Raw genomic sequence first — 51,831 nt, 5'->3', positions numbered from 1 at the left:
GGTTCATTAGGTAACCTGGTTCCCAACTGTTTACTACAGAGAATGAGGGTCCCTATCAAGTGCAATCAACAATAAAACACACATATATTAAAACATACTACAACAAACATATACAAAAGGAAAATGCATAATAATGCAGATGGGGCAATGAACATTAATACTATAGATCAGTTTTGACCATTAGGTCTTGTTCAGCTATGTCCCAATCAGTCCTACAGCTATCCTGTTCTGAACACATCCAGACCAACAAGTAGATGGGACTGGATTTCTAATTATTAATTGGTGAAGCATTTAGTTACATCCGCTCCTGGCATGCAAGTGATATACAACAGCCCCATCCAGTAACTAGATGACAGCTCATCCTTGGAGGCCTAAAAAGAGTGCTGTGAAACAGGATTGTGTTCTTGTCCCTACTGTCTTTGGCATGTTCTTATCTCTTATGCTCTCAGCACAACTGAAGACGGTGTGTCCTTTCATTCAAGGCACGATGGGGGGTGGGTCTGTACAACCTGACATTTCTCTGCAGCCGGACGCAAGTGTAGCAGGTCCTTATCTGAGAGATGTTGTTTGCAGATGATACAGCCTTGACAACATTCTCCAAGGAATCTTTACAGAGTCTCATCATCCATTTTGCCCATCAGCCTAACAAAGGCCAACATCCTGGGTCACGACATCACCAGCACTTCATGCATCAGCATTGATGACCACACACTTGAGGTAGAAGACAATTTTGTCTACCTGGGTTCCAACATATCAGATGACATCTACAAGGTGACAGCAAGCCACATTGTGTGTCCAGGGCAGAAGTGGGAGAAGAGTTGGAATTAGAGAAGGTGCCTACTCAAGTGAGGAAATTATTTGGAAAGATGGATCACTGTTTTCTAATTATATGTTATTGAATCAAACAGGATTTAGTTAGAGCTGAATTTAAAGAGACTAGTTGATTCTTTGATTTTCTCTTCTTATTAACACCTGCCTTCTGTTCAACTCAGGCCTCAGTAAAATGACATAGCATTTGGGGGAAAAGATGCAGCCTAGTAAGCCAGAACCAGATGCCAAGATGGAGAAGATCTCCACAGCCACCATGTATTTGCCCTTGGTGCTCAGGTAGGTTGGAACAAAGGACAACCACACACTACAAAAGACCAGCATGCTGAAGGTAATAAATTTGGCTTCATTGAAACTGTCAGGCAGTTTTCTAGCTAGGAAAGCCACAATGAAACTGCCAAAGGCCAGTAAACTCATCAAACCCAGGACACAGTAAAACATGACAGTTGATCCTTCATTACATTCCAGTAAAATTTCTGTAGTCATTGAATGCATGTCAAGATCCGGGAATGGGGGAGAGGTTGCCAGCCACACACAACAAATTGCAGATTGAGTAAGGGTGCAGAAAAGAATAATGGATTTAGACAATTTCCCCCCAACCCATGTTCTGTATTTAGACCCTGGTCCTGTGGCCATGAAAGCGAGAGTCACAAGGGTGGTTTTGGCCAATACGCAAGAAACTACCAATGAGAAGATCATGCCAAAAGCAATTTGTCGAATGAGGCACGTCACCTTCTCAGGTTGGCCAATGAATAGCAAAGCACAAAGGAAGGAGAGCAGGAGGGAGATGAGGAGAGTATAGGTGAGGTTCCGGTTGTTGGCTTTGACGATGGGTGTGTCCTGGTGCTTAACAAAGATCCAAAGCACCCAAGCTGTGGTGATAGAAAAGGAGAGGGCAAAAATGGCCAGACTGATCCCCAAGGGTTCTCCATAAGACAAGAAGGTTATTTTCTTGGGAAGGCATCCATCCTGGGCATTGTTTGGGTAATGATCTTGTGGACATTGAAAACAGTCATCCATGTCTGGAAAGCAAAAATAAATTTAGCTTCCAAGGCAAATAACATTGTTCCTTCCTCCTTGCCTGCCTATGAACTTGAGGAGACAGCAGCAGCGGGGAGGAGGTCTATGGGCTTCCTTCTTTCTTGGATCAGGCCCCTGCGGCAATTCTTCCACCAGTCCTGTGCTCACTCCACAGGCCATCCTGCTGCCCTCTTCCAGGTGCCACATATCCACCTTATCCTGACAACTTGAGGTGGGACACTCTCTACCCTCATTGTCATTTCCCCCAAGCAACCCTCTTCTGGGTGATCTTTGTCGTCCCCCAAGGCATTCCCGCACCCCTCCCTTTGCTGGCACCCTCTTCCATGCCCTCTGTGTATGGCCAATCTGACCCATGGCAATACAGTCATACCTTGGCTCTCAAACAAAATCTATTCCGGAAGTCTGTTCAATTTCTGAAAATGTTCGAAAACCAAGGCATGGCTTCCAATGGGCTGCAGGAGTTTCCTGCACTCATTCGGAAGCCGTGTCAGCCGTGTCGGATGTTTGGGTTCCAAAGAACGTTTGCAAACCGGAACACTCACTTCCAGGTTTGCGGTATCCGGGAACCAAAACCTTTGAGTCGCAAGGCGTTCGGGATCTGAGGTACGACTGCGTTTAACTGCATGCTATCAGCCAAATCCATACAATTTAAGAATCAGGGAAATTAGTTTCTGACGTGCATGTACTGGATCATACCTGATGGAGTCTATAAATACTGTCCAAAATATCTCTTACCTTCCTTGTTGGAAATCTTTCCTTCTGAACATGGGAGACAATCATAGCAGCAAGATGGCTTCCCTTCCTTTTTGGCACGACTATAACCAAAGTGGCAGTTCTGATTGCACACAGAAGCAGGTCGTGACTGTTTATTTTTAAGAGAGAGAGAGAGGAGAGAGAGAAGTTAGGTAGTTCATGTCTCACAGGCCCATCCAAGAAACCTGCAGTTTAGAAATCAGTTGGTGTAAAAAAATAACAGAAGTTTTGAGTGAGGGTTCCTTTTAATGCAACCACCACAATACTAGACACAGTCTTGGAACCTCTGTCTTTAGAAACCCATAACCATGTTAATTATTATGTTGTTATTGTTGTTATCAAAATGTTTAGAATAACACTGAAGATTCAGGATAAAGACATTCTCTTTTAGCAATATTGTTAATGTACTAGGGCTGTGCGAGGACCTCCGGAACCTGATCTGTGGCTCCAGTCTATAAATCTTACCTGATTTATAGCCTTGTTTGGATCATGATCTGGATTTTACATACCTCCGGAGATCCCTTTGACTTGCATTGTGGAGCAAAATGGACACAAATTTCTTGTTGATTTGACATAGTGCCATGAAGGCTGGGGACACTGTAGTCCCTACAAGGGGATTCGCCCTCCCAAATTTCAGGTGGGTCACTCCAGGGGCTTCCATGCTAGTCCACTTTAAAATTCCATTAAAAATAAAATATTACAAAGACCATGAGTGCTCAATTCTGCAACTTCTCATACTCATGTGTTTGCCCAGTTTCTTACACCAAGTATTTGAGAACCTTTGTGTTTATCTTTTTAAAAACCTGGAGTTTAATGGGCAGGCAGCAGCCCACTTCTTAGGATAACAAAAGTCAGGGGTCTTCTGAGGGGCAAATTGTCAGCAAAGAGAAAAAGTAAAATATTCATTGAAGTCGCAGTAGAGACCCTATCATAGCATTGGCTGATTCAGGATAAATACCCAATACCCAATGCCTATGCCAAAGCCGGCCTAAAACTGTAATCAATAAAGTTGTGGCCATTTAGATCACAAGCCATTGTCATTCCATTTTTGCAGCCTCTACACTTCCAAACTCCTCCCACCGGTGACCTCTGGCCCGCTGCACTTGGGTTAAAAAATAAAATGGTGTAACACCACTAGGATGCAGAAAACAAGCTAGGTCCTTAATAGTTTGAGTTCCTCACTTGAAGCTTTATAAATTTATATATTGTAACATCACGAATGGAAATCATTAGTTATGTAGCTGTTGACTAAGGGATTATTATTATCATAACTGAAATATAACCAGCATTAATTAAGATTATGGAACGCAGTGATATGAGATCGGAAATGCACCCAAACCATAATGGGGGGAGCCACTTTAACTAAAACGTATTAATTGGAAGTTGATTGGCGCATTGATAATTGTATTATTTGGGAATGAATTGATAATTGTTATAATTTGGCTATTATTGGGGGTATATTGGAAAACTAATAAAAATTATTTTAAAAAGCAAGCGAGCTGTGTCCTTCTGATATTTTGTTGTGAGAAACTATAAATGCAGCAACAACAGCAACAATGATTAGCAGTGAGAAAATTTTAAAACACAGCATTTTTTTTTTTAAAAAACACACACAGAGAAGGATAGGACTGGGATTGACTGGGAAAAGATAGAAAATAAACCCCTTCAGTGTCACACTGCCCAGCATGTGATTGGAGAGTGTTGGGTGGGGTCTCCACCTAGGCGTTCTCCTTATCTTCAATTATAATTAACAGTTACCACATTTCAGAGACATTCTGCTCTTAAAAGGGGCTGCTCTGAGGTACAAAATGGCACAGATTTCTACAAACTGATTTTGGATGCGCTGGTCCACTGTAGTGATTAGTAGCTGCTTCAACCTTATCAGGACAGGACACCAATTGGCCTGAATGGGCCCGGTTCTGTTTGGGAGTTGGCTGAATCTGCTGCACAGCCAATTATATCACACCATAGAATTGTTGGAAAGGATCCCAAGGTCATTTAGTTGAACCCCCATATGTTAGTAAAACAGTACCGTATTTTTCGCTCTATAACACACACCCAACCATAACACGCACGTAGTTTTTAGAGGAGGAAAATCCGTAGGCATGCCACCCGTAGGCATTCCCTCCATAACACGCACAGAGATTTCCCCTTACCTTTTAGGAGGAAAAAAGTGAGTGTTATGGTGGAAAAAATACAGTAATTAGACAACATATTCAGTCCCTTTGAATATCAAGAAGGGATAGACCCAAAGCTTCCTGAATGCTTTCATCAAAATTAATCCTTGTCCCTCTGTCCAATGTGTTGAGCTCTTGTTTGATCCTGACGTATTCCTCATCAATATTGGAATCATTCCTTTGGAAGATGATCTAGATTGGTGCTGTGGTCCCAGATCTCCCAGCCACATTTAATTTAACTGTGAGGGATATCTGTTTTAGGGTTTAACCAGTGAAACATTTATTGACCACTGAAGAAATGAATGGAGAATCCCTGGAGTGGACTTTACCTGGTTGAACCTGTTGGGCCACACAATGGCATCATAATCCAAGCTGAAGCCTTCTTCGGAGGCAACCTGTGTGTCCATCGCTCCAACTTTGACTCTAGTAAAGGACTCATTTGGCAACACAACCCAATTGATTATATCAAATCCAGTAATTAATTCCCCATTTTGGTCAAGGGAAACTTTCCCCCCAACACTATTGTTAAAAGAGACTCTTCTCAGAATTTTGTGGAGCTAGATTAAAGGGAGAATAAAAAATGGAATTCATAACAATTTGTTGAACAATTTACATTTACAAGAAGCTGATTACATTTCACATGTGAGGGCTATGGTTCATTGTTCTTTAAAAAACACCATACAGGTCAATCTTTGTCATTTTTGTATAAGGGACTTATTAGAAACTGATTGTGTAACAAATTGAGTAATGATTCATGGAAATGCTCTTTGTAGAGTATTTTTTGCACTAGGAAAATGATATGCAATCTTCAATTCAACCTGTCCACTGAGATCACAGCACTCAAAACAGTTAAATATCAGAGGATATACAAAAAAGTGGGAATGATATACCATAAATTATTTTTAAAAAGAAACCAGAGAAGAGTTACACCTCCCTGCCCTCCATGTCTTAGCAGTGATAAGCATTTATTATAATATTTTTTATCCCACCTGCACAACTCTCAAAGCAGTTAACACCATAGGGTGCAAAATGACATAAAATGACATGAAACAATTTCTAGGTACTCACAGATATAGTAAACTCTATTAGTTTAGGGTTGCCATATCTCAAACCATTAAAATCCACACAGAACAATTGTTTTGGGAGCAAAGTTGCGGAGCTTTTTTTTGCAAAATTGCAGCAAAAAAACCCAACTACCATTTTTGAGCTATTTTTATGGAAAATCAGCAAAAACGGCACTCCTGACATTTGCCTGATTACTTAGACATTTGACCAATTTCTGCCCAGACACTTCTGCAGTACCCTATGTTGGACCCTCTCATTACCTGCCAGGAGTGTAGACTTAGGAAATCCCATTTCTCTTCTTCTGCCATTGCTCTGTATTTTATTGTGTGGTGATGCGGAACATTCAGAGCATGTGCAAGAGCATATAGAGCATTGTAGACGGCATAGCTGTGGCTACTTGTCTTCATTTCAAAAACAGATGCAGGAAGGTCCTCAAGCTTCTCCTCCCCAGTGCAACATTTCTTGTGTGCTTTCTCTATAGATGGATGAGGGAAAACACATTCAAATGCTGCTTCCCAGAAGTCTCTGATAAAGCCATCTTCAACTTCCAAGTTAGGATTTCTCATCTGAAGAAATTTCTGGAATCCAAGAATCTCCTTTGAGTGGACTGCAAAGGACAGAGCTCCATGGAAGACTTGTACATCCAAATTTTTCAGAAATGAACACGAAGCGAAATCCATCTGGGCTGTCATAACCCAGACCTTTGTCTTGGATTGCATTGGTATATCATCTGTTCCTTGAAGGTTGAGCATTGCCCTCATTAACATCATGGTATGAATTTCACCATTCACAACCACAACATTGGCAGTGCTTTCCATAATAATATCCAATGCTTTTGAACCTTCTTCAAGTGTTTCATAAAACTCACTGGAAAATGTTAGTTTAGGAAATGTTTCTTGAAAAGCAATGCAAATGCCTCTCTCGGCAAACATGGGAAGAACATTTTGTACAAACATCTCTCCAGTGTCGTCTTCGAGTGATAACACCCCAATCCATATCCATCTGAAATGCAGCAGGAGCTGGAGAATCCCCTTATATTGATGAGACCCCTTTGGGAACATCTGATGGAGAAAAGCTCCTTGGATGTTGCCATTTGTCACAGGAGAAGAGCCGTAGATGAGCTAAAGAGAATAATTTTTAAAAGAGGGAAGTGTCACAACATTAAGATATCAGGTTTCAACAAAACTAAATATTTTGGGGCTGTTTTTCTTCGATTAATGTTTATAGAAAAGAAGGTTCCCCCCAAAAATAATAATAATAATTCCATTAGGTTAATAGAATTAGAAGGGAGTGGTTTTGGAAAAGTATTGATGTGACTTTTAATTATACAAGGCAGGTGGGTATATATATATATATATATATATATAACTGGACATAATAACTATACCATAAAAACCCTACAAAAAAAGAGTTAACATCAGAAATCAGGCAACTATGGTAGAAAGATGGACTCTTCAATGTCTACATAAAACTGATGTTATATAGAACTTTTCAGCAGACATTTACAAGTTGAAGCAGAAGACACCTGCTAAGTCCCTGTTGACTTCTGTGGAGAATGTGGCAAAAATTTTGAGTGACGCCATGAAATTAGGCCCCCATAGATCTTTAGAGCCATCTTTGTTTCTCACATTGTCTGGATGGTCTTATCCCAAAGTACCTCCTACTATGTTTTGTTACCTGTATTGTGTTCGGATCCATATATACAATGCACTCTTTTTATGCCAATAAAGGAGATTGGGTTGAATTGCATTGAGTCAATACTGTGCAAATCGCTAAAAGCTTGGTTTCTTGTGGTAGTCAAATGAGCCTTGTCAACTCATGGAATGACAAGAGATGCTCCTGCATATGATCTTAGTGATTGAGCTGGGATATAAGGGTTCAGGCAGTCCTTGAGGTACCCTGGACATAAGCTTTGTAAATTTGGGTGATGTATATATGCAGTTGGGATGCCAGTAATAGAACAGTGAGTAGAACAAGAAAGCAAGTGTATGTTAGAAAGATATGGGAACAGGTGAGAGAGAGAGAGAGAGAGAGAGAGAGAGGCAGAGAGAGAGAACTAGGTGAAACAAATTGAAGGTCAACTAGTGTGCTGATTTATAGGAAATTGCGGTATGTCATATGGATTTGCCAGTAATGGTTGATAATATATTGAATACTGTGTTAAGGTGATTAAAAAGCGTTTTCCATTTCAAACAATGCAGATCATGGATCATGTTTCTGAAGCCTTAAGAAAGAAAGTCATTCCCTGTACAGGCAAAGGGTGAGACTAAATCTTGCTAATTGGCATTTATGGATATTATGTTTAGAGAGGAAGTGCTTCTCTCCACTGTAGCACTCAAATATCTACACGCAGCCTGAAGGCAGTTCTTCCCATACTAGTACTGATTGCTTTGTAACTTTATTCTACTGATTCAATTAACATTAGAAAATGTGATTTTTGTAAACCTTTGCATGAACTCAAAACACAAACCTCCCTCAGCAAACAGGGTAAGAATGTTTTGGACAAATCTCTCACCAGCAAATGTCTATACACCTAACTTACTTGTGGCATCTTGTACATAGACAGGACAGCTGACATGTAGAGACATAAGTCTGAGTTTGGTCCCCCAACAGCTGCTACTGGAGTGCTCTCACCATCACACTTGTAGTTGGGGGTGAGTCTGCCCCGTCCAGAGAGGAGTTCCACTGAAGCATGATAAGTCCAGCCTGCGGTGAAATGGCTGTTATATATGTGGCAGCCCAGTGTGACATTGGGTAAGATATAGGGGTTTTCATTGATCTCCTCTACAGCAAATACAAAGGCCATAATGTGCTGGTAGAGTTGTGTCACTGACCTGGAAATGAGATTCATATATAAAAATGCACAGAACGAAATTAAACCAGAGGTGAATGAAATTGATAGCAGCTTTTGACAACAAAGAACTGGCAAGACTGAGAGATGAAACTATGGCAAAGCTACAAGGAGCAACTGGTGAGCTGGAAGAACTCACTTGATGAATTGGGAGAATACAGGCATATGGAGAAATGAAGCAACTCAGTGATAGAACTGGGATTCTGGGAAACATAAATGAGGTTATAAATGGAGACATGGAGAGATTTCTGGGCATCTGTGGAATGGAGAGAGAAAGAGCTCTCCCTACGACTCGGTGTGATCCCAGGTTACAAAGCTATTAAATCCCTGGCACGCTTTGTGAAAAAAGAATGGAAGAAATGCAAATGGAAACGTAAATGGGATCAGGCTGGAAAAAACATAGCAAATACTACAAGAAGTGGAAATTGAAGGTAAAGAACTGAGTGTGGACCAATGTATATTGAATATTGTCTCAATGTATGTTCACAGATGTGATACTCTTATACATACAGAGAGGGAAAGATTGATCGTTATTTAATATGGAGGTATGCTTGCTGAAATTGTTGGAGGCAAAGCTGGTATGTTTAGCTACTGAAAAACTACTGCTGACTTTTAACAATATTATAAATTGGGAACCGTTTCTGGACTTGTTTGAAATTGAAGGCGAACACACAATAACTGGATTTCAAGATTGGAAAAATACTGGTTTATGGAAAGGAGAATACTTGAATGTTGTGGAGTGAATGTTCTGAATCATTCTTTTTATGTAACTGACAGACAGAATCTGAAGCCCTTTTATTTTATATTTCCTGTTTTTCTTTCTTTTCTTCTCTCCTTTCTTTTTCTATAAAGATATCTAGTTGTCTCAAAAAGACCAATGGCTTCAGGCTACAAGAAAGGAGATTCTGACTAAACATCAGGAAGAGATTCCTGATGCTAAAAACTCTTCAACAGGGTAACCGACCGCCTTGGAAGGTTGTGGACTCACCTACATTGGTAGTTTTTAAGCAGAATTTGGATGGCCATCTGTCATGGATGCTTTAGTTGAGATTCCTGCGTTGCAGGGAGTTGGACTAGATGAACCTCAGGGTCCCTTCCAACTCAACAATTTTATGATTCTATTAATATATGCACCCGGTGTAGGAGAATGTTTGGTAACATTGGCAGACAAATATGGATGTGTTGTTCCCATGAGCAGGAGTACATATGCATTCACATCACTCAACTATACATAGCAATACTTTAGTTATTCCTGAATTCTGGAAAACTCAAAAAATAGAATGTGCTTTTCTTATATTAATTGCAATTTATTTTGAGTTAAATCCTGAGATATTTTGTAATTAAGGTTGTGCATTTGGAAATTTCACATATTCATCACACATTTACATGTGTCTCAGAGTCATGCTTCCCACAGCAATGTGCATGTATTTTTCTAGGGCAGAAACTTAATATACCATTGTTGTTGCTACTAATATTATTACTTTTGTTACTACAAGTCCTCATCCCATTACTGTTGCTGTTGCTGCTGCTTCTAGAAATGATAAGATCAGGGGGAAGATTTTTTAAATGAGTTGAGGACATCGTAGTTCTCATTATTCTAAGGATAACCTAAAACCCACTATTTGAAAGTGATGAACCATTCCTTATAACCATAGGTGACTGATAAACAATAAATGAATCCAAAACTGAAAATGGGAAATATGGTGTGTATTTGTCTCTACACAAATAATGTGGAAAGTACTAAAAGCTGTTGATTCTGAAACAGAAATAGTTTAAAAGAGCTACTCACAATTGTGTGTTTGCTCACTACGAACAGACTCTGTTTATAGTTACCAATATTGATTGAGCAAATTTACCCTCAACCATAAACACTGGAACTGTTAAAAGGGAAAAAATGGTGAATAATGAGGAAATAATATAGCTAAAGCTATGGTTTTCCCAGTAGTGATGTATGGAAGTGAGAGCTGGACCATAAAGAAGGCTGATCGCTGAAGAATTGATGCTTTTGAATTATGGTGCTGGAGGAGACTCTTGAGAGTCCCCTGGACTGCAAGAAGATCAAACCTCTCCATTCTGAAGGCAATCAGCCCTGAGTGCTCACTGGAAGGACAGATCCTGAAGCTGAGGCTCCAAGACTTTGGCCACCTCATGAGAAGAGAAGACTCCCTGGAAAAGACCCTGATGTTGGGAAAGATGGAGGGCACAAGGAGAAGGGGACGACAGAGGACAAGATGGTTGGACAGTGTTCTCGAAGCTACCAACAGGAGTTCGACCAAACTGTGGGAGGCAGTGGAGGACAGGAGTGCCTGGCGTGCTCTGGTCCAGGGGGTCATGAAGAGGTGGACACAACTAAATGACTAAACAACAATATCACAAATGTGGAATATTTTGATTACAGGTGTATAATATGGTTAGCAAAATACATCTCCTTACACATTGTCATCAAAGAGTTCAGTGGATGGGGGTTCCTCGAAGGTTGTTATACTTGAAGCTATATAAAGCTGTGACATAATGCCAGCAATGATGAGGTCTCCAGACTGATAATATTGGTGAAGAATAGGAAGAGGTTCCCAGATGCAACATTGAGGAATAAGAACCTTGCACGCAACTGGTAGCAGCAGCAATAGTAACAAGTTTGCAAATAGTGCTATCTTGAAGGGGAAAATCTTAATTTCTTCCCATACTGTCATTTGACTGTCCCTGAATGACAACATCTGAGCAGAATAGCCACACATGTAGCTGACGCAAAGCCAGAATTACACGATGTAAAAAAACCAGTAATCAGACTGACAGTGCCCTGGCGCTCAGTAACACAGATTGTGAATGGCATTGGGGATATTAATAACACCCAGCAGTCTTGGTTCATAATTCTGCATTTGTCCACTGGGATTCCCTAGCAGCAATGAGAAGAAGTAGACGTAATTATGATTAATTTTGTAATTACAGGACAGACCATAATCTGCTCTGGCTTTTAAGTTTTTTGTCACATTGCAAGAAAAAAACATGTTTTTCATATCTCACCAAAGTCTTAACTGGCGCTCCTGAATGGGCGATCAAGAAAGTTATAATGAGAAACTGTGGAAACAACTGTGGAAATTGGGACCACACACATACACACAAGTTCTACAAATGGATAACCATTTTCTAATAAACCTATTTATTGATGTTGCATATAACCTTGAATAAATTCTGACAGGGCCATCTTTTCAAAACTTGAATACATCCATAATCCAAATTAAATATCCAATGTATAAGAGTAATCATATGTATTTCCCAATATGTATTAAGAGCTTCAATCAATTAAAATACAGCTTAAAATCAGATTAAGATCAAAGTAAAATCAGATGGCAGCCCTCCGGCCCAACTATTTATACTAGTCTTATATGGGCCAGTTGGAAGAGCTAGGGAGGCCACCTACATGCAGGGACTTATAGAAGGTTCTTATAAAGGAGGGGGAGTCAGGCTGGGCCCCAACCAAAGGCATGGCGGAGTAGCTCCATCTTGCAGGCCCTGCAGAAAGATGTCAAATCCTGCAGGGCTCTGGTCTCTTGCGACAGAGCGTTCCACAAGGCTGGGGCCAGGGCCAGGTGAGAATAGTAATAAATGCCTTGGAGTTTTATGAAAGAAATATCAATAAACCATTTGCAATGTTCTTTTGGGACCCAGAAAAGGCTTTTGATAATATATCTTGGGTCCTCTTAAGAAAAGTAATTGAAATCATGGAATTTGGAGAAAACCGGAAGAGCTATTACTGCCATATGTTCAGAACAATACGCAAATTTAATAGTAAATGGGATACTTTCCGAGAAATGTAGTTATGAAAGGTGCAATAGAAGGTTGCCTACTTTTCACCACTATTGCTTATTTTGGTTGTAGAGACCTTATGAAGTCAAACTTGGGTTGCCAAATGCCTCCATTTTGGAATGTTTTGGCTCCCGAATACCGAAAACCCAGAATTAAGTCTTCCGGTTTTTGAACTTTTATCAGAAGCCAAACGTCTGGTGTGACTTCCGCTTAAGTGCAGGAAGCTCCTGCAGCCAATTAGAAGCCGCGCCTCAGTTGTCGAAGATTTCGGAAGCTGACGGGCTCCTGGAATGGATTACATTCAGCAACCAATGTTTGACTGTAACGATAATAATCTTTTAATCTTTCAATGATAATAAATAATTATAAAATTGTTTATGTATGCAACAACTGCAGCAAGGATTGGAAAAAATAAGTAGCATAACAGATCTGAAAGAAACATTTTGCTGGGTTTATGCTTTATGTAGAATGCTAAATGGGAGGAGTTCTGGAATCCCTGACGTCACAAGGGAGGTGGTTCTTAGCCAGTGGGAGGATGTAGCACCCTTAAGAAGAAATTAGAGAAGAGATTGGTATATGACAGCACCAAGGTATCCAAACAGAAAAAGGTCTGGAGGGTGGAAAACATTCATTATGAGCTGTGATATTTGCAGGGTCTTATTCCAGGGCCAAAAGGTCACAAAGAGGGGAAATGGTCAGGAGGTTTATGAAACTACAGATCGTTTTTCTCTTTGAAATACTAGAAGTCGGGTTCCTCCAATGGAACTGAGTAGTGGTACATTCTAGGGCTGTCTGCAGGTGCTCTCTCGCCAGTGCCCCCTAATGGCTGTTTGGCCAATGGCAAGCACCAGACAAGCAAGAGGTTCTTTAGATTCCACTGGACAGACTCTTAGGTGGAGACAAACGTTTATTAATTAGTAAACATTAGCAAAGAAATTGATCAGCAACATAGAATGGAGTCTAATATAAAGCCAACAGCAACGGGAATAAACTACAAAATTGCAATATAACCAATAAGCCAAAAATCTAAGGCAGCAATAATCGCAATACAGATAGAATAGGTACAGTTCTACATATCTCCCCAGCTGATGGAGATTTGAAAGACTTATCTGGGACACTTCAGACTGGCTGACAGTCGTTCTCTTCACATTCCGGGCCCTGAAGATCCTGGGCTCCAGGGAGATCAGACTGGCCTCGACCAGAGCCAGGGCCTTTTTGGCTGTGGCCTGGCCTGGTGGAATGTTCTCTCACAAGAGACCAGGGCCCTGCAAGATATGACATCCTTCCGCAGGGCTTGCAAGATGGAGCTGTTCCACCAGGCCTTTGGTCGGGGTTCTGTCTGACTCATTTTCTCTTTGTATAAGAACAAGCACGAAGGAGGTTTCCCAGCCCGCTCACAGGTCCTTATAATATCAGTGGAAACAGTTGGTCCTGGCGTGTATTAACCGCTTTCAATTTTAACTTGAGGATCATCATTTGTCCAGTTTTAATTTTAATTTATTTGAATTATTTTTTGGATGCATTTTAATTGATTGCTTGTTTTATGCATATTGTATTGTTTATATGATGTTAGCTGCTCTGAGCCTGGCTCCACCTGGGGAGGGGAGGGTACAAATAAAAATTTATTATTATTTATTATTATTCTGGAATGGAACATAGAACAATGTATCAAGATCTCCCTGTCTCCTTCAGTTGCTGGCCCTTATATAGTCCATAGCTTAGGTCTCACACCACGCTGGCAACAGATGTAATTCATGATATAATTACATTCCCATCCTTTGATGTAATTATGTTCCCATCCTGTGTGGCTCTCATCCCACCCCCAAAGCCGTGGAAGAGGTGCTGACCATGGGAGGCCCAGCAGGCCTCAGGCCGTGCCACCCGCGTGGCCCCAAACCAGCCCCGATGCCAGGAAGGAGGTGCCAGCCACGGAAAAGCCTAAGCCAGCTCCACCATGGCCCCAGTCCCCTGCCTGGCCCCGAGGGGAAGCCATGAAGGTGAGGAACACTTACCTCACCAAGAGCGAAGTCCAGCGATGCATCCAGTAGGAAGAAAACAAAGCCCGTTGTCCTGCCGAGATGGGGGTGGGTGATGGCCAGCCTGCACAAGGTGGGTGGCACCGGGCCAGGTAAGACCCACGAGGTGTCGCAAACCCCGCCCAACTCCTGGAGGGGGTGTGAGCGGAATTTACGCTCCCATCCTTTCACTTCTCAAACAGCCACGTTCCTTATATTAAAGCTGCAGCTACATTGGAAACCAGGAGCACCACCACATGTTTTATTCCCTGGCAATACAGGTGCCCTGCTCTGATTCATGGGCCCACTTTGTCAATCCAAATCATGATCAGAAAATACAAGTCTTTGGCAATCCCATTTGCTAGCTCAGATGAAGAAGAAGAGAAGAGGAGTTTGGATTTGATATCCCGCTTTATCACTACCCCAAGGAGTCTCCAAGCGGCTCACAATCTCGTTTCCCTTCCTCCCCCATAACAAACACTCTCTGAGGTGAGTGGGGCTGAGAGACTTCAGAGAAGTGTGACTACTCCAAGGTCACCCAGCAGCTGCAGGTGGAGGAGTGGAGATGGCTTAAAAAAGGAATTAGACAAGAGCCCTCTTTGTTCTTTCTTTAAGCCACAGCATCAGCTGTCAGGCTGGGTCTTTGCAAACAGAAAACAAAATGCCACACCTGGAGAGCCTGTCTAACAGCTTCCCCTCTGCTTCTTTTCCAGTTCCAACTCATGGTCTCCAAAGTCTTGCTAGATTCAATTGGATTTATATGCATCTCGCTGAGACTGGATCTTGTACTCCATCTTTTCTGATGATCAGGAGGTAGTTCTATAATTAAATGTATATACCTTCCATCAAGGGTGGGGAACATGTGACCCTCCAGATGTTATTGGTCTACAATGCCCATCACCCTCAACTATTGACCATGATGTCTGTGATGGAGGGCATTGGCACCCAGGAACATCTGAAGATCTCATAGATCCCACACAATCTGTCAAATGGTGAACATCTTACTGGAGTTCTGTAAACTAGATGTCCAGGAGTTTAGAGAGGGATAGGATGCAAAATATGAATGTGCTATATTACCTGAAACAATTTTCAAAAATGCCTTGGAATCCATATAGAACATCTCTTTTGGTTTAAAACTGAGACTGATCCAGCAGAAGAAAAAGAAAGGTGTTTCAGTTATATTGGACTCAACAACTTCTTGACTGATGGTCTCATACTGATAGACGCCACTCTGTACCTAATGTGTGCATAGTGTTATTCTACATTTGTTGCTGTCTTATTCTAGCTTGTTGTTTCACAGACAAAGCTGAGAGGATGGGGAAGCCAATGCTCGCAAAGCGTGCAGCATTCAGAAGACATGCAGTGTCCAGAAACCGTAAAAGAAAAGAAAAGGAAACTGGTGATCTGTATACAGCACAGTCATATGGGTTGAGGTTTCTCATAAAGTAGAGGAATGCACGGGAAAGGGCAGTTGATGGAGAGACGGGCAGGGAGTGGAACCGGTCATGTTGTGCCAGGGAGGAGTGCAGAGAAAAGCCCACACAGCTCTTTGGGTGCCAGAGGTCCACTAAGCCCCATAGAAACCTCAGGGGTGAGCCCACTCTTTGCTGCTGGCTGTTGTGTTCCTTTAGTGTGTGCAGTCAGGGATGGCTGTACAATTAGGCAGAATGAGGCAATTGCCTCAAGTAGTAGGTGCTGGGGTGGGTAGAGATGTGTAGACCAGGGGGCAGCAAACTTTTTTGGCAGGGGGCCGGTCCACTGTCCCTCAGACCTTGTGGGGGGTCTTGAATTATTATTATTTTAAAAAATGAACGAATATTTTGAGAAATAATAGTGAACGAATTCTGATGCACACTGCACAGAATTAATCCGTTCCAGACTTTTAAAAACAAACCCTAAAACAATTTAACATGTTTTTGCAATTTAACATGAATTTTTCTATCTAACGAGACCACTGAGCCATAAAATGAAAGCAATAAACAATAAAATAAATAAGGCAGTATTGTAGATGAGAAAAATGAATATTATTATTTTTTTCTTACCTGCACTGATGATAGTCAGGATGGGGGGGGGGGGTTTCCTCACCTGGGTTTGGTGCATAGCTGTCAACTTTTCCCTTTTCTTGCGAGGAATCCTATTCGGAATAAGGGAATTTCCCTTTAAAAAAGGGAAAAGTTGACAGCTATGGTTTGGTGCTGCGTTGCGGCCTGCTGGGCTTCCTGCTGTCGGCACCTCTTCCATGCTTCGGCGGGCGGATGGGGGCCCTCCTGCTGGCAGTGGAGGCCAAATCGCCACTGCACCGGTGGCAGGACTGTGGGAAGGTCTTTGGAGGCCCTCCCACCGTTCGCAGCCCTCCCACCGGCAGGGATTATCTTGGCGCTGCGTTTCATTGGTAGAGCTGCTGCGGCATCAGCTCTACCAATGAAACACAGCGCTGGGGTGAGGGATGACCCTGTCACTGCCCTGGCTCTACCAATGAAACACAATGCTGGGGTCAGCCCTCAGCCCTCATCCCGGCGCTGCGTTTCACCCTCAGACTCTCGGAGGGTCCTTAAATGGTCATGCGGCCAGGATTTACAACCCTGTCAGGCCTGACTCGGCCCGCAGGCCGTAGTTTGTTGACCCCTGGTGTAGACCACACAAACTGCACTGCACCTCCTCAGCTAGTCTGCTGCCCCCTCAGCAGCATAGAAATAGGAGCCAATGTCCAGCCCAGCTCAGCTTGTGTGTGTGGAATTGTGTGTATGGAGGGAGCATCTTGTCATTTGCCCGGGGGCAGAAAGTAGTATCAAAGGCTACTGTCTTCTGATCCAGACATTGGCCAGAAACGTTTCCTCAAGCAGCGAGGCATCTCGGCTTGCTTCTTCCACCTGCTTATCCTCCCAAGTGCCCACTCCTTGAACAGTTGAGTGTCTTTGGCTGATGGCTGCCAAAGAACATGGAAACCCTTTTCCCTGGGGTGGCAATGGTATGTTGACTATTGATGGCTAAAGTAAAAATTTCTTTCTTCAAGCATCAGCTTTTCACGAGTTGGTTACTTACTTTCAAACTCCAACGGGTGAAAGATTTCTCATACTTGAGATTTTCATCATTGCTGCCTTGACACTGCTGATTTACATGCTATGTAAGTATGTAATTGGCGTAGGTTGATACTACTGTCTTGGGCTTTGCTTCAATGCCAATAGCATTTCCAAAAAGAGATGGCAGGATCTACCTTCCCTTTACCCCTTTCATCTCTCTTTGATTTCCAGGGGTGAGTTACAGCTGTCACCCAGTGAGAGCAATGCCATTGTTTTGTTCTCCCTGAAAAAGTGAGTTCCAGCACTTGTAAGAGAGACATAGGCTAACACAAGTCCCTGGGACACCCTGGACAATTCCCTTTCCCAGTTGCAATTCTCTCCTTCTTTCCCAACTAATCCTCATTTGCCATGGGAGAGCCCCCATTCCTGATCCCGCCACCCTGCCCTGTGGCATTCCCAAAGCAAGGAAGGATTGGACTCTGATTAATAAAATACACACAAGGCTTGACCAGCAAGACTCTGGGAGGAGTGTGTATAATAATAATAATTCTCTCCAACCCTCGGCCCAGGTCGTTTTATTCACAAAAGAACTTTTTACACAGTGCTCCTAAGAACCAATCAGATTTCCTCTGAGCATTTCAAAACCCCCACGTGGGGACAAAGTTAAAAGTTAACTACAAAGAGCTAATTTGAGCATGCATAGTAGTCCAGAGTAAATAAAAGAGGAAGCAAGGAGGAATGCTTTTAGGAAACCCGGGAGGTCATAAACAGGAGTAAACAGGAGAGGAAGGATAGGTAGTATTTACCATCTCCTTGTGAATGATTAACAAACTACATCAAAGCTACCTTCTAGCTTTATGACCCAGGATGCCAAATGAACAACTAGTCTGTGGTTTAGAATGCTGATACGTGCCTGTCAGGCAGAGAAATAGGATTGATCAGAAATCATATCAAAATGGCTCAAACCCAGTCAATGCAATGCTTTCATTGCTGACACAAATGGCTTGCTCCATAATTTTTATAACTCCTCATAGCAATCCCACCTGATCATTACATGCCCTCTGCTAGTGATCCAGTCCCATGAAGGAAAGTGCTTGGGGGAAACAGGCTGGGGAGGATAAGGCCATGGCCAATGTGGGTGAGTCCAGAGCCTACCTAAATATCGAGATATATGCTGGGCTTCTTTTCAGCTAGAATTAACCAGGACTCAGTTCTGGACCCTCTCAGGTGGGTGCCCCTGCCATTCTAAGAGAACAAGGGAGGCATTCATGGTGTGTTCCGGTGCCTCTTTTTCTAGTAAAATAGCACTGGATAGATGAACACATGGCCTATTTGCCTAGATAATTCATTTTTATAGGGCACTCTTTAGCCCTTTAAGCAAAGCTCAGGGGGAGGGAACCAAATGACCAAGAATTTCCATATTTTAAGCATGAGGCAGCCTGGCAAATGCAAGTCTGTAGGACAAAGAGGGCAGGTGTATCTAGACACCCCAAAATCTAAAGCTTTCTAAGGAAGGCCAGCCACCTGGTGACAGAAGTAGCAGGCCAAATGGAAACAGGACTTCAGACGACCAGGGCAGCTTAAATCAAGGCATGGGAACCTTCAGTCTAAGGGCTGAGAGCAGAAAATATTAATAGAAGTCATTTTCATGTTTTTGTTGATTTGATTTTTTATTTGTCCTTCTCCATAAGGTCCCGGGGCATGTTTGTTGTACAAGTCGGCAATTTAAATTCAATATTAATAGCAGTTTGAAACCAAGTATCCCCTTCCCCAGACTAGCGTGCTAGAACACAATTTCTTCCTTTCTTTTCTACCTACTTCCTTCTTAGATCAGAAGGAACTGGAAAAAAGACAGGAGTTTCAAATGGCAGTGGATATGATTCGAACCGTTCTGGTTGGGATTGATCCAGTCTATATAGACAAGGAGGGTAAGCATTTTATATGAACATCCACACTTTTGCTGTAACATGTTTAAATTAAACAGAGTTCAATTCTCTTTTTTAAAAAAGATCTTTATTAAAAGTTTAATAGTTACAGAAAGAAGAAGAAAAAGACAATAAAAAGTTCAGAGTTCAATTCTTGTAGTTCACTTTGGGATTCAAATTGTGTCAGCAAAACATATATTCAGTGAAACTCATCACCCAACAGAGTTTAGCACTTTTTCATTGCTCAGCAGGAAGAAAAGCAGACAGTCGTGATTCTCACATCTCCCCACTAGAAATGCTGTCCTCCCCCATCAAACTGTAATTCACAATGTTTGTGCTAGTGCAAGATTTTGGCACTAGCACAAGGGAATGTTCCCCCCAATTCTCCCTGCATGCCATCACCAAAGCTGCTCTCCTGGGGGGACGGGACTTCAGAACAGATTGGAGGGGAGGGGGCTGAAGATTGCATTGCACAAGGAAAAATCCTTGCACTGACATTATGTCCTACTTAGCTCTATGTGGGATGCAACCCAGAATTCAGCAGAAAAAGAGTTTTGGTGCTTCTATTTTCTTAGATCTCACAAAGCATAACTGAAAACTGCAAAGTGTTCTTTGTATATTTGGCTTTCCTGTGGGACTCGAGGCGGGAATTGATTTGTGACCCTGTGATTCCCAGCAGAAAAGGAGGACATAGGAGGGGAACATTAGAGATACTTCATGAGCCACTTTTATAATAATAATAATAATAATAATAATAATAATAATAATAATAATATAGTAATTTATTATTTATACCCCCCCCCATCTGGCTGAGTTTCCCCAGCCACTCTGGGCGGCTCCCAATCAGTTGTTAGAAACAGTACAGAGTTAAATATTAAAAACTTCCCTTCAGATGTCTTTTAAAGATAGGATAGCTGCTTATTTCCTTCACATCTGAAGGGAAGGTTTTCCACAGGGCGGGCACCACTACTGAGAAGACCCTCTGTTTGGTTCCCTGTAACCTCACTTCTCGCAGTGAGGGAACCGCCAGAAGGCCCTTGGCGCTGGACCTCAATGTCTGGGCTGAACGATGGGGGTGGAGACGCTTCTTCAGGTCTACTGGACCAAGGCCATTTAGGGCTTTAAAGGTCAGCACCAACACTTTGAATTGTGCTCGGAAACGTACTGGGAGCCAATGCAGATCTCTCAGGACTGGTGTTATGTGGTCTTGGCGGCCACTCCCAGTCACCAGTCTAGCTGCTGCATTCTGGATTAATTGCAGTTTCCGGGTCACCTTCAAAGGTAGCCCCACGTAGAGCGCGTGGGAATAGGATAGGAATAGTGGGTTGCATGGATCTTTGGTCTGATCCAGCTGCAGGATTCTTCTGAGGCTTTTCATTGGTGATCTCAACCACAGAGAATCAAGTCTGCCCTCATATTCACAAGAACCCCATCCTGGAGCTCTGCTTCTTGTTTCAGACTTGAGTGTTTTTAAGTGTTTGGAAATGGTTTCCTGATATTTGCAGATTGTTATTTCAGATACTCCTGCCTTAAAAACTGTTTCAATTTTTTTAGACTTAGAAATACTTGCTGCAGCTCAAAACATATCAGAGGAAATGCGGTATTTTGCCAATAAAAATGATGAACTGCAAAAAGAAATTGGTAAGCTATCCCACGATGCTGAAGAATTGTAGTGCATTGGGAACCTGTCTTGAGTCTGCACCAGCTGAAAGCCCCTCCTCTATCTGAAAACTCTTAGAGCCACCCTAGGGAAACATCAGAGATATTCAGATCAGCTCTCCTGAACTGTTGAGATTTAGCTTCTATTGTGAGGAAAGACAAGCCCGTCATCAGAAAGAAGCCCTCATGCCCACTCACACAGTGAATTGACCCCTTGGCCACTGAATACATAATTGGTAAAGCGATTATAAAATTGTCTATAAAGCTTTAGATGTAAAAGCAAAGAATGGGAATGGATGCCTATTACCTCACTTGTACATAGAAGCAAGCTAAAGATGGTCAGCAGCAAAACACACATTTTGTGAGAGCTGTATAATGCCATTTCCCCTCTTTCACTTTGTCCTTGGGAAATATCATTGCCTTTAAAGACATATGCCAAAACCAGGCCTAAATTGAAACGGATCCAGAAAATCCTGATTGAAATGGATCTTGAAAATCAGTTTCCTCCAAGAGCACCTGGATCTGATCCACAACCACCCGCTCAAGAACCTTGCCCAGGAAGGGGAGATAAGCAACTGACAGTCAGTTACGTAAATTTTCTGAGCCCAGGGAAGATTTCTTAAGGAGTGGTTTTACCACTGCCTCCTTCAATCTAGGGTTCCCCTCCCCGCCTCCACAGAGAGCCTAGAGAGAGAAAGAGAATTTTGATAAGCCACAGCTACTTCCCCTCCCCAATCTTCAAGTCTGCCCTTGTTGGGTTGGAATAACGACAGACGAGTAGCAGGTGTCATGTGAGAGAGGCGTCTCTCGAGCAAGTCTCGAGGAGTCTCTTTTATTGAATATTACATGCATTGCCACGTATGTGCTGGTTGCTGATTGGTTAACACAAGTACAAATCAAAGATTACATATAGGCATTAATCACCAATAGAAGAAAGGCTGGGAAAGGGAACACAGGGAACGGAATTGGACAGGCATGAAAACCTCCTTAACTAATGATTGATATAGCAAGACTAAAACAATTACTAATGATTGATCATAACATGAAAGAATACAACAATTGAATTCCGTAGATGTGGTCAGCTGTGCATTAAGTACAGGTCATAGTGTTTTTCATGAACTTAGCAATGAGGGAATGTCTTGGTCTTTGGAACAAGTTGTGCAGTGTGTGCAGAAGCAGAGAAAAGCTTATAGGCAAGACTTCCCAGAATGCAAGAGAAAAGAAGCAATGCTGTGCAGAGAGAGGACTTCCCTTTATGCCCTGATGTTGTCCTGAGTATCCAGGTGGAAACAAATAGGTGAGGCTCCTGAGGTTCAGATAAGGCCTGTTAGGGGACGTACATCTTTTCTCTGTTCCCTCAAATAAAAGGTTCTTGACTGCACTCCCAGCTATGCCCACCCAGGTATTTACTGCAGCATCAGCATGGGCTGAAGAGTTAATGTTGTTCTTGTTTTAATCTTCCTGAGCTTCCTAGATATGTTATCACATGGCCACAGAAATGAACTTAACAAAAATAATTGAAATCTGCACAGACATACAAGGTGGTTCCCATTAAATTCCCTATTTCTCTCTCTCTCTACTTCCTCCATACATGGCTTGACTCAAAGATATCCTTACTGAAAACTTGAATGATGGCTGGGTTATATATGAAAGGACCTTGTATTGGTTTTCTAGTGAGGTAGCCTCATGGATGGATGCCAAAAAAAATTGTGAGCTGGAAGGCGCCAACCTCATTTCTGCAGAAACAGTGGAAGAACAGGTGAGCATCAAAGCTGAGTATAGGAAAGGTAGGGGATCTTCTTGAGCTAATGGGCTCCTATCATCACTATCCATTTAAGAAGGTTACATTTACCTGTATGCAGCCAAGACAGCAACTCCATCAGTCAAGCCAAGGGGTGGGTGAGGCAGGGAGCAGCTGCTACCATCTGGGACTAACTAAGGTTTCTTGGAGCTGCTGAGCTCTAATAGAATGAAGCTGGCATTCAGGAAGGAGGTTTTGAAGGGAGTGAAGGAGGAGATACTTGAGGGCCATCTATCCCTTGGCTTGCCGGTAAATTCTTCCTCTACTCTGTGAGATGTACTGGGTGCTTAGAAAGAAGGCTTTCCTCACCAACCTAACCCTCTGGCATGACAGTATAATGGAGATGACTCCAGAGGAGCTTGCAGGGTAGATCCAGTGTGGTGTAGTGATTAAGAGAGCCAGTGTGGTGTAGTGGTTAAGAGCGGTAGTCTCGTAATCTGGGGAACTGGGTTCGCGTCTCCGCTCCCCCACATGCAGCTGCTGGGTGACCTTGGGCCAGTCACACTTCTCTGAAGTCTCTCAGCCCCACTCACCTCACAGAGTGTTTGTTGTGGCGGAGGAAGGGAAAGGAGAATATTAGCCGCTTTGAGACTCCTTAAAGGGAGTGAAAGGCGGGATATCAAATCCAAACTCTTCTTCTTCTAGATCCCTCTCTCAGAGCCTTAGCCCTGGCAGGAGGGCTACTGGGGTGCTACAGGGCATAGACATGGGTGAGACCCCATCATCATGCCATTAAGCATACCACAACCAGACTGATTCCAGTGTCTCTGGAACCAACCAACAAACATGGATGCAGAAACTGGAGTATTTGCCACACAGGTCACTGTCCCACTAGATGGCTCTAAGACCAACTGTTCTATGGCACAGTCATTAACAGTATTTGGAAATTTTAACTCTGTGTCATGACTGGAATACATATGTAGCCAGTCTTGGTGAGGGCAGGTGAAGTTACCCTTCACTACAATATTTCCTCTTTGGGATTCTTCCTTGATTCTGTCATCATCATCCATCATCATCATCATGTTGATCATGGGGACAATACCACATCCACTGTATGAAATTATTATTGGTGATGGGAATACTATGTATAGTTTTGATCACTGCTTCCAAAAAAATGTGGGTAGGGTCTTCAAAGGTGACACCTGTTCCTTTTAAAATGTGTTTGTTTTATGCCTGTTGAATTTCTATACAAAGCTGTAGTCTCCCAGAGAAAGGGGCATTGTCTTAAAATATTTTATTTGTTCTTTCTCCACCCCTTCCCTAGGTTTTTGTGAGCACTGAAGTACAAAATCTTAAAAAGGTTTTTTGGATTGGAGTCTTTAAAGACAAGGGAGGGACATGGAAATGGCTGTCAGGGAAGATAGTTTCAGAAACGTAAGTTTTTGAAGAAATATTTGTTAATGACATACGTTCCAAAAAGTTTCAGATTCTGATTACATAATTGATCCATTTGCTCTCCAAATATATTTTGCCATGCACTTTTCTCTACTACCAAAGACCTACATATGTACTCCTCCACATCATTATCCAGGTGAGTGACTGCTTCTTCTCCCTAGGTTGGAGAGGCAGGAAGGCTAGTCTTCCTGCTTCTCTAAACAAGTGAATGTGCTGATTCAGAAGAGGGTGAAAACATGCTTTTAAATGGTTTGTGCTGCTTAGCTCAGCTTCAAAGGGACTTGTAGGAACCTAAAGCTGAGCAACACTCTCGTTAGGAAAATATTTCTACAGTTTATTATTGTTATTATTATTAATTTTATTGAAGTTTTTATCTCTACAAAATAACAGGAAGAAAGGTTTACACATATGTACATGTTAGTAACACAAAGCATCCCCCCACCTCACACCCCCACCATTGGTTCGACATAACTTGAAATGTGAGTTAAAATCTGACTTCCTTCCATCGTTGCTTGACCTTAATTCTATAACTTATCTTTACAGTTGTGTTGTTATATTGTATTTGACAAATATTCTGATTTTACTTGCATTTGTAACCTTTCCCCCTTACAAACTTTGTTCTTTACATATCAATATTTCTGTACCAGAGCAGTGTTTTTTCGTATATTCATTCATGAAACTCAATTCTTTTATTAAATTTTGATTTGTTTGACCTCTGATAGCTGCCGTCATTTTGGCCAATTCAACAAATTCAATAAGTTTGATTTGCCTGTCTATTGTTGTGGGTATTTTGTCTCCCTTCCAGTTCTTTGTTATAAGAACTCCTGCGGCAGCGGATGCACAGAAGAATATCCTTTTCTTATTTATGGGGATGTCATTTGTTATTAATCCCAGAAGATACGCTTCTTAAAAGATACGTTTCCAAGTAATAGTAGAAGGCATGGGGAGTGAGTGAGGAAGTAGACATCCAATCTTGATCGATCAGTGCTGATGTTTCTTTTCTTTTCAGCTACTGGAATTACTATGAGCCAAATAGAGAACCGAACCACGACTGTATTGCAATGTCCTTTGATTGCTACTACAACAAATGCTGGATGGCAGTAGACTGTGATCTACCAATAAACTATGTTTGTAAGAAGGGGCCTAAGGATACTTGGCTCTAAGAAGACACCTTAAGATGAACGTAACTGGATCCCATGATCACTACACAAAAACAAAACCAAGAGATCACCCACCCCGCTGTTTTAATGCACAATCCACACTCTGGCATCAGCCCTCAAAACCACCTTGAAAAGACCTTATTCTGCAAGCTCAAATGTAGATGACTACAAAAATAAAGAATGGAAGGATCCAATCATAGCCTGTTTTTCATTCAATGCATTTATTTGCAATGCACACCAATATTTGTTTCCTTACTCTGTGTGTCTGATGCCCCATTGCCTCTTCTGATCTGCATGGTCACTAACTTACAGGGCACATAAGGGCAACCGGTGAGTTCATAGCCTGGGGGGTGGACACCGTAACCTTTTCATCCCCGGTGGTAGAATCATAGAGTTGGAAGCGCCCCTGAGGATTACCTAGTTGAACCCCCTGCAATGCGGGAATGTGCAGCCGTTACTTATGGGGCTTGAACCTGCAGACTTTGCATTATCAGCCCCACGGTCTAGCCAATTGAGCTCTTCAGTGTCTTGATGCAGTTGGGGACTGGATGAGGATCAATAAACCAGCTTTGTCTGCTTCACCAAATGCAGCCATTCCTGGGGACCCACAGGTTGAGAACCGCTGACATACATAAATGTATAAACCACATGTCTGAAACTCCACAGAAAAAAGTCCCGAAACCATTGTGTCTCCCCCAAATGACCTCAAATATTTCTCTGCAAGGTCGAAGGAAACGGGGAGCTTCCCCATTGTCTCTTTGCTCACAAATCCTTAACACATCAATCACTGTTGGAGTCAGCTGCTGCGACTGGCTTCCGTTTCCTGCCAAGGCAAGAAATATCCCATCTCCTATTCCACCTCTTTCCGGTCTTGCACTGTTCTAACACCCAACTCTTCGTTCTGGTTTTAGGGGATTCTGGTTCTGTTATCCCCTCCTCATCTGGAGTGGAGTCAAACCCCTCCCATTCTACTCCAGCTTGCTCTGTATTGTTTTCAGATTCCACAGGCAGCCTTCCAGAGTGAGGGTAGATTATCTCTTCCTGACTGTGCGAAGGACTCAAGTTTCTACTCTCCTCAGCTTGCCCCTCTTCCTCTTCTGATTCCTCGCTGTCTCTCAGAGCAAAAGTGTCCCTGACACCATTATTGTTATTTCTGTTGTCTAGTCTTTAACCATAATAAAGATTGATTGATTGATTGATTGCCTTTCTAGAACGGATTACCATTCCTAGAGTAGACAAACATTAAAAAGGAGAGATATAATAGTCATGGGAGACTTAGCTATTCTGTTATCTGTTGGAAATAAAACTGCCAAAAATGTAAAGCCAACAATTTCCTCAGTTGCCTTGCTGACAATTTCATTTCCCAGAAGGTGAAAAAAGCAACAAGGGGATTGACTATCTCGGGCCTGCTCCTCACCAGTAAGGAAGAACTGGTCAATGAGGTGGGAGTAGTGAGAACTCTGGGAGGAAGAGACCACATCCTCTGGAGATTCATTATACAGAAGAAAGGAAAATCTGAGCATAGTCAGACACACACACTCTGGAATTTAAGATAGCTGATTTCAAAAAGCTGAAGGAACCACTGTATGAGATCACTTGGCCAGAAAACTGAAAGAGAGAGAGAGAGAGAGAGAGAGAGAGAGAGAGAGAGAGAGAGAGAGAGAGGTTGATGAGGGTTTGTTAAAGGTGAGATGTTGAAAACACAAGTGCAAACAATTCAAACAAACAAAAAAAGGAAAGGGGCTGAATCAAAAGAAAACCAGGGTGGCTGCATAAGGCGCTTTCCAATGAGCTGAGATTTAAAAGAGGCATGAAAAAGAAATAGGAGAAGGGACAAATCACAAGGGAGGAGCATGCCCTGTCTTGCTGCCCATTTTGCTGCAAACAGACCAGGCCAGTTGTGCTCAAAGGCATTGCCGCAGAATCAGTACAGTAGTACCTCGGGTTACATATGCTTCAGGTTACATACGGTTCAGGTTACAGACTCTGCTATCCCAGAAATAGTACCTTGGGTTAAGAACTTTGCCTCAGGATGAGAACAGAAATCATGCTCTGGCGGCACGACAGCAGTGGGAGGCCCTATTAGCTAAAGTGGTGCTTCAGGTTAAGAACAGTTTCAGGTTAAGAACAGACCTCCGGAACGAATTAAGTACGTAACCAGAGGCATCACTGTACTGATCCTTGTTGGTGGCAGTAATGGAAATAATAAAACAATTCACTACTGCCCTGATTGTGTCCTCATAATTTCTCCTAAAGGAGCTCTTTGGGGTTTCTCCAGATCTTTTTATTGTTTACTATTGTTTACCTGTTAATTCTTTTTTTATTTGTTGATTCTTTAATTTCTAGGGACAAGAGTATTCCTAATTTCTAATGACATACATGTAATTAAAATAGCAATAACAGACATCCAGAATTACGAGCATGATTCAGACTTCTGGATTATTTAAAACTGTCTTCTTATTAGCTGCTCCCTGCTGTTCAGCTCAGGCCTCAGTAAAATAACATAGCATTTGGGGGAAAAGATGCAGCCCAGTAACCCACAACTGGAGGCCAAGATGGAGAAGATCTCCACAGCCACCATGTATTTGCCCTTGGTGCTCAGGTAGGTTGGAACAAAGGAGAGCCACACACTGCAAAAGACCAACATGCTGAAGGTGATGAATTTGGCTTCATTGAAACTGTCAGGCAACTTTCTAGCTAGGAAAGCCACCGTGAAGCTGACTATGGCCAGCCAACCCATGAATCCCAGGACACAATAAAACATGACAGTGGAGCCTTCATTACATTCTAGTATTATTTCTTCAGTCATTGAGTGCATGTCAACGTCTGGGAAAGGAGGAGAAGATGCCAGCCATATGCTACAGATTGTGGCTTGAATAAGGGAGCAGGAAAGAACAATGGAGCTGGCCAATGGTTTCCCCAGCCACTTCCTCATGCTGGACCCTGGCTTGGTGGCCATGAAAGCCAGAACCACAATGGCGGTTTTGGACAATATGCAAGAAATTGCCACTGAGAAGATCAAGCCAAAAGCAGTTTGTCGAAGGAGGCAGGTGACTTCCTCAGGCTGGCCAATGAAGAGCAGAGCACAAAGGAAGGAGAGCAGGAGGAAAAGGAGGAGAATATAAGTGAGGTTGCGGTTGTTGGCTTTAACTATGGGAGTATCTCTGTGCTTTGTGAATATTTGAAGCACCAAAGCTGTGATGCAGGAAAAGAAGAGGGCCAACGTGGCCAAACTGATCCCCAATGGTTCTCCATAAGACAAGAATGTTTTGTCTTTGGGGAGGCAGCCATCCTGTTCATTGTTTGCATATTGATCTCCAGGGCATTCAAAACAGTCGTCCATGTCTGAAAATGAAAAAGGAAGAAACAAATCTTATTTTTAAAAAAGGTCTTATTTCCCCAAATTGGCACCGTGCATCAAAGAGATGCTAGAATATATATTTGCTACTTCCATACTGTTTTCCCACTAGAGAAAGGAGCTTCTGGTGCACAGGTAAAATTAAAGCGTGTGATGTATTCCTTACCCTCCTTGTTTGAGATCTTCCCTTCTGGACACGGAAGGCAATCGTAGCAGCAGAATGGCTTTCCTTCCTTCTTGTTCTTTCTATAACCTACATGACAATTCTCATTACACAGAGAAGTGGGTTGTGCCTGTTCATGAATGAAAGAAGGAAATTGTTTAGGAGTTTGCATCTCACTGACCTATCTTCAAAGAATAAAAACGACAGTAAAGCAGTAGCTTGCTAGAGGTTTGTGCTTTTTTCTAAAGATGACCTTTAATCCAGCACTAATTATAGCATTGGAACTCCAGTATATTTCCCTTTATGAAAGCCATATTAGTAAGTATTTAAATTTCTACTGATATTAGCATGGCAGTGCTAATCTCTATCAAATTAGAAAATGTTCAGGTGAAAGCTTATTGGGTCAATATCTCATTATAGAAATTGCTCAAGCATTTTTGACATAAACATTGGCTCTTGATGCAATATTTCAGTGTCGTTTGTTTCTAGAGTTACCTTCTTCATCACCTGCATGTGCCCTACAATTTACCGTATTTTTTGCTCTATAGGACGCACTTTTCCCTCTCCAAAAATGAAGGGGAAATGTGTGTGCGTCCTATGGAGTGAATGCAGGCTTTCCCTGAAGCCTGGAGAGCGAGAGGGGTCGGTGTGCACCGACCCCTCTCGCTCTCCAGGCTTCAGGAAGCTATCCGCAAGCCTTTGGGGTGCTCCAAAGGCTTGCGGACAGCAGCCTGCAGCCTGCAGCCCGGCAAGCACTGCGCCAACTCCCACTGTCCTCGCCGGACTTCAGGCAGCCATCCGCAAGCCTTCGGAGAGCGGTGGGAGTTCCTGCCTGTTCTGGAGGCTGGGGTCGGGGGAAGCTCGGGTTGCGCACAATCTTGCTGCCGCTCCTGGACCTGGGGTGCCATCAAATTGAGCAGAATTGAGCCCTCTGCTCACCAGCTTCTGAGTAAATGGTCCAATCCTGACTGCAGGGGTCTGAAGTATGGTCTAAAGAAAGGTGAAGAGCATTTCTGACAGTATGTTCAATTGGAGTTTTAAGAACCCTAATCAAATATTGCCTTATCCCTACTTGTTTTGGGGCCAAATAACTCCAGAATGGATTGGTGGTGTGCGCGCATGCAAAATATTAGGAAGGAAAGAAAAAAGAAAGGAGGAAGGAAGGAAGGATATTCTAATTAAAAGACATACTGGGCTACTTTGAATTTAATGGACTAGTGACACTCTACAGCTCAGATACCTCTACAAAGAGACTTGGAAACACAATAGCTTTCTTTCGAACAGACAGGTGTTTTCTCTAATATATCTAGTCTGATAATTGATGGTGATTCAATGTGTTGCAGTGAGGCAGATTTTGGACTGAGCAAAAAACTAGAGAAAATCCAGAACAACTTCTTACCTGGTTGAACCAGTTGGGCCACATGATACCATCATCATGAATGGTTAACCTCTTTTCTGGGGGAGCTTGTGGGTCCATTGTTCCAACTTTGACTCTCAGAAATGACTGATTTGGGAATGTGACCCAATTTACTATATCAAATCCAGCTATTAATTTCCCATTTTGGTCAAAGGAAACTTCTTCCCCAACACTATTATTAAATGAAACTCTTCCCAGAAAGTGGTGGACCTAATTTTGAAGAGGAAAAAAGCAATAAATGAAGATGCCAAAAATAATTAAATATAACTAATATTTGTACAAATAGAGTGTTTATCTTTAACATTTAAGAGGTATAGTTCATGGTCTCCTTAAAAGATGTATGTTAGTGTCTTTCTCTCTGTGTTTTTAATGCGTCTCTTTTAATGAGTCAGTTTATCAAGCTTATCCAAAATGGATGGAGCTAAAAAGGAAAAACGAATTAATGAGCTGTACTATTTTCTAGAAAAGGGACGCGAGTGGCGCTGTGGGTAAAACCTCAGTGCCTAGGACTTGCTGATCGCATGGTCGGCGGTTCGAATCCCCGCGGCGGGGTGAGCGCCCGTCGTTCGGTCCCAGCTCCTGCCCACCTAGCAGTTCGAAAGCACCCATAAGTGCAAGTAGATAAATAGGTACCACTTTATAGCGGGAAGGTAAACGGCATTTCCATGTGCTGCGCTCGTGCTGGCTCGCCAGCTGCAGCTTCGTCACGCTGGCCACGTGACCCGGAAGTGTCCTCAGATGGCGCCGGCTCACGGCCTCTTGAGCGAGATGAGCGCGCAACCCTAGAGTTGGACACGACTGGCCTGTACGGGCAGGGGTACCTTTATTTTCTAGAAAAAGAGGTGCTGGAACTCACCACAAACACCTCCCTCGTTCCCTTGGAATAGCAATGGTGCCCCCTGGAGAGGGGAGAGAACTGAGTTCCCCTGAGTTATGGCTGAAAAAAGCCCTGCTCATGAGGATATACAAAAGTTCGACATTGTGGAACACAATATTCATTTAAATGTTTTGTGAAGGCTAATTTCAATTGTAGCAATGTTCATTGTGAAGGTAAGATGTGGTTCTTTTAAGAATTACAGTTAGTCTTGGCCTAAATTTCATAGAACATAGACCACAAATCTAAAATACTGGTGTCCATATGTTTTATTATTCAACAACTGGGCGAGGGTTCTGGGCCCCACAGTTCAAGAAGGACACTGACAAACTGGAACGTGTCCAGAGGAGGGCAACCAAAATGGTCAAAGGCCTGGAAACGATGCCTTATGAGGAACGGCTAAGGGAGCTGGGCATGTTTAGCCTGGAGCAGAGGAGGTTAAGGGGAGATATGATAGCCATGTTCAAATATATAAAAGGATGTCATATAGAGGAGGGAGAAAAGTTGTTTTCTGCTGCTCCAGAGAAGCGGACACGGAGCAATGGATCCAAACTACAAGAAAGAAGATTCCACCTAAACATTAGGAAGAACTTCCTGACAGTAAGAGCTGTTTGACAGTGGAATTTGCTGCCAAGGAGTGTGGTGGAGTCTCCTTCTTTGGAGGTCTTTAAGCAGAGGCTTGACAACCATATGTCAGGAGTGCTCTGATGGTGTTTCCTGCTTGGCAGGGGGTTGGACTCGATGGCCCTTGTGGTCTCTTCCAACTCTAGGATTCTATGACACACAGTGAGTTTCCCCTACTGACAGAGGTATTCAAGAAAAGTGCCCCCTTGGCTGAGCTCCAGAGTTGATTACAGACATCTGTATTAACTGGAAGACAACATTACCTGCCATGGCTGAAGATCTGTAAGTTTCCCTCTTGCTCCACCTGGCATTGCTCTGCAATTTAACTTGGTGGACTGCATGGTGTGCAAAGCATGTGCCAAAATATAGATTGCATTGTAGATGCTGTAGCTGTGGGCTGTCATGCTCGTTTCAAAAACAGACCCAGGAAGGCTCTCAAGATTCTCCTCCCCAGTGCAGAATTTGCCATCTTTCTTCTCTGAAGCAGGGTCAGGGAAACCACAGTTAAATGCCTCTTCCCAGAAAACCCTGAGAAAGCCATCTTCTTTTTCCAAGGTAGGGTTTCTCATCTGAATAAATTTCTGGAATCCTGGAAGATCCTTAGAGTGAACTGCAAAGGATAGAGCCCCATGGAGGAATGTGATGTCCCAACCTCTTTGAATGGGAAATGAGGTGAAGTCCATCTGGGCTCTCATAATCCAGACTTTTGTATTTCCTTGTATTGGCACATCATTTGTTTCTGCAAGTTTCGGTATCATTCTCATTACCATAATTGTTTGAATTTCACCATGCACAACCACAGCATTGGCAGTGCTTCCCACAATAATGCTGATTGTTTTCGAACCTTCTTCCACCATTTCATCAAACTCACCAGAAGAGGTAAGCCTAGGGAAATTTTCTATGAAATCAAAGCAGATACCCTTCTGGGCAAACATGGGGAGAATATTTTGTACAAATCTCTCTCCAGTGTCATCTTGGAGAAAAAGCACACCAATCCACACCCAACGGAAATGCAGCAGTAACTGGAGGATTCCCTCGTATTGCTGAGTCCCATCTGGGAATATCCAGTGGGTGAAAAGGGCTTGAATGTCATCATTCGTCACAGGAGAAGATCCATAGATGAGCTGAAGAGGGTCATTGTTAAAATCAAGAGAGGAAAGATGATAACAAATGATGATATCAAAACACCAATTAGACTCAAAACCAGATTTCAATCTCTATTTAATTGGTATACAGTGGTACCTTGGGTTAAGAACTTAATTCGTTCCGGAGGTCCGTTCTTAACCTGAAACTGTTCTTAACCTGAGGTACCACTTTAGCTAATGGGGCCTCCTGCTACTGCTGCGCCGCCGGAGCACGATTTCTGTTCTCATCTTGAAACAAAGTTCTTAACCCAAGGTACTATTTCTGGGTTAGCGGTGTCTGTAACCTGAAGCATCTGTAACATGAAGTATCTGTAACCCGAGGTTGTTGTTGTTTAGTCATTTAGTCGTGTCCGACTCTTCGTGACCCCATGGACCAGAGCACGCCAGGCACTCCTCTCTTCCACTGCCTCCCGCAGTTTGGTCAGACTCATGTTTGTAGCTTCGAGAACACTGTCCAACCATCTCGTCCTCCGTCGTCCCCTTCTTCTTGTGCCCTCAATCTTTCCCAACATCAGGGTCTTTTCCAGGGAGTCTTCTCTTCTCATGAGGTGGCCAAAGTATTGGAGCCTCAGCTTCATGATCTGTCTTTCCAGTGAGCACTCAGGGCTGATTTCCTTCAGAATGGATCACTTTGATCTTCTTGCAGTCCATGGGACTCTCAAGAGTCTTCTCCAGCACCAGAATTCAAAAGCATCAATTCTTCGGCGATCAGCCTTCTTTATGGTCCAGCTCTCACTTCCATACATCACTACTGGGAAAACCATAGCTTTAACTATATGGACCTTTGTTGGCAAGGTGATGTCTCTGCTTTTTAAGATGCTGTCTAGGTTTGCCATCGCCTTTCTCCCAAGGAGCAGGCGTCTTTTAATTTTGTGACTGCTGTCACCATCTGCAGTGATCATGGAGCCCAAGAAAGTAAAATCTCTCACTGCCTCCATTTCTTACCCTTCTGTTCGCCAGGAGGTGATGGGACCAGTGGCCATGATCTTCGTTTTTTTGATGTTGAGCTTCAGACCATATTTTGCGCTCTCCACTTTCACCCTCACTAAAAGGTTCTTGTAACCCAAGGTACTACTGTATATTAACCAGGAGGATTTGCCTTTTTCATTATTTCTGTTTAAAAATCTAAACAGAAATAAATTTAGAACCTACAGATTTGGGAAATACTTGGCTATTAATGACTTCACATCAAATATAGCAATTTTGCAGTTAGGTTTATGGAAGAATTGGCTGCTTTTCACATCTAAAGAAAAGTAAAGGAAATAACTGGTAAATGCTTGTTCAAAGAAAAGTCTGATAAAGCTTTCTCCCCCTGCTGCATGTAAGGTTTCTCATCTGAATAAATTCTGGAACCCTAGATGATTCCTTGTGTCAACTGCGAAGGATAGAGAACCATTTAGGAAAGCTATTTCCCACCACCTTTGCATAGGTTACGATATGAAATCCATCTGGACTGTTCTAATTCCAAACTTTTGCCATGGTTAGTATTGGTACATCATCTGTTTCTGCAGTATTGAGCCACGTTCTCACTACCATACTGGTGTGATTTTCAACATTCCCACCACTTGGCTGTGCTTTCTATCACAACTATGATCATTTCAGGGCCATTCTCCACAATTTCACTGAACTAACCAGCAAGAGCTTGTTTATGGATCCCCCCCCCCCATAAAATCAAAACAGATTTCCCAAACCTTGCACAAATAATGCTCAACTATCACCCATCAGATAAACCAAGCCAATCCACATCCATGTGAAATGCAGCTGCTGCTGAGCACCAGGTGAGAACATTTGGTGGCTAAAACCAGCTTGGATGTTTTCATTCATTACAAGGGAAGACCCATACAGCAGCTAAATGCATATTTTTTTAAACAACAACAACAATATTATTTGTATGCCATCCATCTGACTGGGTTGCTCAACCACTCTGGGAGGCTTCCAACAGAATAATAAAAACACGATAAATCATCAAACATTAAAAAAACTTCCATAAACAGGGCTGCCTTCAGATGTCTTCTGAACAAGAGGAAAAGTGATACCAAAAAGTGATATCGAATATCACTTAAATGCAAATCCAGATTTCAATTTCAATTTGATCAACATTGATTAATCTGAAGGATTCACATATTCTTTACCTCTGTTGATTTGGAAATGTTAAAGTTATTTTGGAAAATATTTCGATATAAGTGATTTTTCAGCAGGCATAGCAAACATATAGTTGTGGTGCCACAGGCCACAGATGTTTTATTACAGTCCTGAACAGCAGTAAAATGTCCAATGAAGAATTATTCCACCTGAGTTTTTAAGGATGTCTGGAACTGAAGCAGACATATTTTCCACAACCAACATTTTTGGTTGAGAAATACCAACTTATGCCCACTTTGCCATTCAATTACCAGCATGCAACCCAATGAGATTTAGTCAAAGGCAACTGTAAATGGCTTTCATGATGACCCATGTTCCATGCAGAACTCTTACTCTTGGCATCTTGTACATGGACAGGATGGTTGACATGTGGATACGTAAATCAGAGTTTGCCCCCCCAATGACCACCTTTGGAGTCTCCTGAACATCACACTTGTAGTTGGGGAGGAGTCTTTCTTGGCTGGAGAGAAGTTCCATGGAGGCTTGGTAGGTCCAGCTTGGACTGAAATGGCTGTTATAGATGTGGAAACCCAGAGAGATATTGGGCAATATTTGGGGATTTTCATTTATCTCTTTCACAGCAAATGCCAAAGCCAGGATATGCTGGTAGAGTTGTGTCATTGGTCTGTATGGAGAGCGACATAGTGCATAACAGTTCACATTCACAAAAATGGATTTCATTCCCACAGTGAAGGAAAGTGTGTGGATATATTGAAACACAATATTGAAACCTGGATGTTTTGCTGCGCTGAATATCTAACTCATGCCACCGCATAGGCAGCCTGGCCCTGATTGCTACTAGTTCTGTTCTACAGAGGAGGAGGAGGAGGAAGTCTGGTTACCAAAAGCTTACAATAAAATCACTTCTAAGTCTGAATGAATTATGACTTTCCTTGGATTAAAGTCAAATATTCAATAAGAAATGCTTAGCTCACCATGGTAAATGAGCAGAAAGCCTTAACAAAGTGAATGGGGATGTTATCTTCTTACTGCCTTGCAATTATTTTTTTTTAAAAAAACTGAACATTGGTATAAGCCTACCGTATAAGAAGAAAAAGTTTACCACAAACTGGGTGTGAGCTATCAGGTCTGCCCCCATGTCTCATAAACACCAGAACTACGTGGAAGGAAAAGGATGGTAGGAATTCATACACACGTGGCCAATATTATGAAAACATTTTGGAAAGTATTTCTGTATCTCTGGTTCACAACATCAGTAGTTTTTAGATCAATACCATAAATATATATAGCATTAGAATGATAATATAATGCAACAGTGTTGAATTATCCTTATTCTATCAACAGTTATACCCAAATAAAAATGTTATACACAGAAAACCATGATAAAAGGTATTTCATAGCTTTTCATTATTTCTTTTGCTGCCATCACAGCAAAAGGATATACACACACACATTTCCTTACAGAATGTCATCAAAGAGTTCAGGTGTAGGAAGTTCAGTGAAGGCTATGCTTGAAGTTATATAGATTTGAGACATAATGCCAGCAATAACAACATCTCCAGACTGGAAATATTTGTGAAGAATAGGAAGAGGGTCACTGATGGAACATGGAGCAACAGCAGCCTTGCACTCATCTGGAGGAAGCAGCACTGACGCCAACATCATGGAAAGTACCATCCTGCACAGAGCATGGTAGGAGCAAGAGGAATTTTTTAGGCAACAATTCATCTCTTTGCCCATTTTCATCTGAGTGATACTGAGCAGCAAAGTCTCACTGGGAGGGTTACGAAAGCCAGATTTTTTCAGGAAAAAGTATCAATGATCAGTCTGACAGAGCCCTTGGTGTAAGGCCAAGCTTTGAACATCACAGGAGATATTAATAGTATCTGCAAGTCTTGATTCATCGTTTTCATGCGGCTACTGGAACTCCCCAAAGAGTCAAAGAAATGATCATGATTTCTTTGATAATTACAGGAGACTTAATCAGCTTCGCTGAGTTGTTGCTTCTTGGTGATGTGCAGTGGGGGAAGATGTTTATTACATCATAGCCAAAGTCTCAACTGGTCCTGAGTAGGGAGGAAGAAGAGTTTAATGAGATTCAGCAAAATGAGAGAGAAAAGTCACCTAGAAAGCTGTGTGAAAGAAGAAAATTTATAATAAAAGAATAACTGCTTTGCAGCCAATAATTTAAAGAGGTAGAATAAAACTTTGCACAACCTTTAAATTGAGTCAGTTTATCAAGCTTATCAATTATCTATTATATTAACTAACACCATATGGACAATTATGGACATACCATAATTTTAAATTAAAATTCAATAATCAAATTTAGATTTAGAAATCTGTTAATTCAGTGATTTAGGCTCTTTCTCAATGAGGTTTAAAATGTTCAAGACTCCAATACAGTGGTACCTCAGGTCACCTACGCTTCAGGTTACAGAGGCTTCAGGTTACACACTCCACTAACCCAGAAATAGTGCTTCAGGTTAAGAACTTTGCTTCAGGATAAGAACAGAAATCGGACTCCGGCGGCACAGCAGCAGCAGGAGGCCCCATTAGCTAAAGTGGTGCTTCAGGTTAAAAACAGTTTCAGGTTAAGAACAGACCTCTGGAACGAATTAAGTACTTAACCTGAGGTACCACTGTATAGCAGTCAATTCTGAACAAGTTATGTCCAAAGAAGTAAGGCAATACTACATAAATATTCTTATTTCTATTTTCTGGTGCTGAAAAACTGTAGGTTGTATTTTTCTAACTAGATTGACCACCACCAAATTCTGAGGCCTGAGACCATATTGTAAACAACATGTTTGATCTTGTGATCTTGTGGGGAACTTGATCTGAAAGGTGTCCTGGATCTTTAGGTGCAGCATATCTCTCAGTCATCTGATATCGCAGTGACATCAGAGAACCTATTTATCTCACATGAATGATCAGCTGATCATTGGGGTTGAAAATCTCCAAATATGGCACTCTGCAACCCCTTGCAATCAGTTGATCATTGGGGCTTGCATACTGGTACTCACAGAGCTATGGTAGCCTTCATGATCAGCTGACTGTTGGGGCTTCCATAGCACCATGAAAGCTGATTTGCAAGCCTGAACTATCAGCTCATCACCAGCACTTGTAGAGCACTTTGCACAGGGCTTTGTAGGTGCTCCTGACAGCTGATGGAATCTACAAACCCTCATCAGCGCAGCCACTCATCATCTGTCCCACAGCTGACATCAGATATATCACATCAGATATAGCATATCTGTCAGGGACTGGCCAGATGAGGAGGAGGAATGGTGGTGCCCTCCATCTCAAGAGGCTTCCAGGCAGGAGGCAGATGAAGATTGCATGGACCCAGGTGTGCGGCGGTGGCAAACAGGAGGAGGAGGAGGAACAGGAGAAAGGAACAGGAGCAAGTCAGCATATGTTCTAATCCTGAACAGAGACAGAAGTCAGAAGTGGTAGAAACAGTACAGCAGACAGTTGACACCATGTCACCTGAAAGCCTGGTAGCTCCTCCTTCACAGTAGGCGGTAAGGACCAATTTGGAAGCTAGGAAGTGTTTTGGTGTTTTGCAGTGTTTGGGCATCTTTTGTCCCAACATATCTAAGCACCAAAGGGGGGAAAAAACCTGGTGGCTGTGGAGATCTTCTCCATTTTGGCCTCCAGTGCTGGGATGCTGAGCTGTATCTTCCCCCCTAAATGTTATATAATTATCTTGAGACATGAAATGAACAATAAAGAACAGTTTAAAAAAAATAAGTATCAGTCTAACAACTGAAATCATTATATTCAAATGTGGATACTTTTTTAAATGTTTCAAGGTTTGTTCGGTTGAGATGATCAACAGAAAGAGTTCAACTCTCAGGAATCCTTATTTTTAGAATGAGATTATTATTATTATTTTCCATAGTACAATGTGATAGCGGCTACAGAAAATACAAATTGAATGGGTAGAATACAGAGTCCTCTGTGGGTGGACTCTTCTTAGCTCTTACCACCCACAGCAGAGTGTAGCTCCCCTGTGTTCTCACCCAGAACCGTTACTTTCTCCTCTCACCCTGGGAGACAAACATTACTGATGGAGAAAATAATAATGTAATATTGCATCATGTTGTGGTTCCATTTTCTTTTCAATCTATGGCCTAGCTAAACTGAAAAGACCTGGACCTATACACCTTTTACTGTACTGTACTAGCTGCTTTTAGGTACTGTACGTAGCAAATGTCCATTCCAGAACACTAAGGCAAAAATGGCAATTATGGCAATTACGATTTACCTTGAATTGTTTTGTAGCCAGACAAAAAAGAATATTGGGAGATATTTAACAAATAGTAAAATTAGTCAAAGTCTTAGTAAGGAAATATGGCTATATGTGATCACATGATATTATGATGAGAGTTGATCTGAAGCGCCAAATGGTTTTGATTTGTTCAGGATGATGACATTGGGTTGCATCTATTAAGATTGCTGTGATCCTTCGATTAGTGAATAGCAATCATGTGTGTAATTTGAAAGTATATAAAAAACATTGCTTTGGATGTGGTTCTTTGCAGCTTCCTTCTTATTTTTGAGGCTGTCCCGCTCAATAAAGGCCTATATCTTCACTTGGTGTCTGCGTCCTCTTCTGTTGGGCTTCTGTGAGGGTAACCTCAGGCTAGGAACCCCCTTTAAAATTTCGCCAACATTACCCTGTCTCTCAGGGTCCTCCATCAACCATCTACCATCTCCATGAGCATACAATCTCTGGACCTTAATAAAGGCACCAGGCATAGGACTCCAATGAAAGGACAAAAGGAAAAGAGGCAATAAGAAGAGAGTGAAAAAATAAGTAAATAGGAGAGAGAGAGAGAAAAAGTTTGGTCAAACTCATGCTGGTAGCATCAAGAACACTATCCAACCATCTCATCCTCTGTCGTCCCCTTCTCCTTGTGCCCTCCATCTTCCCAACATCAGGGTCTTCATCTTAGGGCTCAGCATTGTGCCCTAAGATAGTAGTGTGCTAGGGCTGGCTGTCCTAGGTATTTGGGAGAGAGCTCTTACTCCCTTATTCTTTTCAAGAAGTATACACAAAAGGCATAGATTCCAAATATAGGCATTATGTGTGGGGGCTTCTTTAAATGAGCACCAAATGAGATATAACGAACCAGAAACATTGAAAGGGGACGGATATTTTAAATGGATGGAATTAGGTTGCTCAGTTGATGCACCCTTTCAGAGATCTATTAAGGATGCTCAATGGGGACCAACCAAACTGAGACAAATGAAGGAGAAGGTATAGAGGTTGGGGTATGGCTATTATATTTCAAATATTTTTGAAATCATGGTCGGATTGGATAACAGGTTGTGGAATTTAGTGGAGGGACTCATTTTTACAAAATGATTTTGGAAATATTTGGGAATTTGATTGCACGATTTATATTAATTTTCAATATTCTGTCCAATTAGAAATTCTTCCTCCTATGTTGTCTACATAGGTGAGCATGAAGAATAAATTGTCATTTCAGGAATTATAGAACTAGGTTAAAAAACATCACCTACTGCAGATACACATGCACACAAACACACAAACATATATATCCCCTATTGCCTACACACACACACACAGGCTGAAATGCTTTGTCCAATACTAAAAAGATACTATTCTATTGTGGTTATGATTGTTTTGTTCTTACTTGGGCCATCTTGTACATGGACAGGATTGTGGCCATGTGAATATATAAATCAGAGTTTGGCCCACCAATGACTGCTATTGGAGTGCTTCCAGCATCACATTTATAGTTAGAGATGAGTGTTCCTTGTCCAGAGAGCAGTTCCTTGGAGGCTTGGTAGGTCCACCTTGCACTGAAATGGCTGTTATAGATGTGGAAGCCAAGAGTGACATTGGGCAAGAGTTGGGGGTTTTCATTGATCTCCTTTACTGCAAGTGCCAAGGCCAGGATATGTTGGTAGAGTTGTGTCAATGGCCTGGAATGAGAGCTGTGTATGGCATAACAGTGCATCTTTGCAAAGAATATATTGTATCCCCCACAGCCCAGGGAACCGTCTGGCTATATTGACACACAAACCTGGACATTTGGGTTCCCTGAACAGTACTTTTAGTGCTGCTAACTAACCCAATCTATGCGTAGATGAATGCACAACACTCCCTCCTGCCCCAAACTGGTTTGGGTAAAACTCAGAAAGGTAAGTGTGCTTTAATTTTGTACATGTAAAAACACACACACCACATGACTGAATTAACCAATGAATGACTCTGGATACGAAAATATAGCATGCATGAGAGAGACTTCATAAAATCAAGTTATATCCTCCCCCCACAATTTTATTGTTCTAATTGCAATCACCAATATGACAGCCATTTGAAACAGAGAAAGCAAATCTTCTACTGAGATGCTGCAATGATATTTGAAAGTTTTATAGCTATTTCACACAACAGAATACGACTTAGGATCCAATTTTAAGCAGGAATGTGTTTCTTTGTTCACAGAATGTAAACAATTGTTTCTGGCAACTGTGCTACTATTATTATTAATTCCAAGTCTTAGCGATTAATGATTCCTGACATATCTGATAAAAACCGAAGCTGAACTCTAGAAACTCAGAGACTTCCATTTAAAATAACCAGAAAGCCATAACAGAGTAAATGTGATAAAGTTGAAATGGCTAATTTCTATGTCTGGAACATATAGGCAAAAATTCCAAAGCGAAGGTTGACACAGCTTGAAGAAGGCATTTTGAGATATCATATCTTCTCCACCCCTTACAAAGTACTAAAAAGGAGGAGATTAGTGGAAATCACCACCACAGTTCATTATCACCATGCAGTAAATGCATAAATATACTCCTAACACATGGAATCTTAGAACTGGAAGGGACCCAAGAGTCATCTAGTCCACCCCCCACCCCACCCCCACAATGCAATTCCTTACAAAGTATGATCGAAAAGTTCAGGAGAGGGAGGGTTCTTGAAGGTCAATATACTCGAAGCTATATAGATTTGCGACATAATGCCAGCAATGATGACGTCTCCAGACTGATAATATTGGTGAAGAATTGGAAGTGGGTCCCTGATAGGACACTGGGGAATAGGAGGCTTGCACACATAGGAGGCAGCAACACTGATATTAATACTGGATATAGCACCATCTGGAATGTACGGTTTTACGAAACAATTAACCTCTTTGCACATTATCAACAGAGCATTCCTGATTAGGAAATTCTCACTGGAACATCCATGCAAATTTGGTCTGCTCAGTGCAAAGAAATCAGTGATCAGTCTGAGAGTGCCTTGTGTCTAGCAGCCTTGAATGGCACAGGGGCTATTCATTGCATCTTCTAGCCTTGGTTCCCAGTTTGTATGTGGCTGCTGTATGATTCCCCTGGGATGGAGAGAAGAAGCCGAAGTGACTATGATTAACTTGATAATCAGAGGAAAGATAATTACCAGTTTTGAGTTGTAGGTTTTCTATCAGATCGCATCAGAAAATCACATTTCCCTTATCGTAGTCAAAGCATCACCTAGAGGTGCAAAATTTCGAACAAGGCATATCTATCCCTGTGGAGGCAAAAAGACATGGACAATAACGCTAATGCAAAAGCATTCTAAAGACATGAAAGCTCTGATGGGTGAACAGGACACATTTGATGCTATGGATCTGTTGTAACTCTTCAGGTCTCACTGGAACGGCAAGAAATGCCAGATCTTTACAGTGTAAGGAGTAATTGATCAGACTGAGAGAACACCAAGGGTCAGCCCAAGCTTGAATATAACAGGGGATATTAACAGCTTCATTGAGTCTTTGTTCATCATTGGCATGAGGCTACTTGAATTTTCCTGGGATTTGGAGAAGAATCAGTTATTTCTATGAACTGGATGATAATAGTAGGAGAAATAATTTCCCTCAGTAACATTGCACACAAAAATATGTTTAGCACATCACTGACATTGCCCCCACACTCAAAAGAAGACTTGGAGATATAAGTGGAGTAAAATGTTTATTTGTTAAAATATAAAAAGTCAGAGGAACGGTGAATAAAACTCAAAACAATTTGCTCATCAAAGTATGGGCGAAATCTTTACTAAATCTAGTAGGGACACCTCCCTCCATCCCTCTGGGCTTGTCACACAGCCTCAAGCTGTGGCTCACCAACTAAGGATGGGGAGGAAATGATTCCCTCCTTGGGACGTGAGACTCAGTTATGAATTGGCACTATTAGGAGGCGCCATTGAGCAGTGCACATGCAGGACCCCCATAGTTGATTTTGGGGGGAGCGATAACACAACTCCTTGCCAAAGGCGCTAGGGACCCCAGATGCACACTATGACATGCAGACATCTCAGCTAGGGAACCAAACTGATTCAGACAGGAATGACACAGGAGCCCAACTTTGAACTTTTATCAAGCCTCCTGAGACTGTTTCCACTGAAATTGTTCTTCAAGGTTGCAGGGGTTTAGAGGATTGAGGTTGAATCCTGACAAGACAGAAGTACTGTTTTGCAGTGACAGGGGGTGGGTGGCTGTGGGGGACTCCCTGGTCCTGAATGGGGTAACTGTACGCCTGAAGGACCAGGTGCGCAGCCTGGGAGTCATTTTGGACTCACAGCTGTCCATGGAGCCGCAGGTTAATTCTGTGTCCAGGGCAGCTGTCTACCAGCTCCATCTGGTATGCAGGGTGAGACCTTACCTGCCTGCAGACTGTCTCGCCTGTGGTGAATGTTCTAGTTACCTCCTGCTTGGACAACTGCAATGTACTCTATGTGGGGCTACCTTTGAAGGTGACCTGGAAACTGCAACTAATCCAGAATGTGGCAGCTAGACTGGGAGTGGCCGCCCATTGGCTCCCAGTACGTTTCTGAGCACAATTCAAAGTGTTGGTGCTGACCTTCAGAGCCCTAAATGGCTTCGGCCCAGCAGACCTGAAGGGGCATCTCCACCCCCATCATTCAGCCCACATACAGTGAGAAGTGAGGTTGCAGGGAACCAGGCAGAGGGCCTTCTCGGTAGTAGGGCCTGCCCTGTGGAAAGCCCTCCCATCAGATGTCAAGGGAATAAACAACTATCCGAGTATCAGAAGACATCTGAAGGCAGCCTTGTTTAGGGTAGTTTTTAATGTTTGAAGTTTTATTCTGTTTTTAAGGTTCTGTTGAAAGCCACCCAGAGTAGCTGGGAAAACCCAGCCAGATGGGCAGGGTAGAAATAAAAAAAGTTGTTGTTATATTTAACTCAATCAGAGGTCAGAATTGAGGTTTCCTGTGATGCCCTTCATTCTTAACCCAAGTTTGGATGAACATCTGTCAGGGATCCTTTTGCTGTGATTACTACATTAGACCCTGTCCAACTCTTCAATTGTATGAGTCTATATTCATTAAAGTTCCCCAATGTTCAACATTATCCCCATTCCACAAATAGAAAGGATCCAGAAGGGAGTGTCTCAATCTTAATGTCACACTATTGAGTAACACGTGATTTAATCTCAAAGATTTATTTAAATGTGCCATATAGAATTGAACAGACTTGTTAATTATTTTAATTCTTTCTTATGTTGAGCTGCTCTTTGCTATTCAGATCAGGTCTCATTAAAATGATATAGCATTTTGGGGAAAAGATGCAGCTCAGTAATCCAAAACTGGAGGACAAAATGGAGAAGATCTCCACAGCCACCATGTACTTCCCCTTGGTACTCAGATATGTGGGAACAAAGGACAGCCATACTGTGCAAAAGATCAACATGCTGAAGGTGATGAACTTGGCTTCATTGAAACTATCTGGCAACTTTCTGGCTAAGAAGGCCAGCGTGAAGCTGACAATGGCCAGGAGACACAGGAAGCCCAACACACAGTAAAGCATGACAGTCGACCCTTCATTGCATTCAAGCACAATTTCTTTTGGCATTGAGTGTTTGTCAAAGTCTGGGAATGGGGGAGTGGTTGCCAGCCACACACTACAGATTGTGGCTTGAATCAGGGAGCAGGACAGAACTATGGAGATGGCTAATTGTTTCCCCACCCATTTCCTTATCCTGGACCCTGGCTTCGTGGCCATGAAAGCTAGCACCACAATGGTGGTTTTGGCCAATACGCAAGAAACTGCCACAGAGAAGATTATGCTAAAAAGTATTTGTCGAAGGAGGCAGGTCACAACCTCCGGTTGTCCAATGAACAGCAAAGCAGAAAGGAAGCAGAGCAGGAGGGCGAGGAGGAGAGTGTAGGTGAGGCCCCTGTTGTTGGCTCTGACTATGGGTGTGTCCTTGTTCTTCATAAAGATTCCAAGCGCAAGAGCTGTGATGCAAGAAAAGGAGAGAGCAACAGCGTCCAAGCTGATCCCCAGAGGCTCTTTGTGAGAAAGGAAGCTGATGCTTTTTGGAAGGCATGTATCCCGACCAATGTTTGGATATTGATCTCCTGCACATTGAATACAGTCATCCATATCTGGAATCAGAATACAAAGAACATAGCAAGCATAAATGAGAATCTCAGCCCATGCACCATGCATCAATTCATTTATTTCTTCCTTTGCAACAGTGTTGGTAGAAGAAAAATATCAAAGTTAATCTTGCAGTAGGAAAGGTATATATCCCTGTTCCCAGATACAGGGATATGTTCAGGCCATGTGTTTTAAAGGGATGATGAAATATTTTTAAAAATGCATTTTCAGAAGGTTTGAAAGTGTTTTAGATATTCATACACCTCAGACTTCATACTTTCTATATCACATTTATGTGCATATGCAGTTTAAAAAATATTTATATGTTTATATTCACATTTTGAAATGTGAGTGGCAAATCTCCTTGAAGCATCATCCGAGGGGGTGATGATGTGCTATGTTGTCTTGTACAGAGAAAAGGGTGGTAATTAGATTCTGTTTGCTTTTAAAAACTGATGTGGATAAGCAAGGTCATAGCTGTTCAATTTGATGAGCTACGGATTGGATCAACTATCTATATGAAATTTCTTACCTTTCCAGTTTGAGATTTTCCCTTCTGGACATGGAAAGCAATCATAGCAGCAAAATGGCTTTCCTTCTTTCTTGGTCCTACTATAACCTGGATGGCAGTGGTCATTACACATGGAAAGGGGCTGTGACTGTGCATAAAAGAAATAACAATGTGCTTATATTGAGATCCTTTATTATGGAAACTTTATCTCAGTCTTCTCTATCCATTTAAGAAAAGGCTTCACAGTGGGTTTGTGTAATAACATCAGTTCCAGAGGGCATGTCTGGCCCATTGAGAGATGTGACAGAAAAGGTCAGGGAATGGATTTGACCCAATGAATTAAAAGCCACCTTCACCCTCTGAAATATCCCCAAATTGGAATGAGATTTATACCAGCATAGGAACTCATCTAAATCTCTACCGTGAAAGAGGGGAACATTGAAAGGATAGAGGATTGCAAAAGTGCTCTTCAGCCACACCAGTGAGAGTCCAGGATGGCTTTAGATGGGTGGTTGAATCGTCATCAGATTTTCTCTACTACCAGCAAACTTTGACTAGAACAATGAAAAGGCCAAAGGACATTGCATAGCAATGAAGTTCCAGCATTATGCAATGTGAATGTTTTGGTTCAAAAGCATGATTTCACTGGGGACAGTGAACTACAACCATTTGAGTATCTAGATAACTCACTTCTTGAATATTGAGGAAATTTATAAATGCACCCTGAAATATGCAAGGACTGCACCTGGTTAAATTGTTTGGGCCAGATGATGAGATCCTCATGAATGGTGAAGACGTTGTCCAGGGAGGTCAGAGCATCTTTCTTATCTTGGAGAGTCGGAGGGTCTATCTTTCCAACTTTAACCCTGAAGAAGGTCTGGTTTGGGAGTGTGACCCAGTTTATAATGTCAAAGCCAGCAGCCAATTCCCCATTTTGATCAAAGGACACCATTTCCCCCACACTGTTGTTAAATGAAATACTTCTGAGAATATGGTGGAGCTAAATTATGAGGAAGGGAAATCGTAAGTGTGTAAAGGTGCAAAAGATGGAACTATGAAATATGGTGATAAAATTTTTTACTTGCGGTGTTCAGATTGTGTTCCTTTAAAAGTCTTTATACAGGCCAATGGCATCAACAGTAACAATAAGTCACCTAAAATTTCAGATGAGCTCCATTTTTACCCAACAATGCCTCTGGGGTGATACTATATGATAATAAATTATTCTTCTAAATAAGTTATTTCTGAGGAAATTGTCACTACCAGGCTGCTCATGGAAATAGACACAACTCTTGTAGAGATGGTCAAATTACATTTTAAAGCAAAGGGGTGGGAAACTGAAAGAATGCTCCTCTCTTGTTCTGGTAACTACTTCCCAAAAAATACACATAAATTCAATGTGTGTTTTAAAATAGTTCCATTACAAAGCTTTACCATCACTAGTTATAGTCAAACCATTGTTCAGCTTTTTATAAGTTGCAGTGGGCAGGGTTTTGTGTGTCTTTTAGAAGAAAGTCATTTCTTCAGCCACCATTTAAATGCCAGAACTCTATCCTTAATAATAATGCAAATTTATGAACCCTCTAAGCCAGGAGTAGTCAACCTTTTATACCTACTGCTTCTAATGTATCTTTCTTGTTGGTAAAATTTCCTTACCATCCACCAGTGCTCATTGGAAGGAGGATTAGGCTTGTGCCTTAGAACCCCCTACCGCCCACCTAGAATCCTGAAACGCCCACTAGTGGGCGGTAGGGACCAGGTGGGCAACCCCTGATCTAAGCAATGCTGTTGCACGAAATAGGTGGTGGTGTCTTCCATCTGATCAGGCCATTATGTTCAGGCCATCACCTGCCGCTGTTGTGCCTTCAGAATCGTCCACCTTCCACAGCGTGATATTCCTGTGTATTTGAATTGTGATAAATAGCTGGCATGCAAACTATGTGCTATTGCATAGACAGCATTGTAGACGCTGTAACTATGAGCAGTCATGCCCATTTCAAAAACAGAAACAGGAAGCAGCTCCAGCCTCTCATTCCCAGAACACCTTTTCCAGTCCATCTTGTGTGCCGCAGAACTGGGAAATGAACAGTCAAATGATTCTTCCCAGAACTCCCTGATGAAGCCATCTTCTTCTACTGAAGCAGGGTTTCTGTTCTGAAGAAATGTGTGGAAAAGCAGCACCTCCTTTGAATGAACTGAAAGGGACAAAGCACCATGGAGAAAATGTATGTCCCAATCTCTTTGGAAGGGGAATGATGTGAAATCCATCTGGGCTGTCATAATACAAATTTTAGCTATTGTCCTCCATGGCATATTCTCCATATCTGCAATTTGGGGCATGGCTCTCAAAACCATCATGGTCTGAATTTCTCCATGCACAAGCACAACATGGACAGTACTTGACATAATGACATTAAGTGTCTTTAAGCCTTCTCCTACCATGTCTCCAAAGCCACTGGAAGAAGTTAGTTTGGGGAATTTTTCTATGAAGTCGAAGCAGATGCCACCCTGGGAAAGCAGAGGAAGTATGTTCTCTATAAAGCTCTCTGTGTTGTCGTCATCCTGGGAAACAACTCCAATCCACGTCCATGAGAAATGCAGAAGTAAGTGGAGAATTCCCTTGTACTGAAAGGCACCATTTGGGAACATCCGGTGGAAGAAGACAGCCTGAGTTTCATTATTCATGACTGGAGAAGAGCCATATATGAGCTAGTTTTGAAAAGAGAAACATTTCTCGCTTTGTGAGTATAGAGACATGACAAATTGTGCTTTCCCCCTAAAATTGTTTTACCCCTGAATACCAAAACCAATCCAGTACTAAACATCTTTAAAGAAAGATTGATATGGATGTAATGAATCAGATATATAATCTTAGATAATATATCTGACCTGTGGTCCGGCTCACCCCATTCCTCACCCACCACCACTCTGGTAATTACATGACTATATAAGCTAGGGAAAACTTTCACATTCAATATATTAGATGGGTAAAAAATCTCTTGAACTGAATTCATGCTATATTTAGGTGGCCTGGGAAAATTTAGCTAATGGTCATCAAAGAAGGACAAATAGTAGGATATTACCTTGGGTCACTGAGCCATGAGACCTTGTCAATTTTTATGACTGGTACAAAAATGAGTAAGGTAGATAGATAATAGATAGATGATGATGATAGATAGATAGATAGATAGATAGATAGATAGATAGATAGATAGATAGATAGATGATAGATAGATGATAGATAGATGATAGATAGATAGAGATAGATGATAGATGATAGATGATAGATGATAGATGATAGATGATAGATGATAGATGATAGATGATAGATGATAGATGATAGATGATAGATAGATAGATAATAGATAGATATAGCTAGACAGCTAGCTAGCTAGCTAGCTAGATGATAGATAGATAGATAGATAGATAGATAGATAGATAGATGATAGATAGATAGATAGATAGATAGATAGATAGATAGATAGATAGATATAGTTCTGGGCACCACAGTTCAAGAAGGACACTGACAAACTGGAACGTGTCCAGAGGAGGGCAACCAAAATGGTCAAAGGCCTGGAAACGATGCCTTATGAGGAACGGCTAAGGGAGCTGGGCATGTTTAGCCTGGAGAAGAGGAGGTTAAGGGGTGATATGATAGCCATGTTCAAATATATAAAAGGATGTCATATAGAGGAGGGAGAAAGGTTGTTTTCTGCTGCTCCAGAGAAGCGGACAGGGAGCAATGGATCCAAACTACAAGAAAGAAGATTCCACCTAAGCATTAGGAAGAACTTCCTGACAGTAAGAGCTGTTTGACAGTGGAATTTGCTGCCAAGGAGTGTGGTGGAGTCTCCTTCTTTGGAGGTCTTTAAGCAGAGGCTTGACAACCATATGTCAGGAGTGCTCTGATGGTGTTTCCTGCTTGGCAGGGGGTTGGACTCAATGGCCCTTGTGGTCTATTCCAACTCTATGATTCTATGATTCTAAGGTTTATTTTTTTCAAACTGAACCATGAGACCTTATCAATTTTTGTAACTTTGGGTACAAAAATGAATAAGGTAGATAGATGGATAAACCCCAAGGTTTATTTTATTTCAATAATATTCTGAATGTGTCTATCTATTTCATTCACAACTTTTCTAGTCTGCAAGACGCATCAAGATGGAGGTGAATGGCATTCAAATGACTTGTTCAACTTAGAGGTTCCCCACACACGTCTTACTTGTGGCATCTTGTACATGCTCAGGATAGTTGCCATGTGAAAACAGACATTAGAGTTTGGTCCCCCGATGACTGCTACTGGAGTATTCTCAACATCACACTTGTAGTTAGGGATGAACTTGGCCCGTCTAGAGAGAAGTTCTATGGAGGCTTGATAGGTCCAGCTGGCACTGAAATGACTGTTATAGATGTGGAATCCAAGAGTGACATTGCACAAGATTTGGGGGTTGGCATTGATCTCCTTCACAGCAAATGCCAAGGCCAGGATGTGCTGGTAGTTCTGAGTCAGGACCCTTTATCAAGTGTCATATGGTGAGAGTCATGTGTTACATTTTACACCATCGGCTTCAGTTCATCACATTCACAACATTTCAGTTCACTGTATATTTAATTTACATATTGCACATGAATGGCTTTTAAGGCCAAGGTCCAAAGTATTTTAAACAATGACCTCCAACTTCAAACATGTTGCAAACATGTTGCAAACAGAAGCAGCAGCAGCAATAGAAATTTGCAGCACAACTATACAGGCCATTGGGAAGGAAGAGGACATTATATGATACTCTGACCTGTCTTTCCATGGCTGCATTAGTGACTACTCCTTAAGCCCTATCCAGGCATGTCACTTCATTGAACAGGAAAAGCTGCAAGGTTTTCAGTGAAGGCAGTGAGATTAAGATCTATTTTTTATTATTGATGTAAACCTCTAAAATGTATTATGTATAATTAAGTTTTTATGTCTATCTTCAGTATATTTTACTTTATTGCTATGGCTAGTTGCAGCTGCAAATAAAGATTCTTCTGATCTGATCATGTGAAATAGAACAGATCAAGCAAGCTAGAGTCCCTGATGTTTTCCTCACTGCCCTCTTGAAACTCTACTTCAAGCTTCAGAAACATTTAATCCTGGACAAATATTTTCTTTCGTCAAGACTCCTCAGAGCATCACTCTTCCTAAACTCTTGGAAATCAGCAGCTCTCACAACATTTGTTATGGCTTTAATGTTGATGAAGAAACTCTGAAATATTTCATTGAAACTCAAGACATTACATATAGTATCCCTCTTTATATCAGTTCCAAGAAAAGTCCCAAACGTTTGGCATCAAAATGGAGAGATAGTGATCATCTCTATGAAGTACAATTGAAAGCAATATGCTGTCCAGACTACTACATAACGAGAAAATGATTATTCCGTAGTTTGCTCATCCTCGCATTAAAAAGAGGGACAGAGATTTCAGATATCCTCAGTAATAAACCCCCAAACTAACTGACTGACCCTAAAGACAATCAATAAAGCAATATGCGCTTCCAACAGTTTGTTCCCAAATCCCGTACAGCAGAGCAGCATGACTGGGAATAGTATCACCAAAACACTATGATATGGCTTTAAAGCAACATACATGTGGTCATTGGAAAGTTCCAGAGCCGGATGTTGTTCAAAGGTTATGGTGCTTGAAGATATGTAGATCTGAGAAATAATGCCAGCGATGATGAGGTCT

At 42.0% G+C, this 51,831-nt stretch overlaps 2 protein-coding genes across 10 annotated transcripts; one reads left to right on the top strand and one right to left on the bottom strand.

Annotated features, from left to right (window-relative positions):
* The first annotated feature begins 13,033 nt into the window (after positions 1-13,033).
* Positions 13,034-25,578, top strand: LOC308575641 (C-type lectin domain family 4 member M-like). 9 transcript variants are annotated; one of them, XM_081174407.1, is made up of 9 exons: positions 13,036-13,109; positions 14,816-15,023; positions 15,835-15,933; positions 17,548-17,658; positions 19,384-19,482; positions 21,034-21,120; positions 22,746-22,897; positions 24,204-24,313; positions 25,344-25,578. In XM_081174407.1, exons 3-9 carry the CDS (start codon positions 15,849-15,851, stop codon positions 25,495-25,497), a joined length of 798 nt encoding a protein of 265 aa, XP_081030533.1. In that variant the 5' UTR covers positions 13,036-13,109; positions 14,816-15,023; positions 15,835-15,848; the 3' UTR covers positions 25,498-25,578. The 9 variants fall into 9 exon arrangements, with proteins under 9 accessions (XP_081030537.1, XP_081030532.1, XP_081030533.1 ...); XM_081174411.1 differs by lacking the exon at positions 14,816-15,023 and having other exon boundaries at positions 13,034-13,109; positions 17,554-17,658; XM_081174406.1 differs by lacking the exon at positions 14,816-15,023 and having other exon boundaries at positions 13,034-13,109.
* A 2,359-nt stretch (positions 25,579-27,937) lies between these two features.
* Positions 27,938-36,855, bottom strand: LOC308575587 (vomeronasal type-2 receptor 26-like; the record flags this gene model as incomplete). The annotated part of the gene is made up of 6 exons (XM_081174338.1): positions 27,938-28,839; positions 29,019-29,145; positions 30,415-30,642; positions 32,194-33,054; positions 35,551-35,842; positions 36,641-36,855. The coding sequence occupies 6 exons, from the start codon at positions 36,853-36,855 to the stop codon at positions 27,938-27,940; spliced, it is 2,625 nt and encodes an 874-aa protein (XP_081030464.1).
* Positions 36,856-51,831: the final 14,976 nt, after the last annotated feature.

This window comes from Podarcis bocagei (genome assembly GCF_964188305.1).
Source record: "Podarcis bocagei genome assembly, chromosome: 16".
NCBI lineage: Eukaryota > Metazoa > Chordata > Lepidosauria > Squamata > Lacertidae > Podarcis > Podarcis bocagei.
This window is presented reverse-complemented; position numbering and strand designations above follow the sequence as displayed.

Excerpts from the sequence above, each read along its gene's own strand:
- LOC308575641 (XM_081174406.1), top strand. The coding sequence starts at position 15,849 with ATGGGGAAGCCAATGCTCGCAAAGCGTGCAGCATTCAGAAGACATGCA. Across the intron at positions 19,483-21,033 it reads AGTCTATATAGACAAGGAGG|ACTTAGAAATACTTGCTGCA; the intron begins GTAAGCATTTTA and ends CAATTTTTTTAG. Across the intron at positions 24,314-25,343 it reads GGGAAGATAGTTTCAGAAAC|CTACTGGAATTACTATGAGC; the intron begins GTAAGTTTTTGA and ends TTTTCTTTTCAG.